The sequence below is a fragment of the Macaca mulatta genome, chromosome 13, assembly GCF_049350105.2.
Source record: "Macaca mulatta isolate MMU2019108-1 chromosome 13, T2T-MMU8v2.0, whole genome shotgun sequence".
Classification (NCBI taxonomy): Eukaryota; Metazoa; Chordata; class Mammalia; order Primates; family Cercopithecidae; genus Macaca; species Macaca mulatta.
In genome coordinates, this window is record NC_133418.1 from 112,102,406 (window position 1) to 112,174,494 (window position 72,089).

The 72,089-nt window shown below is 44.1% G+C and overlaps 1 protein-coding gene across 2 annotated transcripts; it reads right to left on the reverse strand.

Annotated features, from left to right (window-relative positions):
• Positions 1-2,776: 2,776 nt before the first annotated feature.
• On the reverse strand, positions 2,777-29,353 carry TRIB2 (tribbles pseudokinase 2). Of its 2 annotated transcripts, XM_015111742.3 has the most exons (4): positions 28,211-29,353; positions 27,763-28,018; positions 22,458-22,750; positions 2,777-5,187 (listed from the first exon to the last, which is right to left on the reverse strand). In XM_015111742.3, the coding sequence occupies exons 3-4, from the start codon at positions 22,610-22,612 to the stop codon at positions 4,719-4,721; spliced, it is 624 nt and encodes a 207-aa protein (XP_014967228.1). In that variant the 5' UTR covers positions 22,613-22,750; positions 27,763-28,018; positions 28,211-29,353; the 3' UTR covers positions 2,777-4,718. The 2 variants fall into 2 exon arrangements, with proteins under 2 accessions (XP_014967228.1, XP_014967227.1); XM_015111741.3 differs by having other exon boundaries at positions 27,763-29,353.
• Positions 29,354-72,089: the final 42,736 nt, after the last annotated feature.

A 72,089-nucleotide genomic window follows, 5' to 3' on the forward strand; every position in this document is an offset into this window, starting at 1 on the left:
GATGATGAATAGGCACACTTTTTAAGACATCTGATGTGTAACTGATAATTCATAATTATTACAGATATTATCTGATACCTGTGAAAGATCACATCTGTAAGATATTGGTCACTGAGCTAATCACTGAAGAGGGTGGGCTGGGTCAGGGAAGAAGGCCACAGTGAAAGGGACCTAGGATTACAGTGAAAAGAGTTGGGTTAATAAGAACCCCTAGAGTTTGTACAGGGCCATTGTTTACAAAGCTCTTGCTCACTTTGGTCCTTCAGGTCACACTCCATTATCTGGGTGACTCTCGGCCTTTGTTTCCTCTCTAGACCTTAGTTGCTTTATCAAAAGTTGTAAGACTTGGACCTGATAGTGGTTTTCAAACATATCATCTCAGTCCATTCAGACTGTTATAACAAAGTACCTTAGACTATGTAATTTATAAATAATAGAAATGTATTTCTCCCAGTTCTGGAGGCTGCGAAGTCCAAGATCAAGGTGGCAGCAGGTTTAGTCTGTTGAGGGTTACTCTCTGCTTCAAGATAGTGCCTTCTTGCTGTGTCCTCACACGGTGGAAGGGACAAGGCAGCTCCCCTCAACTTCCTTTATAAGGCCACTAATCTTAATCATGAGGACAGAACTCTCATGACTTACTTCCAAAAGGCCCTGCCTTTTAATGCTATCACATTTGGTATTAGTTTCCAGCATATGAACTTTGGAGGGACACAAACATTCAGATCATAGCACATATATACAAGCGAAACTTTTCATTTTCCTCCCTAGAAGTCTACATAACAACTGATAAGTAAAAACTGATAAAAGTGGAGCTGCTTCGGTTGCAGCAGGGGAGGGTCTCTGTAACCTCTGTTTAATGGATCCTAATAGAGTCTCCATTCCGGTACCACTGTCCAGTCAAAAGAACTCTGCCTTAGAATCCTTGTGGCTGACAATAGTAACAGTCACTATTCCAGCCTAGGCAGGGCTAAGCCCTTCACACACTTTAGCTCAGTCAACCCTCCCAACAGCCTTGGTCCTCACAATAGGTAAGTATTTCACAGCAGCGTAGAAACTCAGCCCAGGCCTGCTACTTCCCCACGCCTCTGTCCTCACTCCTGTGGCCTAGGCCCCTTGCCCTGGTCCCAGGTCCAGATTGGTAGAAAAAGGATAAAGTGTCTATCCCCAAAGGGATTAGAAAATGAAAGGTTTCTACTGGCTAAGTCTTCAGAGGGAAAGGGGGCAGGAGCTTCCTGGGTCCGGGTTTCCACCGAGGTGGAAGCTCATTATATAGTGGCTTGGGGTGTGCGTGCCAGCAACCCACCACCCCCCGACCCCAGCAACCACACAGGTGAATGTTTGACAGTGCGCAATTCAGACGGGCATTCATTAGACAACAGACCCATGTCAGCTTAATCACAGGCAGGGAGAAGAGCAAAAAAATTGGATCAGCCTATATGTGCCCTAGCAAAAGTCAATGATAGGCATCAATACTTGCAAAAGGCTGCTCTTATTATAATAATATGCATCTTAAGACACCTGGGGTTGGAAGGAAATTTTGGAGCATATAGAGGACACCTCCCCTGGTACAAATTATATCCATGAAGTTATTTACTAAACACCTCCATGTGCCAGGCAATGGGTCAGGTGCCTGCTGCTGAGCCAGGTGCTAAGTACACAGAGGGGATGCCACTGAATAATAAGCACTTTGTGAATTTAGAAGACTGGTCCAATTGGCCAGGAAGCCTCTGCTTCGGCCACATCCTCTTGTACACCACAAAATCCAGTCTTTGCAAGATCTTTTATGAACTCCATCCAGGGCTTGGCATTCATGGTGTTAACTTGGACAAGTCTCTAAATACTTCTCACACCATCCTCTGCATAGAGTGCTGCTACTGTCTCTCTTATTATCTAAATTATTTTCTTTCTGGACTCTGCTTCAGGTGCTACCCATTCCAGGACACCTCCTGACAGACCTAGACAGGAGTTGCCCATCTGATGGGCTGCCATCAATCCCGAGTGTACCCCACCACTCCATTCTACTCATTGCATTTGTCTGTTTTCATGTCTCTTCACAGCACACACTGAAATAACAGAGGTGCTTAGCAAACATTTCAGGAGAGAAATGAGCTTCTCTGGGCTGTAGTTACTTCTGTTAAGTAAGGTACACTATAGATGCGACTGTCTATCAAGCCCCAGCAACCTTGATATTCGCGGATCTCAGACTCGCAGGGGCTGCCGGGCAGATGTTCTTGCTGGGAGTTGGGTGGTCTCCTAGGAGGGTTCCAATCAAATTTGCAGCACACGGCTTTTCCTAGGGAAACCATGTGTAAGCCTGGATTACTTGTGCCCTATGTAATCCTGGTTACTCCAGAGCTATTGTTACTCTCTCCCTAAGAACATAGGGACTCTTAACATTGTAGCAAGAGTAAACAAGCTTGGTGGCTAACCAGACATGGGGTCCAGTCTTGGGCCTATCACTTACAAGTTGTTTAACCTTGGACAAGGCATGCACATTTCTGGGTTTATTTCCTAATCTGTATTAGGAACGTAAGTCAGGTCACCTACAGTTGTTGTAACGATTCAGTGTGAGCTATTGCATCCAGATTGGACAGCATATGCCCCGATATGATGAAAGGGAGATTCCGTGTCTTAAATTAGTAGCAGTGGCTCACCCTGAAAGAGCAAATGCCTGGAAGAAGATGTGAGCTTCTGCTTGGTGTGTGGTGATCACAAAGCACAGGTGGCAAAAAAAAAAAAAAAAAAAAAAAAAATCATCATTTTCCAGACTCTACCATTTTAGTTAAATACGCACAATTTTATTGATTGAAGAGATTAGGACAAAAACATTAAACCAAATACAGGACAAAGCACCAGAGGCCATAGATCCCCACCATGCATGTCACCAATCTCTCCTCCTCCAAGGTACTTAAAAAATAGGGGAGAGGGAAGAAAAAAAGGTCCTTCTTGACACAGCACCATCTTCAGAATGTTAAAAAAAAAAACCTTCTCTCCTTTATATCTTCCATTAGCAAAATAGAATCAAGGGCAAATCCATGGCCGCCTTGTCTCCTGGTTACGAAGGGTGAAGCCGCCCTCCTGGGAACGTGAGGACAGGGCTCCTGCTGCGCAGGCATAAAGCATCCAAGAGGCCGCACATACATGCCACACACTATAATGAAGCACAGATTCAAGTAACATTTACATACTAGAGTCCACGTGTCACCTACCCGAAAACAGGACCATTTCACAAAACATATACAGGCAGTCAAATCCAAACAAGTGAGGTACTGGGAACACAAATATTTATGCCAAAAGAGTTCTGTATCATACAGCAATAGAAAAGCCATAATAAAAAACATTTTGCCACTCGAAATCAAATAAAGCTATCTAGAAAAGCCAAGTAAAAGGTTATTTCAGAGACAGAAATACTCAAACAAGGAAAAAAAATCGTAAATGTTAACTACAGCATGTAATATGTCATCCCAAGTCAACCCGTAATTGAAGTACTGGCTTAATACATCACAATGTGACATTTTCCTTAATAAATAGAAGAGTTCTTGAAAATACAAAGGTGCGTATTGGGATAGAGAGCTGTTTTTATTTATATCATCATAGCTTTCAGCTAATTATCCTTCCCGCTCGTCTCTACTGGGGTTTTTTGTCCAAACCAGAGGGCCTTACAAGCCAAAAGGATCATTCTCCGTAAAGAAAACGAAATAGCTGCCCTGTATTTTATACACGTGGGACAACCTGCTTTGTTTCACTAGCTTCTAATAAAACAAAGACAAATGTTTAGTTGCGATCAGAGTGCTGCAAAAGCGTCAGACTCCAGGAGCTTGCTAAAATCTCAGGCCATTGCTATCACCTCAGCAAAGAGGAATGCCTGTCACACAAACCCTCATCGTTCAAAAGCAAAACATGAAAAAGGAGTTGGATTTCTCTTTTCCTTTCTTCTTCCCTTTTCTTTCCCCCTTTAAACTAAGATAGCAGTAATGCATCTGGACGTTTGACTTCTAATAGCTTCCTGCCACGAACCAATTGACACAAAACAGAATAGCTTGTTAAAGGACAGATTTTTTTTCCCCTTCAGGGAGCAAAGCATTAACATGTCATTTCCTGACCAGGATATTAAATAGTTTATTTAGAAGAAATGAGTTGAAGTGAGCGATTAAGAGACACAAACTGGACTTTTGTTTTCTTTTAGTGTAGCACCCAGGTTTCATGTCAGTCTGTGTGCACCGAATTTTTTTTTTAAGTGAACCTCATTAATTACCAGCTAGGTGGTTGGCTTGTTTCAAAGAAAAACAAATTCTTGGCCAACTGTTCCTTCCCTGAATCCTAACAAGAAGTTAAATGCTAACAGTGCGATGCCAGGATGTGTGTTTGAGGCAGAGAGTTTTCATTCTGTGAGGATCTGCAACTATTTTGGAACAAAATGAAAAGTGGGGTAGGCGGAAGTGGCCCAAGTGGCAAGGGGTGGTCTCCCAGGCTATGTTAGGGAAGACAAGCTCCGAGGGGCTCCCATCCATCTCACCCCAACCCCCATCCCACGCCTCTTGCCCCCTTGCTACATGGTCAGTCAGCTCCTTGAAGGTTATCCTTCTCTGAACCAAGAAACTTAAGAGTGTGAATGTCTTTTTTGCTACTCAGCCAGGCAATTCGTGTCCCCTGGAAGAACTCCTTTCCGCTGCCCTCGCTCACTCCTGGTACCTGCTAAGTCTCTGTGGGGCATGAGCTCAGTTAAAGAAAGGGTCCAAGTTCTCTTCCATGTTGACGTCCGGCACCAACTGGTCAGACACTTCCTTAGCACCATATCCTGAATTCGAGACGCTAAAATCTGTAGAAAACCAAGGATGGTCCAGAATTTCCTGCGAGGTCAGCCGCTCCGAGGGCTCCCGCCGCAGAATGCTTCGGATGAGGCACTTGGCCTTGGGTGACAGAGTCTCTGGAATGTTGAACTGGCCACGCCGGATCTTGCTGAAGAGGGAGCTGGGTTCAATGTCATGGAAAGGGTACCGCCCCACCAACATGGTGTACAGCATCACCCCCAGGCTCCACACGTCGGCTGCTTTGCCCGAGTAGCTGCCGCTGGTGTTCAAGATCTCTGGGCTTACGTAAGCCGGGCAGCCATGCTTGTCGGAGAGGGAATCATCGTCTCCCCGCAGAATGTAGGCGTCTTCCAGGCTTTCCAGCTTGACCCGAGTCCTGCAAGAAAGGAGGAAAACATAAGCTCCTGAGGGTGCTCGGAGACACGTTACCACCAGCATCATAACATACCCGACTATAGTGTTTCCGAAGACTCCTCATTCACATTCATTCATTCATCTGACCAGCCAAACATTACTCACTGAGCACCCTCTAGCTGCCAGCTCCTATTCCAGGGCTGACGACACCCACATGGGTGAACAAGACTGACAAGGTCTTTTCATGCAGCTGACAATCCACTGGGGAGCTCAAACCTTGAGCACCTTAGCGAACCATGAATCACATTATCATCACCCTTGTGAAGACGGAACAAGAGATTAAGTAGCTTTCTCAATGTCACATTTGCATAATGCTAGGGCACCACAGAATTCAAACCGAGATCTAACCAACCAGGAAGCCCACAGCTTCGTCTACAACTTTTAGCAGACTTGTAACTAACGTGACAGAACACAGTCCACAACGAGCTTTCACCTTACTTGCATTTTGGCCTCACTACAGCCCTTTGTATTCGACATGTAGGATATTAATATCCCATTTTACAGATGAGAATATCGACACTCAGAGAGTTTGAGGAACTTCCCCAAACCTGTTAGCTGGGAAATGGAGAAGACTTGATCTCACATCTTCCTAAGTTGATGCTGCTGCTCTTTCTTCTATACCAGCTGCCTCTCTTTAGGACCAGAAAGGAAGCAGGGGAATGTTCAAGCAGGAGTGGACTCCCATCACCTGGTCCTTCTGAGGCTGACACCCTCATATCAAGACCACCTTCTTTCCCTGGCCAGGCCCAGTGTCTCAAACCTGTAATCCCAGCACTTTGGGAGGCCAAGGCAGGCGGATCACCTGAGGTTGGGAGTTTGAGACCAGCCTGGCCAACATGGTGAAACCTCGTCTCTACTAAAAACACAAAAATTAGCCAGGCGTGGTGGTGCACACCTGTAATCCCAGCTACTCAGGAGGCGGAGGCAGGAGAATCATTTGAAGCCGGGAGGCAGAGATTGCAGTGAGCTGAGATCGTACTACTGCATTCCAGCCTGGGTGACAGAGTGAGAATCTGTCTCAAAAAGGAAAAACAAAACTGTCTTCTTTCCCAGATTTCCTGCTGCCTTTATCTTCGGTCCTGCCCCTCATACTCCCAAGACCTTGTCCTTGACCAGGTTCTAACATCTGACTAAGGTCACCCACATCTTCTGCCTGTGCACATCTGTGATTCCAATTTCCCACATGTCTGTGTGCGTGGGGTGTGTGTGAACAGAACCATGAGCCCAAGATCCAACTCAAACTAGGCATCCTACCCCCAGTCTTTCCCTGCCATTTAAGGTCCATCGTGGTTGCTGACAGGAAAGTGGGACTCTCCAGCGTATGCTCAAGAATAGAGATAAAGAAATCCTGCATTAAAGACCCTGGAATCCAGCACGCATCCTTACACAGTAAGATCTGATGTCATTGTTGTGTATGACATAAGTGCTCAGGAAATACTTTCGGAAGTGAGTTGAATTCTTATCATTAACTATACCTAATCTACTGTGAGGGCCGGGATGGCAGTGACTTGTTCAAGGCTACGGTGAAAGTCACTGAGAGCTTCCTCCACCCAGCACCCCAAGTCCTAAACCAGCCTCCTCTCCTTAGCTCAGGGGCCTCCTAGGAATTCCTGTTTTCCTGCCCCACTGTTCTTTGAGTGGAAAGCTAGGAATTGCTACCTTCCCATACTTGAAATTGAAATCTTCCTCCGACTCTCCTGGCTGGGGCACTGCCTCACAGAGTTGTAGGTAGTCCTTGGGTCTCATAAACTTAGTTAATCTATCCCATTATCAAACCTCTGGGGGCTTGCAGAGAAGGTGAGGAGGGATGGGGAGGTGTTGGAGTTAGGATTAAGACAGCATCTACAAGGGCTGTCTCACTCGCATCTCGTATTTACTTCATCTCAAAAGCGCACATGCAGGCACACATGCAAGCATCTGCCCTGTTTGCCCCGAAGTGCAAAAAAAGCTCAAATAAGCAGAGAATAAGAAAGAGCTTGGAAAAACCACACTGGGTCATAAGTCAGAGCTTGTGACTCAAGTCCATCTCCTGCTGTTTCTCTTCCTCCATCTGCCTGAAGGTCTTAGCCTTTCAGCGTGATCACCACAGCCACTAAGAGTCATAGAAGTGGGGGCAAGGTTCAAATTAACCAAAAGATTGCTGCTAGGAGTTCTCTATAGCAAAAGGTTTGGTGAAATCCTGGGTTGACTCTAAGACCTCATATTTGGATTACAGGAGTTCAAAGCTCAAGGAGTAACTACTTCCCGTATTAATTTCCACCAACAAACAAACAATAGTTGTGGTCATGGGAAAAGGCACGGGGATAAGAGCTAGGAAGGCAGTTTCCAGGCAAGGCTTTGTCTCTCACTTGCTGTGTGGCTATGGCTGAGTCACTCAACCTCTCTGTTTTTCAGACCTAAAGAGGAGCACTGGACAAGGAAGTCTTTTTAAAAAGTTATGTGGTAAAATAGACACAACGTAAGACCAATGAAGTACACTTAAACCATTTTTAAGTGTACTTCATTGGCATTAAGTACATTTACACTGTCATGCAAACATCTGGACAAGGCGGTCTTAAAGTCTGTCAGTTTTATCATTCTGGGATTCTGTAATACCCATCTCTCCCTTTTTTATGTGCTCACTTACATTCTATTATAATCTATAGAATACATACTCTTCTGCACCTATAGCTAATGTTCTACAAAAACAGGAAGGATCTACATGTGCTAATCCGGAATGGAGCTGATTAAAAACCAGCATCTTTTGTCCTTTTGTTTTTCCTAATCGAAGGTGGCAGGTGGAGCTGGCCCATGAGACTTACTAGCTGTCGAGATGCGACGGAGGTGAAAAGGTGAAACCCAAGGGGCAGAGGAAAGGAGGGGGAAGGCCGGGATCTCGAACCACAGGCACGGTGAGTTTTCCCCACAGCTTCCTCCACCCCATTCTCACCCAGCGCAAGCCAGACCCCTCACCTCCAATTTCACTGTTCTAGCAGCAGAATAGCTATGGAAAGAATTACAACTGTGGAAATAATAGTAAGAAGAAAAACAAGCTCTTCCATCTGTGGGACAAGGGGCGGTCCGGTGGAACAAGCATGGATCTTGGTATCAAAGGGCCCAGGTTTTGCCCAGGTTCCCCTGCCCCAAACCTGCAGTGGTGATGCAGCTCATCTTTGGCCACGGCTGCAGGGTGACCCCCAGGGACTCTCGACCATCTCTTGGACCACACTCCCTTCTCTCTCCATCCCAGCCTGTTTGCTGTTCCTCACATGCCCTGCTTGGCCCCAGTCCTTCTGAGGCCTTTGCCACAGTGTCCCCTTGCCCTAATTATGCTTCCCCAACTGTGTGACAGCTCACTTTTGTCTTGTCTCTGCTCGAATGAAGTTTATTAAACTTCATCCTGTCCATCCTACATTACGTAGCCCTCCTCCTCTTTTCAGCATGGGATATATTGTACATTTACATTTCAAGATTTACTATGTATCATTATGGTCATCATTTCCAGATGATCACCTCACTTCCCACCTCCGAGAGCCCATGGGCATGCAGCTGATGTCATTTTGTACGTAGAGAACAACACTTAAGTTTGCTGCTGTACCTTGAGCACCTAGATGAGTACTTGGCACACAGCAGATACGCAATCCATCAATGACAGGGACAGTCCTGCTGTCGACCCCAGGGGGAGCTTCAGTGTGCTCACCGGGAAAGGAACAAGGGCCGATGATCTGCCTACCTGGCCAGGGTTTAGTGGCAGTCAGTGAGAGCTCTACAGAAGATGGGCTTTGTAAATGACAGCATTGAGGCATCTCCCATGGTGATAGGGGGGTGGGGATATCAGGCATCTGTCAGTAAAGGTGGGAGGGAGATATGACTACAGGGACTTGAACTTCTCCTGGCTCAGCCTTGGCAGGGTGCAGAGCTCACCACCTCAAGCTTTTTATGCAAGGGACTCTCGACCATCTCTTGGGCCACACGCTCTCTCACTCCCTCCCAGCCTGTTTGCTGTTCCTCACATGCCCTGCTTGACCCCAGTCCTTCTGAGGCCTTTGCCACAGTGTCCCCCCGCCCGGATTATGCTTCCCCGACTGTGTCAGCTCACTTTTGTCCCGTCTCTGACCAAATCTGAGGCCCTTTTCCATTCCTATCCCCTTCCAGGTCACCATTTTAGATTCTGACTTTCTCCTTCACCTCCTCCTGCCAGGTGTCCCCACATTCAAAGCATCCTAACCCCTTTGTGGAAGCCTCAGAAAATGGTTAAGGCCTCCACTCCGTCCACTAACACTGACCCTCCCCAAGCTGGAGTTTACCTTTCACCTTTCCTATCTCAAGATGAGCACACGGAATCTAGGCCCGATACTTCATGAATTTGAGAATAAAATGAAAAGACCATCCCACATGCTGCCAAATACCAGCTGCCCCCAAGCTCATCTAGCCAACACTTCACGCTCCTTTCCCTCAGAGGATGCAATTTTAGTGGGGAGGGCCCAGGTCTGCTTGTCACATTTGGTTCAGCACATGCTGCAGAAGGACAACCACAGAAACCAGCCCAGGTCAGAGAGCAAAGCAGTGTCCTAAGGCACAGACACCTGGGTTCAAGATCAGGCCTTGAAAATTACAAAGTACCAAATGTCAGATATCATCTATGTACCCAATGCGTGCAAGGCACTTACACATACCGTCTCTTCAAAGTTGAGGAGCTCCATTTCCAAGGCAGGTACTACGATTCCTTTTCTCACGGACAATGAGCCTAATGCTCAGAGTCTGAATAGGCTCCTATGGCTGGCAAGGCAAGGCAGTGGCTGGGTGCTCACCTTTCTTAGGCCTGACCCCACCTACTCAAGAAGCTGGCGGAGGAAACCACACCAGGGTTGCTCAGTTCACTAGGTTCCATCAAGGCGCGCAGCACATGTGCCTCCCCAGTGTCAGAGGACAGCCAGTCCTTGGGACAGGAGCCTGCTCTTTCTCTAGGGGAGAATCTGCATCCCAGGCAGGACAGGGGCAAAAGAAAAGAGAAGCTGGGAGAAAGGATGGGGAGGAGATGCAGCCTTGCTGTCCTTGGTAGGTCATTCTTTTGACCTTGCTTCCTTCTCAGAACACTGTGAACTTGTTTACATCACTTCTAGGCAAGGGTTGAGGCAACTGGTCTGGATTACGTCTTTCGACAAGGACCTTTCAGGATGTATACCACGTGAGAGGAATGGAGGGAGGTCCGACAGGCGGGGGTGAGTGTCAGCTCTGGTCACTGTGGACTTGCTGTGGAACTGCAGGGAGGCTGCTGAAGGTCTTTGGACCTTGGCTCCCTCCTCTGGGAAACAGGGCTGCCAGTCACGAGTCTCAAGAATGTGTATGGGGAGTCCCTGGTGGGGCTCTAGCACATGTCAGAAATGGGAGCAGAAATGAATGAACAGTCTTGCAATGGCTCACGTCCCCTCACAGTCTGGGCATTATGAGTTTTCCAGGCAAAGGAGTTGATTTCCATAAAAACCAACAGAAGCATCTGTGGACCTAGTAATTCAAATGTCCCACTAGTCATGCAGGCATTTAAAAGACATTTACCAAGCATTTTACTCTGCTTGAGTTGCCCAACCAGGCAACTCAAGGCACTGGGGAGACACCGCGGAGACAGACATGACAAGGAACACCCATCTTCTCAGTTTTTGTGAGAATTAACTGTAATAATGCAAGTACGGTATCTACCGAGGAGCCCAGCGTGGTAGATCTGCAAAAAACTAGCGGCAGCCATGATTACTGATCTTATTATTAAGATGAACCTTCGCACCTACCCTCAACCCGAAAGCCTGGTGGAGAAGACAGGTGAGGAAGCGTGAAATGCAAGTCCCCAGCACACGGCAGTAGATGTGAATTCTCGTTCCTTCCTGAGTCTTTTGCTCTTGTTCCTCCCGCGGGCTGGAATGCTTCTCCCCAGCTCCGTGCCCAGCCCAGTCCCCTCACTTTATTCAGTTACGACTACGGTGATCAGGATATGCTTCCTGGAAGTGGTGGTACCAGAGATAGTCCGAGAAGAATAAACATTCCCCAAAGTGACAAGGGGTGGGGGGGTGTGTGGTAATTTTTGTGACTAAAACGCTGTAAATGACAATGGTTATCTCCAGTAACTTCTCAGGGGAAGAGACAGCTCCCTGCCAGCCACCAGCCTGGGGTAGGATTGGTTTGGCCAGAGAAGCTGGATCCCCGCAGGCCTTTTGCAAACTGTGCCTGGCATGGGAAGAGAACAGCCTGCTTTGCTCTCAACCTGCTGAATGAACAAGGCTTACACGTGGGCAGCCTGTGTACTCAATGACGGCCCAGCCCAGTGCCAGGCCTTGTGTCACCGGATCCCGGTGCCAGGTGAGGAAGCCAAAACCAGCAGGGTGTGGTTCCTCTCCCAGCATCTGTGGAGCAGCACAGATCGGCCCTGAAAGCCCCAATTCTCCCCGCACCCCCATCCACTCTCAGCACAGGCTCCAGAGCTCCCTTGGGCCAATAAGTTGAACTACCAGTGTGGCCCCTGGTTCTTTTGGCCTCAATTTCCCTTCTGTAAAATAAGAACAAATAGCTGCAAGGCCTGAAAAGGGCTCTTCTAGCTTCAGAATTCCAGATTTTAAAGTTTCCTTTAATTCTTAAGCTCTAGTGATTACAACACACCGTATAATATCCTAATAATAATTATAGTAACAATAATAGAAACTATGTGTGAAGCATCTACAAGATGCTAAGATTATTAACAGCCTGCATCCTTATTTCTCAAAAGTAAAAGACAAGTATGATATACGCATGTTTCCTAATAAATAAGGAAGCTGAGGCACAGGGAATTAAATGCCCCAGGCTGTACACAAAGAAGCTGAAGAAGCTGAGCTCTGAAATCTACATCTGTACTCTACTGCCATTGCTCTTTCCAAAATACATTCTGGTACTAAAATCACTGATTTACTTAGGGCCAAAGAAAGAAAAACTTTTAAAGGGAGACCCTGAGATGATGGAGACAAATCTGTCTCCATCTGTTGCCTCATTGGTGGCCCAGTTTATTCAGCACTAGATCTGGTACAAAACCATCCCATTCACAGCTAACTGCTACAGCTCATGAGGTTGATACAGGTGGTTAGACCTGCCCATTTACTGGATGAAGAAACTGAGGGAACAGAAAGCAGATCTGACTTATCCAAGGCCACCTCGCAAGCCAGTGGTAGAGCTGGGATTCAAACCCCGGTTTTTAACTCCAAGTTTAGTGCTTGATCCACAAGATCAAAAAATAGTCTCCACGAGCAAATCATGCTGTGCTTTTAAATCTTTAAACAGCACCCTGGGCTCTTGGCAGGAAGAGATCAGGACAGGGTGGGCCAGGGTGGGGCTGAGCTGGGAGTTCAGCCAGACAAAGTGGGCCTGGCAGGGATGGGAAGTCCGGTGGCCTAAGGTCAGTGAAATCCAGAGAAATCACTGAAGGCCGTCCGGTCAGGCGGTCCAGATAGGCTTAAGGGTCAAGTGAAAAGGTCAGCTGCTGCCAGATCTGACCTTGCCCTGACTGTTACTGAAACACTACTCTGGGCAGCCAGTCCAGTTGTGAAAGCCAGGGTCCCGCCCGGGACGACTGCTACCAACGGCCTGGGAAGGACCACCTGGCACCGTAGGCACCATTATGCCGGCCTGGCAGCCTCATTAGAACTTCACAGGCCGCTAAACGATTCCAAATAAATTGTCGTGCATTTAATTCTGGTTCCTGTATGCACAGACTTTTCCAACAGTCACCTCTGAGAGCCACCTCTGCACCAGGTCTTGTAGAGTCAGTGAACCACCCCAACTCCTACCTCAAGTGGCCCATAAATTAGCAGGGAGAGCAACAGGTGAGCCACAGGGGAAGCATCTCAGGGCAGGAGAGCAACAGGTAAGCCACAGGGGAAGCATCTCAGGGCAGGAGAACAACAGGTAAGCCACAGGGGAAGCATCTCAGGGCAGGAGAGCAACAGGTAAGCCACAGGGGAAGCATCTCAGGGCAGGAGAGCAACAGGTAAGCCACAGGGGAAGCATCTCAGGGCAGGAGAGCAACAGGTAAGCCACAGGGGAAGCATCTCAGGGCGTCGCGGTGGAGGGAGAGATGTCTACAGGGAGAGAATATGCTTCGTTACCTTACAACACCACACAATCTGGAAGGTGGGTGTGCCCACACCGATTTGATGCAGGAGACGACAGCAGCTTAGACAGATGAAGGAACTTGCTTGGAAATAGCACAGTGGGGATAAGCAACCCAATCTGACTCAAATACTCAGGTGTTTTCTGCAGTGCCATCTACCCAGCCACGACAGAACCCCTGCCCTGTCCGCATGCAGGGGCATGTTCCTGCCCCTGACTCCCATCCGTGGTACCTGGATGAACAGGGGAGTCTCACTGTACCTGAACACCTTCCCACGCCCCCACGCAGACACCACACAGCACAGCCTGCAGGCCGCTGGGGCTTCACAGAGGAAGTCCATCCTGTCGCCATAGGAACAGAAAGGGAAACCCAAGAAAGAGGATGCCACGCTGACAGGAATTCCTCATCAATACTCCATTCACTCCCTGCATTGAGACATTCAGCCACGGCTCCTGAAGAATCCCTCCTCCCCTGTGTAATGGACTGACCTCTCCACAGAGCTTCTGCAGGCTCAGTGCTGGCCAGGGACACCCAGCGGTGGTGCTGCTGCCCTGCCCGGTGGCTTAGGAGTGCTTCAGGGTCCAGAATTTTCCCAGTCTTGTTCCAGGTGTGGGGTGGGAGCTCACAGAGCTCGGCGAGGACTGCCAAGTGCATCTCTGCACCCACTCGCAGGGCCAGATGGGGACGCTGCCCTCGACAGGGAGCCCCACGCAGGCTTGTGGAGCTGTGCGCTCAGGCACGTAATGAATGAGATCGGGTCGGAAAACCTGGGTCCTGCTCTTGGCTGTGCCACTAACACATCTGGGACCTTGGGTACGCACACTCTCCTCCTCCTTTTTTTGGAGATAAAAGGGTCGGTTTTAAAGCCCCACTTGTTGCCCCCACCTCTTCAATCCCACTGCCACAGTCTCGGTTTGAGCCACTTCTTCCTGGAACCCATGCCCGGCTGCTATTACCCAGTCCATCCTTCACACATACTTCCAGAATCACAAACCTGTCCCTGCATTCCAGAAAAACCTTTCAATGGTTCCTTCTGGGCAAGCTGGAGGTGAGGGGTGTGTCTTTCAGGCCCTGGACTCAGCCTCATCTCTGTCCTAGCACAGGTGACCCTCCAGCAGCACAGCCCTCCTCCCTACACATGGTTCTTTGTGCCTCTGGCTTGACTCATGCCTTCCGGGACCTCCCCATCCGTACTACAGCACTCAGGCCAACCTCGCGCAGGAGCTCGTCACCTCCCAGAGGTGACCATTCTCCACACCGTACTCCACTGTTGGAACTGCTAAATACTGCCTACAGCTAAGTAACTACTGAGTCATGATTACGATCATTAGGCAAGGACTCTCTTGTACTGATTCCTGTACCATCAACACCTAGCACTGGAAGACAGAGTAGGTGCTTAATAAATGTCCGCGAGATAGAATGACCCCCATATCTAAGATCCCCCGACTCCAACATTCTGTCTGGAGTTCAGGGCATCTAGGCAAGACTCTGCTCAAGCAGTGCAATGGCTAGAGTCCAAAGAAATTTCAAATAGACTGGACTCTGTTCCATGATTTCGAGAAACTCCCAAGAGTATTGAGTAAAAAAAAAAACATCGAAAATGAGTTTCCATCCACTGCCTTCCACTGTCAATATGGCTAGTGGATTTTTCTTATGATATTCATGCCACTGGGACTGAAGGGGCTATTTGTATATCCACGGCATCAACAGTTATACTTTCCTAAGTACTGCTAAGTCCAGTGCTAGGCATGGGGGATAGAAAAAGAAATGAAGCCCACTGTATAGTTCCCTGGGATTAAAAAAAACAACACCACCACCCACAGAATGGGAAAACAGGACCTAGGACTGCCCGCGGGCTTGGCTCATTGGTGGCCCAGTCCATGACTGCTCAGGAAAACCAAGTCGTAAGCCTAGTTTTGACCCTGGCTAGTCAGGTCCTCCTGGTGCACACCTGTTGCCTAACTGCATGAGAAAATTCTTTCTCAGGGTTGGGCATAAGAGATGGTAGTTTACCTGTTGTCTATTTCCTGGAGACAACCTAGTATTTGAGAGCCTGGGCTCTGGAGCCAGGGACCTGGGTACCAACCCCAGGTCTGCCACTGGTTGGCCAGTAGACTCTGAGAATCAATTTTCTTATCTGTAAAACGGTGAAAATAAGAGTATCTTACTCATTGGGTTTAAATTGATTAAATATGGTAGGTAATTAGAATTAAATTTGTGAATCACATTATGGGTAAAACATATGGTGGACCCTGGATATAATTTCATCGAAATGTAGGTCTCCTGAGAACAGGGTTTCTCTCTCACTGGGCTCTGTAGTATCCCCAACACCAAGAATAGTGCCTGGCACATAATAGGTGTTCAATAAGTATTTGTTAAATAAATAATTGAATCTCCAGGTTGTTGGGTTATGAGGCTCAACGACATCAGAGGATGCCCAAGAGCAATAATGAAGGCTATGTATTCAAGTAGCTGCAGGGCACCAGACACTGTGCCGGACACTTAACATGTTAATACATTGTGAATACATTGTCTCTTCTCATGATTTCAGAGAAGGCAGCCTAAGACCATAGGGCTAAATGGAGTAATAAAAAAATCTGACCACTGTTTTAGTCAGTGGTCTGCTTGGTTTGCTTGGGGACACACACTAGCCCATCAACTAGTTACAAAGGACAAGTAGTCAGCATCCCAGCAAGAAATCCTGCTGAATAATATCTACTATTTAGTCTACTTATAAGCGTGGAACCTGGAGGAAGCTCTCCCCTCTCTCACTGTGATTAGAAAAGCCCTTCATGAATAAAATTACAGCCTGCCATAGACACTGAAAACAATGTCTTAAATAAATGTCACTTTTGCATAAATCATTAAAAGGGAAATGATGGGTAAATTTCTCACTTGATGGGAAACTTTGAAAATAGCTCTCTATGAAAAGGTATCTCCATAGGGGATGTGTAAGTTTCCTGGGCTCCCATTGATTCCAGGCAATGACTTGGACACCAAGGCTCTACTTACCCCTGCCTCTCTCTCTCTGTCATTAGCATCCAACCTGAGCTGCTCCCACTCAGAAAAGGAGACATTCCGTCAACAAATAGCGAGGCCCAACCTGTTCCAGGAGCAGTGAACATGAGACAGCCTATGTCCCCAGGAAGCTCCCAGCAGGGCACAAGGACCGTCTAGAGATGCACATACGGACCATCACAATACAGTAGGAGATGAGCTCTGATGAGGAAAGGGAGTGCTATGGGAAAGAGATCACTGATCCTCCCTGGGGAACAGGAGGGCTCGCCAGCCCTCCCCAAAAGTTGGCAATACCTCAAGTACATAAAGGGGTTCCTTATAAATAAGGGAATTCCAGGAGCTCTGTTTCCTTCAAAGCAAAAACGAAAGGTATTTTCCCAAAACACAAAGTGCCCACAACTTGAAAAAATGTACACAGCTTTTAATGAAAGAAAAGCTGAGTCTGGTCTCCAGGGCTCTGATGCCTGCCCTCTGTACTTTGTTAGATATTGAGACCTCAATGGAGGCGGGCGCAACTTGAAGATCTAAAGGAAGAGCCAATAAAGATACTAAGAGCTGAGAAAGCGTGCCTTGACCTCTGTTGGTGGGGGAAGGAGAAAGGCCTCCACCCCACGGGGAGGCACAGGTCTGTGGATCTGGGCAGGTGGCGTTTATTATACCGAAAGCCCCCGGGCCACTGAGTTCCTGCAAAGAGTTGCAGCTTCCACCCTGCAGAAGCAGGCACTGATTGGCTTCCACAAAGCAGAGGAAATGAAACCTGTCACATCAAGAGATAAAGATCTTCTACCCAAAGAAGAAACACGTAAAGAAGCATGTTTCTCAGTTCACATGGGGTCCTTCTGTGCAAGGAAATGTCAACACTGAACTGAGACTGGAGGCAGAGAGTGGCAGGCGGATGGCAGGAAGCCTTGAACCCAGAGAGAAATCCAATGGGCAAAAGCAAACAGGAAGTGCTGTGGGAACAAGGCCCCAGCCACCTTCCTTGAGCAGCATAAGAGTGCACCTGCTCAAAGGGCTCTTCGCATCCTGAGGGAGCCAGGGAACTGGCCCTGTGAGCACAGAGTGACACTGAGTGCAGACGAGGCTTCCGTCAGCAGGAGCTCCCACCCACTGATGGCTGACTGTGCGCTAGGCAGGAGCTCCCACCCACTGATGGCTGACTGTGCGCTAGGCAGGAGCTCCCACCCACTGATGGCTGACTGTGCGCTAGGCAGGAGCTCCCACCCACTGATGGCTGACTGTGCGCTAGGCAGGAGCTCCCACCCACTGATGGCTGACTGTGCGCTAGGCAGGAGCTCCCGTCCGCTGATGGCTGACCGTGTGCTAGCCATTGGGTTCTCTTGTGTTAATACATTTAATTCCATGAGGGAAGTCTTGTTGTTATTTCCACTTTGCAGATGAGGCAGTCTGGGTACAAAGCTTAGGTAACTTCTCAAGGTCCTTTCCTAATAAGTGCAAGAGCAGGGACTGGAATCCAGACAGCAGCTCTGACTCTACATAGAAGTAACAGGACTTCTCCCAAGCTTAGGCCTTCCCGTGAATTAAAATGGAATTGGAGGGGCTTGAAACATGGGGCTTCTAAGTACAGACCGATCAAGCAGGTCACCCCAATGCCACAGCAGAGAGGGGGAGGCAGAGTGCACCGGGCATGCACTTTGGGGATGTGGGTACTGCCTTCTATCAGATTCTGAGCCCCAACCAGCAGGGTGGTCACTACTACACACAGACCGTCTGAGATTTTACTACAGGAACTGTGGATGCACAGGGTGTGGCCAGGCGAGTTCAACTGGAGTTGGAGATTAACTTCCTTAAAATGCTGCTCAATGCCTCTGGGCCCTGAGGTTTTCCTTTTCAGCAGTATAAACAAAAAGAACCAAGCTCTGCCCTGCACAAACATCTCTGGGAACGACAGAGAAGCAGCAGTCCAATGCCGGTAACACAGACGCTGATCCAGGCATGGTGGGGTACGATCCTTCAACCCCTACATGTGCCTGTGGCCGCGTACTCCAGCACACATATGGTCAATCTGGCCTTTCTGAGCCTCAGGTTCCAGACCAGATGCACTTGACCTTTGGCATTAATTTAATGATTATAATTAAGCCAAACAGAGAGGAGGATGTGGCCTAAATCAGAACCCCTATGCCACTCTTCTCAGAATACGCTGCCCAAGAGACTGACTTAATTCTTCAAGAACCCACTGAGTCCTGGGAACTGCTCTCCTATAATGGTACTATTTCATCAATGACTCTAGGAACAGATGTCCCATCATGAGTGCCTGCCCTGCCCAGTGAGTCACAGAATCATCTCATTTAACCCTCACAACTGCCCGACAGGAATGCCATTATTATTTCTGCTTTGAGGAAACCGCAGCTTAGAAACATTCAATGACTTATCCAAGATCAGGTAGCTAAGAAGAGCCAGAAGTTAAACCTAAAACTCAAATCAAAGTAACATGGAAATAGAAGACCCTGAGCTGCTGCCTTTCTACCTAGCAGCACAAGGCACGCTGGCATCAGGTCCAAACACACTAGGAGTCATCCGTGTCTGCCTGCAAAGCTACCAGTGGGGGACGGGAGTGAAGGCGCTGGCAGTTCCACTAAGAACGTTTCCATGGATGGCCATGGATGCAGAGTCCCAGACGGCACACAATCGAAACTTTAGGCACAAGGAGTCAGCCCATAGGCAGGTCTTGTTCTGCACCAGGTGGGCCTCAGCCAGTTTCATACGTAAAGCGTGCACTTTCAATCGCTTTCCAGATCACCAGAGTTCAAGAAGCACATCACTGGGAGGGAGAAGACTGATGCACAAAAGAGGTGTGCAATGGTCAGAAGATGAATAAAGCAGCACTTTCCAAATTCGCTTCTGTGCTTTTTCACCGTGGGACCAATGCCCGAAAGGTTAGAAACAGACATTGACTCCACGGTTTAGCTTTCCAAAAGCCTTTAAAATGTAACCCATTGCTTCCTTACACTTTCAGTGTTCTTGAGGGAGAAGGAAGCTTTAGCTCCACTAAGTGATGCAATTAGGATGGAAGATGAGAGTTCCCAGCAGCAAGCATGGAGCCAATGAGGTTCTGGGCCCTTGACACTCAGCCTCACACTCTTCCCTCAGGAAGTGCTGGCGACGGGCTCCATGTAGGCCACCATGCAGGCCAAATAAGAGAATCTGCCATGACACTCAATGCTGCCAGGAGGCAGAGAAGGAGAAATACACTGTGGGACAAAAAGCAGAAGTTTCACATTCTGGAATCAAGAGGTTAAAATACAGAACAACAAGAAGAAAAAGGTGACTAGGCATGATTCCTTAGTTGATAGTTGGATTTTAGAAAAACAAAAAAGCTCTTATCAATCAGCTACTGTTGAGAACATTCAAAATGTCCTTGAAAACGGAAGCGACCTTCTCAGAGCTGCCCAGATAGACACTTGTCATGTTCCTGAAAGGCCAGCCCACTGGGACCTCCACGTGACTTGGGCTGGAGGAAGAACTCTGGATGAAATGACAGGATTTCTAGGCTGGCTGAACCCTCAGACTGGCTGTGCGAAACTGAGCAAGCAAGGTGACCCTGCCATGAGGCCAAGGAACCTCACTGATCAGGTGGAGGAGTTACCATTTTCTCCATGGTCCTACAGGGCATAAGCCTCAAGGCTGGCCCATGGGGCAACAGGGCTGCATGGGCAAAGGGGCTATCACACATGCCACCGTACTGTAGGGACTACATAGGCCAGCTCCCTACAGTCCCTTACATTTTCTTTTTACCTTGGAAAATGCTCTTTAAAATGAAAAAAAGGCTTTTGCTTTGACATGTTTAGTCCAGGGAATTGTTTTGGTTTCCCATTCACATTGGATACTCCTTGCTGGTTATCTCTGGACAGGGTCACGTTCTTTCACAAAAGTCAAACATAACTTCCAGATGGAATGTCAGAGGTACACACTCCTGAGGTTGGAAGCTTCTTCCCTGGGCCCTGGGACGTCAAGGATTTTGGCTGTGTCATGACACATTCATAAAGGAAAAGCAAAGGCTGGGAGTAAAAGCCCTCCACAGCCCAGGTGAGGCCTGGCTTCATTGGCTCCTAGCTAGCTGTGTGCACTGGGGCATGCTTTCACCTCTGGAGTTCTGCCTCCTGGCAGCAAAACAAGAGAGTGCCACACAGACTCTGCAACCTCCGGGTCCACTTTTGTTCCCATGTTCTATGACTTGGGGACCTCCACTCTGCTCTACTCATCTGCACAAATATGTATTCACTATGGGGCTCCTATTCCTGAACAGACCATTCCTTCTACTCGTTGGTGCCCGAGAGTTCCTTCCTATGGAAACACAATCAAAGATGACACTTAAAAACACAGATCCCTGCGAAAGGGCATTTGCTGTCCTCATGCCCTCTGGCAGACAAATGAATTTCTTGACAGCTGACTTACTAGCGAATGAGGCCTTACTTCGACTCTTTCCTGTCCGTAACTTTGGGACTTCACCACGTTGCACTTTGGAGCTCTCATCTATGCAATGGACATGATAATACTCAAGGGACTTCACCACATTGCACTTTGGAGCTCTCATCTATGCAATGGACATGATAATACTCAAGGGACTTCACCACGTTGCACTTTGAAGCTCTCATCTATGCAATGGACATGATAATACTCACTTCTCCAATAGGAAGAGGTAATTAAGTTAAACTTTAACCTTATGGTAAGGGGTAAACAAATGTGACCTCTTATTTTTGTAGATGCAGTTATTAAATCTCCAAGAAAGGTGGAACATAGAAGGGTAAAGAGAATACCTTTGTCAGTATTCTGTTGAGGGTCCACATACATTCATCTTCCAAATGAGAATATTCAAAGAAGCACATATGCCAATTTATTATTAATTGAAAAGACCTTAGAGCCAATATAGCATACAGAAGGTAACAGAAGGAGAAATATGACGCTGGCAGAGGGAGGGTGGAAACAGACGAAGGACCAGTCCAAGATCACAGAGGGCATCAAAGGCAAAACCAGGGGAAACATGTCCAGGCTCCACGGGCAGAGGCATCTGAGTGGAAGAGAAAAGGTAAGTGTGGTTCCACACTCTAGATCTTCCAACAGCTGCCCCTTCTCAGTTTGTTAATAAAGGGAAAGGCATTCACAAGCAAAGATCAAGATATGAGCTGGTCTCCACGTTATGTGGAGCCTCATTCACGAACTACGGTGAGCAATGAATATAGATCTGTTACCTCTGTTCCTCCAAACTCATATTCTTAAAAAGAAAAAAAGAGTGCTTGAAGGAGTTCTTATAATCAAAATCAGCTGGGAGAGAAAGCAGGGCCCCAGCAGTGTCTGCTAAATAGAAGGTAATGAGTTAATGGCATAACCCAGTTGCCTGCATCCTGTCCAGCTGTCTCCTCAAATAACCAAGACCTCTGCAGTGCCATGCATTTGCATCAGCAGTTTCCTCACCTGGAATGCGGTCTTTCCCACATTTCCTGAAATACAGTCATCTTTCAAGTCTTGGCTCCAAAATCACCCCTCCTATAAAACCTTCCTTGACTCTCCAAGTCCTAGGGAGAACTGACATGTCCCCACCACCCCACCCAGCATGGATCTCTATTCTGAGCTGGTAGCATTTCCTTCATCGGTCAGGTGACTATCTAATTCATCTAGATATTAATAGTACTGAGAATTGTGACTAATAGCTAATATAAGCTTAGGTAAGAGCTACTGAATGAGTGCATGGATGAATGAATTATAAATGACTGATTGTGGGTGCCGAGTGTTCTGCAGGTAGAATTTTCAAGGCCCTGCCTTTACTGGCATTGAAAATGCCACAGAGGTTTGCAGCCACCTTCGGAATTCAAGACACCAATCATACGTATTCACTGGGTCGCAGAATATCCTGTTACCTGTCCTGTAAGCACCAGATGACACCTTTAAAACAGTAGCTATTTGCTTTCCCGAAACACTTGAAAATTGCAATATTCACTTCCTTTTGCCCTCCTAAGATTCCTTCCCCTCATCTGGACCACAGACAGTAAAAAAAAAAAAAAAAAAAAAAAGTCCATTCAAGACTTTTCTAGGAAGCTGTTGTTAGAAGCAGTCCATCACAGTCCCCAGGTCTGGATAGGAATGAGACCTACCTCTCTTCGTCCTTAAAGATGAATTTCCGCAGCTTGAGGTCCCGCAGCACCAGCCCCCCGTCATGGCAGTGGGCCACTGCCGAGGCAATCTGGTAGAAGAGTCTGGCTGCCTCCTCCTCTCTCAGCTTCTTGCAGGTGCGGACGAAGGAATGCATGTCCCCATAGCTTCGCTCAAAGAACACATAGGCTTTGGTCTCACCCAGGATAATTTCAGTGATTTGGTTGATGTTACTATGAGCAGACAGGCAAAAGCACGGTGCCAGGGATTCCTGGTAGCAGCTGATATCAAACACCTACGACAGGATTAACAGTAAGACCAGAGTCAGAGGTGCCTCTTGTACAACCAAAACACAGAACATTGCACCTCCCACAGGCATGGGCTTTTGAGATGACAGAAAATATGCTGAACTTGGACCCAGACCATACTGGCCCTGCCTTCTACCAGCTGTGTGGCACTGAACAAGTCACTTAACCTCTCTGAGCCTCCAAATCTTTATGTATAACATGGGAAACTGATACTTGACTTACAGTGTTAGGAAGATTATATGAGAAAATGAAGGTGATAGTGCTTTGCAAAATGTAATACAGTACACAAATAATAATTTTCATTATTTTTGTCTCTAGCCCAATTGCGTGTTTATAGAACTAAGGCAAAAATGGAAAGTGATCCACCTCAAATGACATCAACAACACTTTATTTACCTTCAAAAACAAAAAAAAAAAGGCCGGGCGCGGTGGCTCAAGCCTGTAATCCCAGCACTGTGGGAGGCCGAGATGGGCGGATCACGAGGTCAGGAGATCGAGACCATCCTGGCTAACACGGTGAAACCCCGTCTCTACTAAAAAATACAAAAAACTAGCCGGGCGAGGTGGCGGCGCCTGTAGTCCCAGCTACTCCGGAGGCTGAGGCAGGAGAATGGCGTGAACCCGGGAGGCGGAGCTTGCAGTGAGCTGAGATCCGGCCACTGCACTCCAGCCTGGGAGGCAGAGCGAGACTCCGTCTCAAAAAAAAAAAAAAAAAAAAAAAAAAAAAAAACAAAAAAAAAGGAAAAGAAATGCACATAAACACGCGTTATACGACACATGAGCAATTAAGAGATTAAATCGCTAGCTGTTGCCTAATGGTCTCTAATTCAATACTTTCATTTTACAGATATGGAAACTGAGGCTCAGAGAATGAGCTAAAACTCGAGCCCCCAGTGGCAGAGGTAGGAATACAAAACAATCCTTCTTAATAGGGCAGCAGCCTTGCTTCTTCCTCTCTTCCCTCCACAGATATCTAACTCAATGAACCAGTTATGCAATGATTTTCTATGAATCAAAATTAGCCTGTGAAATGCCAACTCATTGTGGGGTTGCTTAAAAAGAAAAGGCACCCTCAATACCTTTTGAAACAGACCTAACAGAAATGAACACTACAGAGAATTTTTGAGGTTATAAAAAAAAGCGCTTTCATTCATTTCAAGACCTCCACTAAATCAGGAATACAAGTCCCTGGGTCTGGAATGTGGTTTTTCTATCTGCCTGGGATGTGGGTAAGATGAATCTATTCAGTGTGTGCGTGAGCCAGGGGCATGCGTGGGTGAGCTTCACTGGAAAGCATCTAAGACAGGAACGCCCTAACAATACACTGCATGCTATCAGTTCACAATCATTTAGCTGCCTAAATCGCTTTTTCACTAGTTAGAGCATACTTTCTTTGATCATCATTTTGCAGTGTGGTGGGAAAAATGCTGGACTGGAAATCGGCAACCTTGAGGCACTAATCCGGGCCCTGCCACCAGTAATCTGGATGAGATGGATAAAGAGCTTAGGGTTGCCGGACCTCCCTCCGCTTCATAAAATGAAGATGTTGATTTAGAACAGTGTGAACCTTTTTTGGGTCCTGATGTCACATAAAATCTGATAAAAGCTCTGTTCCCTCTTAGCTGACAATGCCCATTCTCAAATGCATGCACAATACCGGATTCATTTTAAGGGGATTCACGGGCTTTCTGAAGCCCACCCGAGGCCACAGACTGCTATTTAAGAATCCACGAGTTAAGTTGCTCTAAGCTTCAAAAAATTGAAACAAAATCTGTGAGTCAAACAGGGATGTAAAACCTCAAGAGAGTTGGTGCTAACCCAGCCAAGGAAGCAAAGTTAACAGTAATGTTGTGAATGAACCATAATGAGGCATCTCAGAAAAGCGGCACAGCTGCTGCCACTATAACCTAGAATTTAAGAAAGAATACTTCAACATCTCCAGAGACCACAAATCACACACTGATACCGTCAAATGATGACCTAAGAGCGGTGACCTAAGAGGCCTGTTCAATTAGGAATCTGCAATGCTTGAATCAACTTTAACACCCTGACTGCAGGCAACAGAAACCCAGGGAAGGCTCAAAAATTTCAAGGAGTAATAAGCTTTGCAGTGGCTAACGTAAACACTGCATTATATAATGAAGATGATGTGTTCTGAAATACCGGGTTGCAGCTTCTGTCGCCACTGCTCAGAGTTATGATTATTTATAATCTACTTCCTGTTTCCAGGTGCATTTACAAAAACATAAAAGGTGACTTTTGCTCAGCACTTTTAGCCTATTATCCTGCTCCACTGCTGAAAAACTGAATGGAGACAGAATTTTTTAAAAAACTAACATATTTGTGGCAGCTTCAAATGTAGCCATACCTTTTGTAGAAGAGACCAAATTCCAAGATGGTGGACAGAGTATGAAAAATAAAATAAGTATTTATGTTTTCCCAGATGGGAAGGAGCCAAACTTTTATTAGTAGCTATCAGGGGCATTTAGGGGCTTGGAATGGTATTTAAACCATCATCTTCACATGCAAAATCAAGCTACAAGCCTGGTGCCAGCCTCTTTACATGTTTAATTTGAAGCCTTGGTTATGTAATGTGACAGTTCAGATAAGGCAGTAAGATTAGACCATCATTAATAACATTTGCAAAAAAAAAGGTACCCATTCTGCCAAGATAGTAATTATGTCAATCTGCACAGTAGCTACCAGTATTTCCATGAAAACATACAGTTAAAGACTCCTTAAAACGCCTTCATTCATTTATCTAGCAAAAGTAGGCACATGGAGACAATAAGCAGCCTTGATTATTTTGTTTAAATGACTCTGGAATCTCTATTCCTCCAAAGAGTGTCCTAGGGAATTCTCTATGCAGTCCTCTATAATAAATAGCATCTTTACATTTGATCTGTTTTTGCAAAGAATTTTTTCATTGGTCAACACACAGCTAGGAAACAAGAACCTTCTATTCTAAGACATCAAAAGGAACTGGATTCAATGTGTAGATTTCACTGAGCCTTAAAGTAAGCTAACAGACCACAGCATATATATCTCTCAGCGCAGTTCAGAGAAGCAGCCTTATAAACCTCTCTTGGAGCTTCTTAGGAGATACACAACTATGCTTGCATAAGAAGTCACCCACATCATCTTTGGTAAAAAGTCAGGAAAACAGAAGCTGCTGTGTCTTAAAGGGATGACCTCTGTCAAGCAGAACAATGATACTGCACTTAAATCCACTTGCAGCCACACTATAATTGGTGAGGGGCTGATTCAATCTTTGCAATAACTAAACCAGCAGATTAAGTCCAATTTGAGGCCAGAGCGCAAGTCTGCAAATGACACTGTAAGGTCAGCCCAAAGTGAAATATGTCTTGAAAAATCTGGAGAAAGAAAGAGCAGAGGCCAGAGTCACCTCTGGTTTTAAACAAAGAAGTAACAGCCAGATGCCCCTGCAGAATTTGGCTGCAGAGTCCCTATACTTAAAAGCATCTCCAGCCTTTGAAAAATATTAAAATGCTCTACTGAAGTTGAGCAAAAGGAATGAAAATATTCACTGCTGGGTGATTGTGCATATTTCATACAAGAGTGGCAGTTCTGTGGAATTCATTCATTTCAAAGGATGACTATCCTATTGTGCAACCTTGCAGACTTCTGAGAATTCAATCCAGCTACTGAATTTTGGTTAACCGGGCACAGTTGCTCTGGGTCTCAATAACTTAGAGAAGATGCAAAATACCAAAGCTCAGGACAAGCAAAGGGCAACATTTAGAGTCTCCGATTTCCCCCTAAGGTCTGAACTAAACAATCGCAAAACTGACTGGAGATCTCCACTAAACCCAAATTTTGCAATGAAATACTCCAGTCCACTATGAAATAAGGAAAGTAGTCTGCGGTGAATGGCGAAAGTGCGATGTGTTATTTGCAGCACAACCGTGCCCAGTGACCATTTCAAAGGCAGAATGGGTACCCCACTCTCCCCTTACCCCTCAAAAAAAAAAAAAAAAAAACCAGCAAATCTAAAATCAGGTAACAATGAATCCTTGATCTATGTCCAATTCTGGGTAGTAGTATGCTCTATTGTAGTTATTTTCTTTTTTGGAAACTATTTCGCCCCTCATCCACTTGTCTGGGGCCCGGTGGGTGCACATAAAGATACACAGACACACATATGCATAAATCAGTCACTGTTGAGGGTTAAAGACAAAAAAGGAAACCTAAGTGTCCATCGCAGTGGTATTACCACTGCGGATCCCTGGGGGCTCCAAATGGGAGCTCCTTAACCTTACAGGCAAAGGTGTGTGTTCAGGGGGGAACGGAAAAGGGGGGATGAGCAGGCAGGGAAGTCTAGAGATGGGGAGAGAGACCAAGACCAGAGAGAAAGACCCAAAGCATTCACTATTCACCAGAAAGTGCTCCGGCTTTGATTTCCACCCCAACCCTCCTCTCAAGGCTCCAGGCAGAAGAAAGGTCTCTGTAAACTCCTTCCCTGCGCTGGGCCCCTGGGCTCGGCCGGAGGGGGCACCTTTGTGTGTCTGTTTTAAAGGGCACCTTCGGAACAAAGGTTTAACACCTGCCCGCTGCTAAGAACAATGGCTGCGAAAGGAACGGAGTCATCAGTCTTAAAACTACCGGGGGATTCCCTAATCCTTGCTGGAAGGGGAGGGTGCTAGACACAGGAAGAAATCCCCCCGGGCAGCGGGACCCGGCCTCGCGCAGAGAGCTCCTGGAGCCTTCGGTGCACGCGTGTCCGTGGCCCCCGCGCAGTCCCGCCGCCCTCCCCTCCCCGGGCTCTCCCCGAAACGCCCCCACTGCAGCCCGCCCCATTGTCTGAAACGGTCTAAAAACTTCGCAACTTATCGAACCTGAGCAAATAAATAAATAAACCCATTTAATAAGGCCACGGTAATTATCCCGCGAATCTGCCTCTCCCAGACTCGAGGGCCTGGCGCCCTCCCGCTCCCACGGGCCCCTTCCAAAGACAAAAAGCAACCCCCTGGCCCTTTACCTTGCACACCAGCTCCTCTCCGCTGTGCAGATGCACGGCACGAAAAACGTGGTCTCCCTCCAGAGGTTCCAACAATAAGTATTTCCCGATGCAAGAAACGCAATGCGACAAGTTCGGAGTCTCGGGCGGGCTCGGGGAGCCGAGGTTCGGGCTGAAACTCTGGCTGGGCTCCGCGGACCTTATAGACGACAACTCTTCGAAATCCTGGGTTTTGTTCCGCGATCTCCCATATCTCGCTATTGTGATGGGGGTAGACCTGTGTATGTTCATGAGTGTGAGGATCGCACACGACAAACAAAAAAAACCCGCCGGAGAGATGAGTCGCTGGCGAGTGCGGCTGCAGGCGCCTCGGTGCCACTGATTTTAAAAGGGAGCGAGAGGGGAGGGGACAGGAGAGGGACTGCGTGGAGAAAGAGTTAGAAGCCCCCAAATGGGCGCCGCCGGATACCTTGTCTGCTCCGAGCCCGGCTCCCGGGGGTCCTTGGTCGGCAGGCAACTCGGGTCCTTTTGTTACCCCAAAGCAGTCGGCGATGTGCAGAATCGCCGCACTTTTAGTTACTCTGTGTGTGTGTCCCCAGCGTGGATCTGGATGAGTACCCGGGCTGCTAGGGTGCTGAGCTGCAGCGCCAGGGCTCCCGACGCGACCCCCAGGCCGGCTTCCGAATCGCAGACGGGGCGGAGGAGCCCGCGGTAGTTTGTGCAGTCTTCGGGGCGCTCACGGCGGCGGCTCAGTCCCAACGCGTTAGAAGTCAAACAAAAAGAGAAAGGAAACAAGCACGGGTCTACCGGCTGGCGACGCACGGCAGCCAGAATCCGCGCTGCACCCCCTTTTTTTGGTGGAAAGGGTGGGGGGCGTGGAAGGGGGGGGTGCGAGAGAGGGCAGTTACCTACGTTTTAACTGTAGATGGCGTCTGAGGCTTTTCCAAGATCGCGAGCTCTCCAAAAATTAAACAAACAAACAAAAAAAAGAAAAATAGCAAGGGAGCATTTAACTTGGAGCGGTCAGCGCTGCCAACAAAAGATTGCAAAAGCCGGGCACAGAGTTGCGGCGCGGGCTGGGCGCAGGTACCGCGACAAAGCCCTGGGCTCGGCCCGCCGCGCGGAGGTCAGCACAGGCTCATGCTGTCGCCGCTCGCTTGCGCCCTGGGTCTTCCTCCGAATGCAGCCAGACGTGCAAGAGAGAATAAGCACAGATCGGCGGTCTCCGATTTCGCCGGCACGAGCTTGCGGGGGTCCTGCGGGCGCTGCAATGGGAGCTGCGTCCCCGGCCCTTCCAACGCGCAGCGTTCCTTTGCCCCTCTCCCGCTGGAGAACTGGATCTCGTCTTGGAATAATTTGCAACCACTCCGTCTCCCACTACCCCGAGCCCAAATTGCCCGGTGGGGTTTGTTTTGAAGAAAATTGACGGCTTGTCTCCTCCTTCTTTGATTTCTTGCTTGCCCCCCCCCAGAGAAAAGAGGGGACCGTGTATTTAAAAATTAAAGGGGACGGCCGACGGTGCCCGAGGCCAATCCCCGCGCTCAGCACGCCCGCATCCCCCGGCGAGGCGGTATTAATAGTTACTTACGTGGCCGGGGATCTCGGAGCGAGCGGGGCCGTGTGTGCGCGTGTGCGCGCGCGCGCCTCGCTCGCGCTCGGTCTCCCCATTCAATGTCACCGACACATTTCCACGGAGCCTCCGCCCCCCCGCCGCCCCCGCGACTGGCTCAGCCCAGAGCCGGCCCCGCCCCGCCCCCGCCCGGGCCCCCCTCATTGCGCCGGGCGCCCATCAATCAGCCCCGCCGCTGCCAGTCCTCGGGCGGCTCCCCGCGCCGCTGCCATTGCAGCTCGGTGCCGGGGGCGCCAGCACCGGCCTCGCAGCTCCCTCACCCGGCCGGGGAGGTAAACAAAGTGAAATATCCTTCCGCGGCCCGGGGCCCCGGGCGCAGCACGCTGGGTCTCGGCTGCGCGCCCCGCAACAGCAGCGGCTCCGAAGCCGTCCCCCCACAATCTGCTCCCGCAGCGCCGACTCCGTAGCTCGTTCATACTCCTGGCGCTTTTCCCCAGAAAGCCAGGCACGCTCTGAGCATTCGGCCCCCAGGCTAAGATGTGGCCCTGAACGAGGAGCTTTGTTTTGGAGGAATGTGCTTGCATCGGTATTGCTGCCTGGAGTTTCGAGAATTCGTTTCATGGTATCTCTCCGACATCCTCCTCTCCATTTAAAAGGAAATCCATTGCTTCCTTTTAGTTGGTGCCACCGCTTGCCCCCGACCCCACACCTTGGGCTTGTATTTCTAATATTTTCAGCAGAAGAGGAACTGAAGGCATCTTTTGACTCAGGTCAAATCCAATCACGAATTCTTCCCTTCCCAAGGCATTGATTGCCTGGAGGGCCTTGGAGGCCAAGCTAGACAAAACCTTGCACCCACACCTCCAGGGAGCGCTGTTGGGTCCCATCCAGGGTGCTGGGCATCCTGAGTCCTCTTGTGTTAGCCAGGTGAAGGCTGCAGTTCCTCCTCCCCCACCTCGCCACCACCACCCCCCTTCGCCACCCCCCGAATTATTCTTAACTTCCTTGGGAGATTCCAGTCCGCGGGCTTGGACAGGAACACAGGAGGAAAGGGGCTTGAACTCAGGCAGAGGCTTCAAACGCCAGCCTTGATCTAAGATATCCTGGTGAATGAGAAGCAATCTAGTAGAGGACAAACTTAAAAAAAAAAAAAAAATCTCAAGGAACTGAGAAAGGGGAGTTGGAACGACTCCTAGAGCCCTCTGAGCTTTTGCATGCGTGTAGTATATTTTCCACTGGAGGAGGGGACTACATTATTTATTGCCCACTGTAGGACACTTTCAGTAAAAGAAGGGAGCTATTTATAATTATGTCCACTTGGGACAACAGTCACTCTAACGATCAGGAGTCCTGGGAATGTGGCCAGAGATGGAAAGGCCACTGACTATCAAGCTGCCACCCGGCAGCACAGAGTTAAAAGGAAAGTTAAGAAGTGGCCCCCGTGCCTTTCAGCCCATCTCACTATCCTACTCTCCACAAACCTGCCTAGGATTCAATCCCAGATCCCAGGAGAATAGATTTATTTCCCTAGGCGATCACCAGGACCACTGGCGGAGCAGGGTCCCCTAATCCAGTCTTACCCCAGGAAGTCATGTGGCCTGTGTTAGGAACAGACTCTGTGCTTGTGTTAGGAAGCAACCTCTGCTGTTGAGTCAGAAAGAGAGGTGCCTAGCCTCCTCTATGCAGTGGCCAAGAGAGCTTTGTAATAATTAGGGGTTGGGAGACCTTTATGCTAGCCCTGGCTGGGCCTCTGATTTCAAATGGAAATTGGGTGAAGACATTGTTTTTTCTCCCTAGGTCCCTGTTTCTTCATCTGTAAGATGAGAAGCACAGTACCCGCCCTGCTCACCTCATGTGGTTGCTTTAGAATTATATTTTCAATTCCAGGAAATCTATGAAGGCTTACTATAAGCCGGGCTCTGTGCTGAGTGTTAGGGATCCAATATGAGTAAGATCTGGTCTCTGCCACCCCAGAGCGCAGGGTCTAGCCCCGCAGAAAGACTGGGAAACAAATAATTTCATTGTGTAACAATGTGGCAATTAGAATATCAAGGCCTCAAGGGAGTATGGAGGAGGGAATGACTTTTCCTGAACCTCAGGGAGTTTTCCCAGAAAATGTGATTTTTATTACCTTGAACTAATCCAGAGCAAATATTTATTGAAACCTACTATGTGCCAGACATTGGATATGAAGATACAGTGATTTAAAAAATATATTTCCTGTCTTCATGAACCTTGAAATAGCCCTATGAGTCATAAAATAAAATGAATAAGAGATTGTTGTTGGCATTTCAGGCAGAGGGAAGGAATGTGGAAAAGCAAAGGAGTGGGATGTTCTGAAATTTCTAGTAATGCACCATGTTCCAGCAGTGGCAGCTGGGAGCAGTAGCCAGGCATGTGGCTGGTAAAGTAGACTGATTGGGATTAGGTCAGGAAGGGGTTGATAGACACAGCTAGCAACAGTGGTCTTCCCAGTAGAGGAGATGGCAAAGCAAGGCTGACATTGGGAAGTGACATGGTTGGTTGTGGGATTTAGATCCTGCTGCAGATCACAGGGAGCGATACTACTAGGCTTCCAAGGAAAGAGAGAGCAGAAATAGTATAAACCTCTAGTGATGCTGTACATGATTAATAGTGAATTTATGACTTCTGATGAAATTACACAGTGGCCATTCTCCTGCCTGTCCTTGAAGGCCAAATTCATGGCTCAGTGCTATGTTTGTTGATTAAATTCATGGAGCTATTGCAGTGCAGGATAAATTAGATAATTTATACCGAGTGCCTTAAATATTTTTTATGTCTGTTAACTCAGTAATTCTTAGCAAATTGGAAAATAATAAAAATTTAAAAAAAAATGTAGTAGGAAGATCTGGGTGGGGATCTTTATTCATTCACTTTTTAGCCATATGACTTTGGTCAAATTTAGAATATCTTAATCTATAAAGTGAAATTACAAGTAGAAATTTTGCCTTAATGCATAGCAATTATGGAAGATGTTTATTAAGCAGCTGGCACAATGTTTTGCCTATAATAAAAACTAAAGGCTGGGTGCAGTGGCTCACGCCTGTAATCCCAGCACTTTGGGAGGCCAAGGCGAGCTGATCACGAGGTCAAGAGATCGAGACCATCCTGGTCAACACTGTGAAACCCCGTCACTACTAAAAGTACAAAAATTAGCTGGGCATGGAGGCGCGTGCCTATAGTCCCACTTACTCGGGAGGCTGAGGCAGGAGAATCTCTTGAACTTGGGAGGCGGAGGTTGCAGTGAGCCAAGATCACACCACTGTACTCCAGCCTGGCGACAGAGTAAGACTCCATCTCAAAAAAAAAAAAAAAAAAGGCAGCCGTTATTATTATTGTTGTTGTTGGAATGCATTCATAGAAAGCAATCCAGCATGAAATAATAGTAACAGATAACATGTTTACAGTAATGGCAAGGTGTGTGGGAGTTGTTAAACATAGTTACAGAAATGGTTCTATACAGTATGCAGCAATAATAAAATATGTGGCAATTAAAAAAGAATCATATAATTACAAGGTGATATATTTAAACCAGTCTACTCTGAAGTAGGACAAATCCAGTTGTCTTGGGTCAGTAGCATGTTGTGCATGTTTTCTAGAACATTCTTTATTCTGAAATATATTTAGCTGCTCCTTCACTCACTTATTCACTTCATTGCTCATTAGTTCCTTCATTTACAAACACACAGTGGGCCTCTGCTAAATGTGAAGCCCTAAACTAAGTGCTGTGTGTGTTGATCAAATAATAATAAATGGTTTTTGAGAAGAAACCATAAGACTATTATGTCACTTTAAGACCTTTACCATATGTGACAACATTTCCCCTCTTTCAACTCTGGCAGCAGGTCATGTGTAGACTCAAAACTCTGTGACAGACTTCTAGGTTAAGTTGTAGAGAGTTCCATCTAATGCTGATGTGCATTCAGACTGTGTCCTGCTGAACTCCAGAACATTCCATTCTCATTGACAGCTCTGTGAATGAAACCCTGAGGTTGTGCAAAATGCAGTTGTCCTGGTCTGTTTGGGCTACTATAATAAAATATATGTTGGTGTCACATAAACAACAGGAATGTATTTCTCACAGTTCTAGAGGCTGGAAAGTCCAAGTCAAGGCATCGGCCCATTTTGTGTCTGGTAAGAGCCAGAGTCCTGGTTCACAGATGGCACCTTCATACTGTCCTCATGTGGTGGAAGGGGCAGGACAACTCTCTGGGGTATCTTTTATAAGGACACTAATCTTATTCTTGAGATCTCTGCACTCATAACCTTGTCACCTCACAAAGACCTCATGTCCTAATACGATCACATTGGTGATTATGTTTCAACATGTGAATTTGGGGGGACACAAACATTCTGACCAAGCAGCTGTTAGAGCCTTAGACGTAAACCCATTGGCCTGAAATTCAAGAACTTCCCAACAACTTGATCTCTCACTCCTGGTGAAATACCGGCCAGCTGCTTATCACCCCATGGACTCCAGGCTCCTACTTTTGTGCTTATGACTTGGATCATTTCCTCCTCCGTATTTCGTGCCTCCATGTTTCCCTGGAATCTTTTCCAGGACATTCCCTTCACCTTGCTGCACTCCCTCAGCTCAAGGTTACATTCCCCCGTTCTCTTATTTGGCTATGTGGATGTCTCAGGTTTTAAATGACATCTTCAAAATCCAGGTGACATGGTTATGCTTGGCCAATAATGAGGAAGTTTGTGGTGTTAATGCCTGAGCTCCCATCTAGATACTCCTGATGATGGAATCTACAGATTGCCTAGTGTCAGAGTCAGTAAAGGTAACCAAGAAGATAAGTGCTCCCACTTACTGCTTCATGCAAGATTTAACCAATCCATGTATGGGAAACCCAATCAGGATACATCCTGCTCTGTAATGTTTTAGGAAGTGCCATATCTTAAGCTGAGTCCTTCACCATTGCCTGAGTTCTACTGTTAGTGATACATTACTTTGCATTCAACTTTATACTCCCTTGCTGCCTTCCTTGAATGTTCTGCTAACTTATGAAGAGGTTCTGTCATCCATTTGTGTAGGTAGAGAAGAAGGAAGAGGTTCAGGGAAAAGGGTGAGCACCTTCATGGATGCAGCCACTGGTCCACATGATCCACATGATCCTTTGCGTATAGTCATGCTGCCTAGCTGCATTCGGTGATGATGGGGTCAGTGGCTTGCTTCTATGCTTTGACTCGTGTTGACTATATTAACTGCTTGTCATAAATTGCCCCATTACTTTGAGAATATTCTCTGTTACTAACTTTAATAATAGTTGTATTTTAATTATCCCTTTTGAATGCTAGACCAGCCACTTTGTTTCTCTCTAGTTCTTGTACAACTCTTCGAATTATTACTCCACTTTACGGATTGAGGAAACAGGACCCAGAGAGACTAATTAATTTATTCCATGGTAGCCCATTACTCAGTGGCCCTGGAGGTCATGTGTATGTGCATGTGTGTGTATGTGTTTGTGTGTATTGAGAAGAAAGGCGGCAGGAGAATAGGTTTATTCTGAAACTATGTGATTATTTTTTACTATATCACGTTGCTTATCACTAGGCTTTCTAGAGTTGACTGAACCTTTGGATTGAATGGCCTACGTAAAATCCTTCCATAATGGTGATTTCCATTCTCAGTTTTTTTAACAGCTCATGTTGGAGAAGCAGCTGCTTATTTACAAGGTGCTTTTTAGTAGTACCTGTTAAAAGGTCACCTTTTAGATGTCACCTTTTTGTGCAGATATACTTTCCTGTTTTGCAGTGGTTGATGTATTTACATGAAATTCTGTGCACAGGGCCCCAGTGCATGATCCACAAATTGTCTTCGATTTAGAATGCTGTTTGGACACAGTAGGCAATAGAGGAGGAAAAGGGACACAAGGAGAAAGTGCAGGGGAGACAACAGAGAGTGGCAGGAAGGAGAACTGTATCATACAAAGATCGCAGGATTTTCCACTTGACTGACCTATGCCTTTTTGCTTGTTTGTTTGCTTGCTTGCTTACTTTACCATGGCTAGGCTGGGGATGTGTTTTTGTCTCTGGATAAATTGTCCACGGGGAAATGACCAGTGTATAAATACAGAAGAAATAGCAATATTAGCACCACTTCCTTCTAGGCCCTGGTTTCGTAACTCTTCTTACATAGGAAAATAGCTGTTGCGTGCTCACAAGTGAAATGAGATACAAGAAAATTTTGTTGTTGTTCTTAAATTAGAGTAGGGTGGGAAATCCAACATATGGGAATTTTCTGAGTGTTGCAAATTGTCTACCATCCTGTTAAGCATTGCTGAGCAGCTAATCAAGAAAAGTAAAAACAGGTAAAATGAAGCAGCTAGTCCAGGAAGTGCTACAAATTTACATATTATATAGAGTGCTAGGTTACTGTAAATGATTCCATTTGAAGGGTGTTCTGGTAAGTCTGGTGCATGTTCCCACACTTAGCACACAGACCTCAAAGGCGCAGACAGACCTGGGTCCAGATCACCGCTGGTTTCACAAACTTCAGAGGTCTTGAATGGTATTTAACTTCCCTGACCATCATTGCTCTTGGGTGGAATGAAGATAATAATATCTTCCTTATGAAGAAAACAGGCAAAATCAAATTATCACTTAAAATTCCCTTCAGCTTTTACAATATAACCTTTAGTGTGGGAAAATCAGGCATGTAACAAGTAAACCAATATCTGAACACCAACGCATTGAGATTCCATCCCATTTGGGCACCAAATCAATCATCAACTTGGCTTTGGATGACCCTGAGAACTCAGATTAAGGTTAAGAATTAATACGTGTACCAGGCTTGCCAATTTAACAAGCACCCTTATGCATTTTGTCTTTTTTAATCCAAACAACAATTCCTTAAAAGAGGTTTTGTTATTAGCCTCAATAGAAGAAACCTGAGTCTCAAGGAATTTACTAGCCCATGAACACCAACCTGGTCATTCTAGTGGAAAATCCTGCAATCTTTGTGTGATACAGTTCTCCTTCCTGGCACTCCCTGTTCTCTTCCCCTGCACTTTCTCCTTTTGCCCCCTTTCCTCCACTTTTGATTACCTTCTGTGTCCAAATAGCATTCTAAATCTAAGACAATTTTTGGATCATGCACCAGGGCCCTGTGCCTGGAATTTCATGTGAATACAACATTAACCATTGCAAAACAGGAAAACATGTCTGAACAAAACGGTGACATCTACAGAATAGTGGTTTCTGATTATGAGTCCTGGATCCTCACGTGGACTGTAGTACAACAAGTGTAGCATGGAGTCTCAGCTCCATGTAATCTACTCAGTAGACTATGGATGGAATAAATAATATGGCTCACCTATATCCCCACATTCTCATTACAAATATTTACACCTGCTTTTATGGTTAATAAAATACAAAAATGTAGACAAATAACAGATTTCATTTTGTTTTTCATTTAGGCAATTAAAAACTATCTAATTGCTACATTCTGGACAGTATGAAATTTGATGTCATTCAAATTTCTCATGATTCGATAAAAGAGCTTACTAACAAATGTGAGTTAGACAGGATTTTGACTCCAGGAAGTAAACAGCTTTCTAAATAGCGCAGCTGCTCAGTGACTCCAAGGTGTGATCTCTGACAGACCCTGCGGAAACCACATCTAGAAAAAAGCTGAATGCAGAAGTAAACCAACTATCATTAAATAGGCCAAGCATTTGCCTAAGCACTTCCTCTGAAGTTCAGTAGTTGAATGGCCTTAGGTAAACTATATAATACCCTTAAATTTTTGGCTTCTTTAAAATGACACAACAATACTACAGACCTCATAGAGTGATTGTGAGGTTTAGGTGGCACACAGGTAAAGTGCTCACTTTCTGTCTGGTTGGCAGTGAGTGTCGGCTCTCACCACCACCACCACGGCCAATATTAGTATAGACACATTAGTTAAACTTCTCTTTCTCCTCCTGTGATGGTTAATACTAGATGCCAACTTGATTAGATTGAAGAATGCCTAGATAACTGGTAAAGTATTGTCTTTGAGTGTATCTGTGAGGGTGTTCCCAGAGGAGATGAACATTTGAGTCGGTGGACTGGGAGAGGAAGACCCACATTCAATGTAGTTGGGCAGCGTCCGATTGGCTGCCAGCCCCACATGGCTAGAACAAAGCAGACAAAAGAAAGTGGAATGAGCTGGCTGTCTGAGTCTTCCATCCTTCATCACTCTCTCATGCTAGATGCTTCCTGCCCTTGGACATCAGACTGCAGGTGCTTCAACCTTTGGACTCTTGGACTTTCACCAGTGGTTTGCCAGGGGCTCTCGGGACTTTGACCACAGACTGAAGGCTTCCCTACTTCTGAGGCTTTTGGACTCAGACTGAGCCACCACAGGTTTCCTACCTCCTCAGCTTGCAGATGACCTGTCATGGGACTTCCTTTACCTTGTGATAGTGTGAGTCAATTCTCCTTAATAAACTCCCTTTCATATATACATATATCCTGTTATTAATAATTCTGTCATTCTGGAGAATCCTAATTAACACCTCCCCTCTCCTCTTTTCTCTCTTTCTCCCCTTCCCTCTTTCTCCTCGCTGATCCTGTGTAAGGCAAGAAAAGTTAAAGATCTGCTATGATCTCATGTCTTCTGGCTGCTGTCAGCCTGGTGGGAGAGGCAGAAACCTCAACATACAGATATGGCAGACAGAAGGCATGGCAAGGATTCTCAGCCAGAAAATGGAGATTCATCAGGAGCTGGCAGAGCCGCTCCCAGGCCAGCCCCACGTGCTGCTAACATGTTCCTTTTCTCCAAGTTCACTAAAATTCCTCAGGGAAACACAGGCAAAGCACACATGAGACTGGGAAAGCATCCCATTGTAGGAAGCTCATCTCCCCTCCTGCCAGGGTCCCTTGCTAGGTCATCTCAGACAAAAAAAAAAAAAGAAAATGAAAAAGAAAAAAGTTTTACCCTGATGCTATAAGAAAAGCCTTAAGTCCCCAAATGGTGAGAAAATCATTCTGCATTGCAGACCAAAGTATTCCATCCACAGTCTGCCACCATCTGGGATACAGGGACTCTTGGAGTTAGGGATATTACAAAAGAATCCTGGTTAGCTTTGCACTCAGACCAAAAGAGGCTTTCTTGATTAGTTAGGTATCCAGGATCCCAACTAGGGTATGGAGAGCCAGGCACTTGTTTCAGGTACAAAAATTGAAAGGGAGAGCTAAAAACCATCAGTAATCAAGACAAATATTTTCACACCATATTTTTAAAAATAAATAAATATTTTATATTAATATATAAAAATATATATTTAAAAATAAATATTAAAAATAAATATTAATAAATATTTATATTTATTAAATATAAATCTCTGATGAAAAACCCATCGAGATTTTAAATAAATAGAGTGAATCAGTATGATGGATTTTCCTTTTGTCACAGGCTCCAAATGTCTGGCCTGGCCATCTTACTGATTCCATCTCTCTCCCTGGGGAGGAGTAAAGAAGGAAGGGAGAGGTAATACATTTTTCTGCATTTAGTTTATGACAAGCACTTGCAAACCCTACCTCATATCTTCCTTGTGGTAACAGTGAAATACAGGGAGGATTAACCCCATTTTTTGACAAGAAAAACTGAGGTTCAACAAGAATGAGTAACTTTTGTTGGGTAGAGACAGAATCGAAATTCAGATGTGTCTGAGCCCATGCCTATAGCAAACTTGTCCAGCTCGTGGCCATGGACTTCATGCAGCCCAGGATGGCTTTGAATGAAACCCAACACAAATTTGTAAACTTTCTTAAAACATTATGAAACTTTTTAAAAAAAGTTCATCAGCTATCATTAGTGTTAGTATATTTTATGTGTGGCCCAAGACAATTCTTCTTCCAGTGTGGCCCAGGGAAGCCAAAAGATTGGATACCTCTGGCCTATAGCTTTGTCATGGTACTGTGAATCTACTTAGTCAACTACACTGCTTGGCTCAGTCTTGTCAATGACAGTACTATTCTGCTTCTGCTGCCATAACAACATGGCATAGTCTGGGTGGTTTAAAGAGAAATGTATTTTCTCACAGTTCTTAAGGGCTGGAAGTCCAAGGCCAAGGTGTCAGCAGGTTTGGTTTCTCCTGAGGCCTCTGTCCTTTGCTTACAGATGGCTGACTCCTTGCTAGGTCCTCCTAGGGTCTTTATGTCAGTGCCTGAGCATCGCTGGTATTTCTTCCTCTTGTTGTGAGGACACCAGTCCTATTGGATTAGGAACCACCCTTATGATCTATTTTAACCTTACTTGCCTCCTTATAGGCTCTATCTCCAAAAATATAATCATTTTGGGGGTTAGGGCTTTGAGATACGAATTTGTGGTGGGTCACAGTTCAGTCCATAACAAACAGTTACTCTGCTTTGGGACTCTGTTACTATAGACATCACAGAGGCTGTGCATATCACTGCCCTCAGAATTTATAATTGAGTTGCAGTACTTGAAATTTACATAAAGTAATTCTACTGCAAAGCCAACAGTAGACACTACAATTAATTATCAAATGTAAAATAAACGAAGGCAGGGAATGTTATTTGCCATTTTATCCTTGAGAATACCCCTTGTTACAGAGTAGGGCATATATATATATCATATGTGTGTGTGTATATATGTACGGGTGTGAGTGTGTATATATATGTGTGTATGTGTGTGTGTGTATATATATATGTGTGTGTGTGTGTGTGTATATATATATGTATGTGGAAAATTCAGAGAAGAAAAAGAATCTTGCCAGCCAGGAAGACAAGGAAGGAACACTTTTGAACTGGCCTTGAAATTTGAGTAGACTATCAGCAGGTCAAGATAGAAGAGCGTTTCTAAGAGAAGACAGTGTGCCAAGCCCTGGAGGCAGGAAGACACAGGTCTGCTGAGATAAGAAACAGCAGTTAGGTCTGTCTGAGGTAGAGACAGAAGCTGCAGAAAACAAACACAAGGCTGTAGTCAGACCATGAAAACGTGTAGTTCTTGAAATAAAACCCTAGGACTTCACTCCTTTAGCCAGATGCTCCCGTGGTGTCTGGATGAAAGATCCTTATGAGCCAGAAGTCACATGGGGTGGTAGAAAGTGCAGTAGACTGGAAGCTGAGCTAGTTGAATTGTATTCTTCTTTTATACACTTGTATTAGTTATATATTGCTGCATATCAAGTTATCCCTCAAAACTTAGTGGCTTAAAACAAATCATCATCTCTGTGGGTCAGGGATCCAGTCATAGCTTAGCTAAGTCTTCTGCCTCAGAATCATTCAAAAGGATGTAATCAATATGTAGGCCAGGACTGTGCACTCATCTGAAGGCTCAACTGGGGAAGGACCTGCTTCCAAGGTCACTCATGTAGTTACTAGCAGAATTCAGATTCTTGAAAGTTGTTGAACTGAGGGTTTCATTTTCTTCTTGGATGTTGTCTGAAAACCACTCTCAGTTCCTGACCACACGGGCCTCTCCATAGGTCAGCCCACACATGGCAGCTTGTTTTATCCAGGGCAAATGTGAGAAGAACCAGAGAGAGAGTATAAACAAAATAGAAGCCACACCCTCTTCTAGGCTAATTTTGGGGTAGAGATTATTATGTTTAACAGGAAGGAGGCAGAAGCTAAAAGCTACTGACATAACACTGAGACACTTGGTATCTCCCTAATACTGTGAAGATTCTTCCCTCTGGCATAGTGGTTCTGTGGCTGGGTAGTGGGCTGACTCTGCCTCTCTGCCCCTCACCATCTTAGTCTACCACCTCATAACATCCGAGTATTTCCCTGGACTCTAATAATGGGCAGAAAATTTTCTAATTTGGAGACGAGAGGTCTTTGAGACGTAGAGCCTGTCTTATTTCCCTCTATACTCACAGTGCTTAGGATGGTGATAGGCACATGGTGGTTGTCATCACTGTTTGTTAGATAAATCAATATGTAGCATTCGTTTAGATGCCTGGCACTAGGGACAGAGCCTGGGCTTTTTACTGGGGCAGAGAGTCCTGGGATTTACACAGGGTCCTCTGCTTTTCTGTGTCCAACAAGGACCCTCCATCTGTGCCTGTGTACAGGGAGCTGGATCTTGCCATGGAGTCTTGAAATGCTTGTTGGATGTTTCAAAATGATAACTTTTAAGCTCACATTTCACAACTAAAATGATTCCATTGTGTTCTGAAAATCTTTTTAATTGAATGTTCTCTTTGTCAACCCAATAAACTGCTAGTTTTGCAATAAGATTCCCCTGGCACCTTTCCTGGAAGGTTCAGTGTGAGAAATTCACTCACATAACAATATAGTAGCAAAATCCTGTCAGCTAAGTTCTGTGGATTGATTGTCTTCTGTGTGCCAAGCACTGTGCTAGGTGCTGGACACAGGACAGTGGGTCATATAGGAACTCACAAAAGAAGGACAGAAGCCTCTTTTATGCTGCACTGTTTTTTCTTACTGGAGATTTTTTTCTTTTGTTTACTATCACAGGAATCAACAAGACTTTCTTACATACACAGGGTGACCATAAGTGGAGAGATAAATGTGCCAGAGTAAAGACAGCCATACATACTTGACACTTGTCCCATTAAAAAGCGAAGTCTATTTCCTTCCACTTGAATCTGCACTGACCTGAGACTGCTTGGACCCATAGAAAATGGCAGATATGACATATAGCCAGTCCAAGGCTTTGCCTTGGAGAGACCTAGAAACTTCTGCCTTAGTGTCTTGAAGCCTCGAGGTGGCAGGATATAAGTCTAACCAGCTACCTGGCCAGAGAAATGAGCAGGAAAGGCCCCAAGAATATGTGAAGAAGGAGATGGGCCTGGTAGAGCCCAGGTTTCCAACCAACCGACAAGGCTCCAGGCATGGTAATGAAACCACCTCAATACTTCCAGCAGCACCAGCAACCAACAGAACATCACTAAGTGACCCCAGGGTGTGCCATCTGCCCCAGTTCCTGCTGCACAAAACCATGATATAAAGAAGTGGGTTGTTTTACATCAGTAAGTATTGGGTTAGTTGTATACTCAGTAATAAATCAAGGGAGCATTTTACAACAATTTCCCAGAAGATGGGCACAATAGGGGCCCCACAGGGTGGAGTAAGAAGAGTTACTGAAGCCTTAGCATGAGACTGTCTCAGAAGTCCCTTTTTTGTTTTTTGTTTTTTGTTTTTTTTTTTTGATTTTCAGAAAGCCCTACAGTAATAATACCTAATATTTCTTAATTGCTATAAATATGGCTTTATTTCCTGCCACTTAGGGCCATGCATTATCCTGACTAGTAACTAATGCTTATGCCCCTGGCTGCTGGGAATAAATATTCTTATAGCCTCTATAAATCTTGCTGATCATTCAAGGTTCCTCTTGGGCACTAGCAACCTCAGGAACTTTCATGTTGACCTGAGAGTCTCTCTACTTTTCATAACTCTATCTTAGCCAAGTTGTATTTTGTTGAAATTGTCTCTATTATCTCCACAAGTTTCTATTTTCCACTTGTAAGATGGTTGAAGATACAGATTGCATCTTCCTCATGGTTGCATGTATGTACAGTTTTAACAGAATCTGCACATTGTAAATGACCAACCTAGCATTTGCATATTGTATTACAGTTTATAAAGGGTTTTCATTATTATCCCTGTTGAACAATTGAATTGAGGCTCAGGGAGGAAAATGACTTTCTTAAAATCCCTGGGTCACAGGGGCTCCTCACTCAGAGGCTTGCTAATTTTCTCCCCCACATACTGAGGATAGGGAGAACTTCTTGGTGGGAGGGAGAGAGCCGAAGCCCTATCCTCCCCATGGATACATGTCCTTTGTTTTCAGTGTCTGGGAAATGCCCCAGGATTCCCTGCTGCGTTACCCTGGGAGACTATTGCTCAATCCCAGCAGCTGTTCTGGAGGAAGGAAAAAGCAGACATTCTGAATGTATCATACATACAATGCAATATTGAATTGGAGGTTGCTAATGAGCAAGAACTCTTTTATTGTGTAGTCTACTTCCAGTGAGGTCTAGCTCTTAATTTTCAGTGGGCGTAGCAGGAAGTACTAGTGTAAAAAATAAAACATATATATTACTAATACTGTTGCTATATAAAACAATATTTGGCCAAGGTGGTTAAGATATGATTCAGTCCTTGTTCATCAAGTTGCTAAATATTATTCAGTGAGTGGAGTCACCATATGGCATAACTGAATTTTCTTGGGAGACTGGGTAAAATATTGTGTTGGATATAGAATTTGGAATTGTGCATGTCTCTGGTGGATAGAGTCTGGATCAAGCTGCAGACTGCTAATCCCGTTAATCCCTCAGGCAAAGACTCTAATGCACGTGGCAAATGGAAATGCCTTAGCCCTGCATGTAGCACTCTACGAGGTCGGGTTTCTTCTCAGAAACTGAGGAAGGGTGGGCAGAGCCACACATCTAGACAGATGCAATCTTTAAAGAAAAGTGTGTGTGGGCAAGTACAGTACCAGCTGGGAAAATCTAAATGACTGAAACCTATGACTCAGAAATCTTAAATTGCCTTAAAATTAATGAAGCTCTGTGGGGATGACTCAGTTCATTCATGTCCTTAGCTTGCAGGCTCGAAAGCTTGCAGAAGGAGCCATTGTCTAAAGTTTGGAAGATCAGATTCCACAGAAGGAATGGGTCACATCCTTGGGGGTGGTCTGGGGTGCATGTGCTGGAGAACCAGGTGAGCTGGTTCGCATCCTTCCCAGGGACTGAGTGACCTCTGGCAAGTGAAACTTTCTCTGAGCCCGAGTTTCCATTCCTGTAAAATAAAAAACAGAGATTGGATTTCTAACTTTTCATCAGCTCTGATATTCTGATTACTTCAAGTCCCAGCAAGAAACAGAATTTGCCCTGGGTGGTTTGGATGAAGATATTTTAATAAAGGGACTCCACAGATGTGTATGCTAGTTAAGAGAACAAACAAGGAAGATTAAGGCACCCAGAGATGAGTAAAAGCTTCTGCTATTACATCTCCATGGTCAAGACACCCAGGGAAAATGGTGTTACTGGAACCCAGTGAGAACCAGATCTCTGGAGGAGAGCCTTCCTCCGCCCCCCACCCCGGAAGGAGCCATCTTCCTGGGAGGAGGAAGCCCCTGCCAGAAACACAGTCTTAAGCAAGAACGGAGCCAAGAAGAAGTGACCTGAAGGTTATCATATTTCCCTGGTGCTGCTCTTTGAATGAATCCAACTGGACGCCATTCAGGAAGGGAAGTAGGCTGTCCACAGGAGTTGGCCTCATGTGGCACAGAGAAGAGCAAAGAAGAAGGGTGGAGAGTGGGATCTAGAGTGGGTGAAAACAGAAAAACCAGCACACGTTTTATGCTTTTATAAATTTCATTTCTGAGTTAGGGAAAAAAGCAGAACAAATATTTTTTCTGGAATAGCTGAAGAATGACTCTCAACTAACAGAATTTCTGAGTGTAAGGACAAGGTTTTGCTTACTTGTTTAACCCATGAGAATCTAGCATGATGTTGGTGCTATGATAGATAATCAGGGAATATTTATTGAATTAGAGGCTGATCACAAATCAACATTTATAAACATCTACATGTGTATGGAGCATGATGCATGGTACATGTGAAGTGAAAATCTGTTGAACAAATAATGTGTAAGAGTCAAAACAAATTATGTAAGTCTTTCAAATGAAAACTTCTGTAAACCTCAGACAAATACTTGGTATTTTAGTTCTAGAAGTCATTTTGAATATGATTTATAGTTGTCATTGCACAATGTGTAAATTTTTTGGACTATGAAAATGGGATCTAAAGTGTTAAGTAATAAATAAGCAAGGAGGGACTTAAAGAGACATTTTCTACCTGTTGTCACTGTTCAGAAGTTTTACAAGCAGGAGTGCTCACAAAAGTAGAATGTTCAGCATATTCAGACATACATGAAATCACCTCTGACATGTGGATGTACTAACAGAGGGATGCTGTTTACCATCAGGCAGGCCAGGAATGCACATCTAGCTATAGGATCTCTCAGCGCTCTGACTTGAGAAAAGTACTTGACCCTGTGAACCTTAGTTTCCTTTTAATCCCTGTGTCAGGATCCACGTAAGGGCTGAATGAGATGATGTGTATTACACTCTTAGTAAAGAACCTGGCATGTCATAGATATCCATCTCTTTGTTCCATCTTTCTAGTGGGGTTGGAGTTTTTCTTGGAGTTGATATAAGGTGTAAGACCAAGGGGTCATTGATTTTCTTGGAGTTTATATAAGGGGTAAGACAAAGGGGTCACTGATTTTCTCAGAATTGATATAGGGTGTAAAAACAGTCACTTCTTTTGCTAGAGGAGAATCTCTGCATGACAGAAGCACAAGAAATGGTGAAAGTTATAGAACACATCGAAACTCTCATTGTTTCATATGTAGGAACTGATGTTCACTTGTGTTGCCTTAGCATGTGGAGGAGCACCATATGTATATGTCAATAATTCTTCTCTTCAGTATTCACCTAGCTCATATGGCAGGCAGTGCTGTTTGCATAAGCAGCAGCCATTCTCCCACCTATGAATGGTCAAAGCCAATTTTCTCCATAGAAGCTGAAATGCCAGATACTTATGTTTCTGGCCTTCCATGCAAATAAGCAAGGCAATATGAGTCAATCCTGGCCAATGAAACTTAGGGAAATTCAATCTGGGAAATGTTTTCAATCTGGTAAATTCAATCTGGGTAAGATTTTCCTCTCCTGTAGAAGTGAGGGGTTTGTAGGGAGAAGCCCCATTCCTGCTCTGTATATTATCGTGGAAGGATATGATGCCTAAGCTTTCGGTAGCATCTTGAGACCACAAAGAGAAGCCAGGAATACTGAAGAGCTGTTGCCCAGAAGTCTGGTGTAATTGAGCTACAGAATACCAGATTCGTATCTTGAGAATTTTTGTGTTTAGAGATTCATTTACAAACATTGATTGTTTAGGCCACATGTAGTCATGTATTCTATTTCGTGCAGCCAAAAGCATGCCAACTAAAAACCTATTTTCAGATTTCTTCTGGGGAAATAATTGAGTTCTTATGTTTCTGACTCTTCTCTCCAGCAGGTCATTAAAAGCCTAGAGTCCAGAAACTTTGTTAAGATATTTTGAATTCCTCCATCCATTCAGTCATTCATTATTTTTTCAATTAATTCAATACGTATTTATCCAGTGTGTGCCAATTCTTTTTTCCACTATTTGACTTTTGTGAGCTTTTAGAATTCTGTTCTAGCATCATGACCTTGAGGAAGTCTTCCTGGACACCCACTTTCAGCTAAGCATCCTTTCTCTGTGCATACTTAACAGTCACACATAACATCTTTGGGGGGACCTCTTGTGTTATGTTGAAATTATTTACCTGTATATCTTTCCAGCCACAATGCACTTTTTCTAAATGCAGAGACTAATTAATAGTCTCCTTCCTTCCTTCCTTCCTTCTTTCCTTCCTTCCTTCCTTCCTTCCTTCCTTCCTTCCTTCCTTCCTTCCTTCCTTCCTTCCTTCCTTCTTTCCTTCCTTACCATTCTCCTTTTTCTCCCCCTTCTCCTTCTCCTGATCCTCCTCTTCTTCCTTAAGTTTGGGGTATAGCAAAGTTCTTATCTATCAATGAGTATTCAAAACTCTTTGTAGACCAGACAGAATTAACTGTGTGTCATGGGAAATGCAGAATAATTACAGGGTTAGTAATTAAGGACAGAGACTATGCCTTTTAGCTTTGCAATCCTAGTACATGACCCAGAGAAAGTACTTTGTAAGTGTTTGCTGAATAAAAAAAAATTGTAATTCAGGAGAATATATTTTATCGAAATGACCAACTGGACCTAAGAATCATTTTGGAAATGGGTCAGTGCTGTCTTATGTAGCATTAGGTAATAGTGGTGTATCATAAATATGTATTAAATAAATAATTTATGCCAATATTGCATCCAGAATTTCAAAAGTAAAATTTTGGATGGTGTGAAGTATGGCTCCATCCTGATTATTTTTTTCCAAATTGGATACTTAATATCTCTGCCTCATTTTGTGAATATTCCCTCCCTGACATTTTGAAATAGCAACTTCATCATATACAAAGTATTGATAATGAGTGGGTAATTTTTTTGAATCTTCAGTTACCTTTCAGTTGCCTTGCCACTAACACAGTATACATGACTGTGTATACATTTGTCTTCCTTTTATTCTCGATCTTTTTCAATAATTCTTAGACATTAACTATCCAGATAAACTTTGGGCTCAAATGTTAAGCTACATAAATATCTCAAAATTCTCTCTTCAAGTTGAGGTAATATTTATAGATTATGCAATGCAATATGGCACAGCAAATAAAAGCACTGTTTGCAGTTCACTGCCCAGAACTAAAAGAATGACTTTATAACTTTTTAGCCTATGATTTTTGCCTAGTCAATGAATCAGTTTCTTCATTTGCAAAAATGAAAATAATATCTATGCATAGAGTTGCTAGCTACATTAAAATAAGGAAATTCATATAAAATATTGATCCTAGTGTCTGGCACAAGGAAAGTATGTAACAGGGGTAATTAGATATTTAATCTTTCAGCATTATTCTAGTAACTTTTCACAGTCATATCAGCCTTGGGTAGAGAAGAGAAGTGAGTTTCTCTTGACTTTTCCATTCAGTTGTTTTCAGGACTAAAACTTGAAAAACTGAAATGTAGCTCATTGTATTTATTTGTCTATATAAATATAAGGAGAATTGTGACATTGGTCTGTCCTACTCACAGGTGACTCAGCAAATCAAGGAAGTGACATATGTAGAGATGTTTTCTCCAATGGAAAGGATCACAACCATATGAAAACTGTAATTACAGTGCTCACAACTGTTGAGATTGTACCTAGAAGGTCAAGTCTTGAGGGTTGCATGAATGAATTGTTACTGGATTTTGATCTTTAAATGCCCTCTTTAGTTGCAATATATTTGGGATTATAGAATATAAAACACCTTTGGAATATGTGTGTTTTATAACTAGGAAATATGTCTTAGGATCCAAAGACACACATAACTTATGCATTGCCACATTAAATTGACCTCGGCATCCTCATCTGCGGTATTTTTTAAAAGGTATTAACCTTGAAGCATCAATGGTTAAATCTCCAATAAAGATGCAAATGATTAATAGAAGAATGCAGTAGGGAAGTTCTCTTTGGCCATACATGACTCACCATTTATGGGAAAGACTTTGTAACATGTTTACTTGCTGGGGACTAGTCAGATTCACCTTGAACAATGAGGAAATACTGAAATCCCTTGTGTTTGTGCCAGAAAATAATCATAACATTATCTAAAACTCTTTGTGACCATTTCGCTCTGACATTCTATCACTGCATTCTGTAGCAAAGACCCCGAAACATGTCACTTTTCCATAGACCAGGGTGACAGAATTTGAACAGGCCTGACACAACTGTTGTGACTTGTGATACGGTTTTCTGGCTAGCTGGTAGCTAGCACACAGGTAATGATATGGCTTCACAGTTAGATTTTTAAAACTACTTTTGATTTGTGACCACAAAAGAGCAACTCATTTTTAGCTAGCTTTTTGAAATTTTTTGCTAGTAAATCTAAAGGAGGTTCCTCTAATTAAATGTGAATAGTGATTTTTAAGAGCACTTAACAATATGTAAGTAGCACCTAGGAAGCACATAAAAACCCTACACTGTCACAAGTTGCCATGGCAGATACTTACTCAGAACTTTCTTAACCCAAATACTGGACTTTTTAAGAGTTGAAGATCAAGGGCAAATGAGGAGGGGAGTGACATTTGTATAAAAAGAATTGACATTATGTATTTTTTTAGAAATATGTATTTGTTGAATGACAAATTAATTTTATAATATTGGTGGACCTATAAAATAGTTCTATTCAAACCTATTTTCAAAAGTAAAATTCTTTTTAAAATTTGAAACATTTCAAACAAATCTGTGTCTGAGTATATGAAAGCAAATGTCAACACTTCCTTATATTGAATATCTGAACCATAAAAATTAGTCTAACCTGAATAATTAGTCTTGGATTACATGTATCTACTTTGAACAATTTCTTAGCCATTTGTGTCTTCAAAACTATGCCATAGTATCTTTCTGAAATTTAAAAAATATGGTCTTATCTTTAATTTTAATAAATTATCTCTAATCCTCTTCCAAGTTTCATTAGTTATAATTTTGAAATTTGACACATTCAACTGACAAATTTCTATAGACTCTATTTTTTAAATTGTGAAAACATTCTCTATGGCTGCTGAAGTATTTGGTAGGATTAGAACAAATTCTACTGGCAGAAGATACTCTTAATAATTTTCTTCATACTGAAAAGTGTACATATTTCACATCAAATAGTGTCCCAGTTCCTATCTTTGCTTCCATTCATAGCACCTTTCCTCCTTCAATCTTTTGTTAGAATTTGTACATCACTTACATTTTTCTCATCATTCAGGTCTTCCCTTTCTCTTGCAGGGACAAAGGTGAATATCCTGTTATTTGCAAGCTTTGTTTTGATAATTACAACTTGTTAAGAGCTTCAAGAGCTGCAGGGTTTTTTATTGTTTATTTTTCGGCAAAGGATGCCCTCCACTTGCTGAATACCTTGATTAAAGATTCCCAACCAATTCTGAATAAAATATGAACAAATTTAGAGACCTGTTTACAAAAAGTTTAATGGCATTGCAGGGCACTTAGGTTGATTTACAGAGTAGTTCTGAATAAATCAAAAATTTCTAAAATCTAATCAGAGAAGAACAAAGAATGTAGACACATACACACACACTGATTATAAAAATATTCAACATTAGCTTTGTCAAAAATTTTGTAATTTAGTTGCTTAAGATGTTTATATGTCTCTCTCTCTCTCTCTCTATATATATATATGTATGTTTTGACAATGACAGATTTTATTTTGATTGGCAGATTATTTCAGCTTGTCTGAATTTTATTGTCAGTTTTATCTCACAAGAAATTCCAAGGACAGACTGTTCCATAGATTTCTTAATTTTGTATTTATGTTACATCATAAAAACACATAATTTGATCTTTGATATTGAACTTTTTTTTTTTTTTTTTTTTTTTGAGACGGAGTCTCGCTCTGTCGCCCAGGCTGGAGTGCAGTGGCCGGATCTCAGCTCACTGCAAGCTCTGCCTCCGGGGTTCACGCCATTCTCCTGCCTCAGCCTCCCGAGTAGCTGGGACTACAGGCGCCCGCCACCTCGCCCGGCTAGTTTTTCGTATTTTTTAGTAGAGACGGGGTTTCACCAGGTTAGCGAGGATGGTCTCGATCTCCTGACCTCATGATCCGCCCGTCTCCGCCTCCCAAAGTGCTGGGATTACAGGCTTGAGCCACCGCGCCTGGCCGATATTGAACTTTTAATTGAATTTTCAATTCATTTTTAAATGCGATTAGCTTTACTTTGATTGCATAAAATGGAAAAACAAAAATTTATTATTGAAATTAATCTGACTTCCTATTTTTAGGATTTTTAAATAAAACTGAAATTATTTAACCCTGTATGAATTTATTCTACTAGTAAAACCGACATATTAATAATTATAGTTTTACACTTGGTTCAGGTTCAAAAATACTTACTTTTAAAAGTGAGTACAATTAATTTAAAGAATAATTTGATCTAACTGCAAAGTCATGCTCTGTAGAATGACTGTAATCTCACCTTCTGCCACATCATATATTAAATAATAATTGGCAGGCACTTCCTTAAAATAATTTTGAAATAGATACTGATGTTTTTTCAGCACCATTGGTCTTTCAGTTTCCCTATGGTTAGTAATATCACAACAACATCCATGGTAAAAGATAAAGCATTGAGGAATATTTTTTGCCATGTCATGATTCATTTTCTTGAAAAACAGCAATTTACACTTTTCATTAATTATACTTTTTAGGTTTTGATGTTAACACGATTAATAGCAAAAGAAAAGTGTTATCAAATAAAATCTTTAAAAAAATCTGTAGATTTGCATTACATAATAAATGGCATCTTTTTTTTTTCATACTTTGTATACATTTAACCTCTATTTTACTTGTTTTCTATGCAAGCTATCTAACTTGTGGCCTAGGAACTTTGTGAAACTTTCAAGCTTCACTATGGCCCTGGCCCAGTGGGTAGTATACCAGATGACTGGCAGCAGCAGCTGAAATACTTCTCTCACTACTACTCAAGACTGGGAAGAGTTAGTTCTCCCTATATGCTAGTGTTTGAGCACATTTTATTTTATTTGCAAGTCTCCTACGTGCTTTCATTTGAAAGAGAAGTGTTGGTTACAGTGTGTCAGGAAAGGGTCAGGAAAAGAGATGTTGTTTTTGGTCATCTTTCGGATTTAATCATAGGTTGAAGTGGGGTCTCTTGACTGCACTCATTCCAACTTCACTAGATAGATCATAAAGGAATTTTTAAGTGCCAAGTGAAGGTCTACCAAATCCAACTTAATTCATTTCAATGCATCGAATAATTATTACTCTGTCTAAATAAAACAGATAATGGACAACGTAAAATAGTTGAGACACGAAACAGTAGGTTTAAACTAGGTCTGTACTGAGTAAACTGTGATACATGATTACAATATACACAGAGTAGATGTTAGTTAATATCACAAAATCACTGCTTAACAAAGCACTGCAAAACTCAATGGCCTAACTCAACAGTCATTCCTTCTCCTGGCTCTGTGGGTCAACTGAGGGTCTCATTTTGCTGGATTTATACATGCTATTTCAAGTCCCCTGGGGTCAACTCATCATGGATGGGCTCTGATCTGTGTGTCTCTAATCCTCTCCTGGGATCAGCAGGCCAGCCTGGGTGAGTTTTACTCAAGGTAATAGCAAGCAGAAGAGAGCAAGCCCAAAACTGCACCTGCTTCTCAAGCCCGTGTCATATTTTATGTCACATCTAACATCTCATTGGCCAAAGCGAGGCACATGACTAATTCTAGACTCAAGGGGTAGAGAGTTAGTCCACTGATGAGAATAGGGAGAAAAAAGTTAATATTTTTGAACAGTAACTTGAACTCCTACATAGGGAGTTTTCAGAGAGCCCCAATGAAGAATTTTACCATTTCATTTTGTGGATTTTTCTGATGCACTATCTTTTTGTGATATACTTTACAATATATGTATAAATATATTTCTCATTTAATCCTCAAAGTTCTATGAGATGGGCATGTTATTATTTCCAATTTACAAATAAAGTGAAACTTGGAGAACTGAACTCTTGACCACAGAGCTAATGGATGACAGACAAAATTCCGCAGGTGTGAATGACCTCTCAGCCTCTCCTCTTAACTGTTTTGCTAAAATGCTTTACCTAATTATTTGGCACTAAGAAAATGATTTCCTGACTGTTGCTAGAGGCCCTGCTAGCAACTTGGAACACGTAATCATTCTCATCTAGCAGAATATAATTATTGGTATAATTTTGAGCTAGTGTAATTTCATTCTACTAAAAAATCACAGCATGAATTTGTAATATCAGGAAGACTTTGGGGCTAGAGAAAATAAAATGTCTGGAAAAATGCTGCCATATGTACAGGATTCAAGTGGCATCTGTGTGTGCTCATTACACCACATCATTCTGTATCTGTCCAATTTGTTCCTCAGGTAACTCAAACGACTCATGGGGTTGGAACTATTATGTTCTGAAGGCCTTCAGTTTTTGCTTCCAGCTTATGCCCCACAAAGCATTTTATTGTTATTCTGCATGTATCATACATGCAGACATTATTTCTCATCTCAACTAACTGAATACCTTTCCTAGATATGTTTTCTTTCCACTGAGAATAGCATGTTTGGTATAATGCACATCAAGGCTCCCCACCCCATGCCTCTGAAACCAATGATATTAACTTAGAATTCTGCTTCAAGGAGGAATTGGATTCCAGGATAGAGATTTGGATGGAGTGGCCGTGAAATAGATTGCTGAAGGGCAGAGGGACTCCAGAGGAAGAGGAGCAAGTCAAGACAACCTAGAATCATACGTAGTATAAACTATAGCATTTGGAGCTTGCTGAGACCCTAGAGTCTGCTCCAAACTTCTCCTTTTACAGTTGAAGAAGTAAAAGGTATTATGAATTATGAATAATTCAAGTGAATTAATGAATGGCAAAGTCAAATTTAACCACCATTCCTAGCCCTGTGTAATGGTTAAATTGTCAACTTGGCTAGGTTATGGCACTCAGTTGTTTGGTAAAATACTAGTCTAGATGTTACTGTGAAGGTATTTTGTACATATGACTGATATCTACAGTCAGCTGACTTTAAGTCAAGTCAAAAATTGCCTTGATAAAGTGGGTGGACCTCATTCAGTTTAAGGCCTAATGCCTAGAAGCTAAAACTGAGGTTTCTGGAAAAGAAGAAATGCTACCTTCAGACTGCAGCAGAGAAAATCCTGTTGAGTGTTGAGCCTGCTGGCCTATGCTACGTAATCCAGAGTTGCCAATATCCACAATTGCACGAGCCAATTCCTTCAGGTAAATGATAAATCTCTCTCCCTGTCTTTCTCATTTTCTCTCCCTATATACATGTGCGCATGCACACACACACACACACACACACAGACACACACACACCACACACACAATTGGTTTTGTTCCTCTGGAGACCTCTGACAGATACAGATACTGGTAACAAGAGTGGGGTGCTCTGTAGTGAATACCTATACATGTGGAATTTGCTTCAGAATTGAATAATAAGTAGACATCGGAAGAATTTTGAGCCATGTGTTAGAAAAAACCTAGATTTCCTCAAAGAGACTTTTGATAGAAATATGGGTGTTAAATGTGATTCTGGTGAGGGTTTGAACAGAGATAAACACAGTGAGATTGCTGTGTAATAACAGAGGCAGAGATTGGAGTGGTGCTGCCACAAGCCAAGGAACTCCTGAGCCTACCAGAAATGGGAAGAGGCAGGGAGACATCTTCCCTGAGAAGGTTTAGAGGAAATGTGACCTTACTAGCATCTTGCTTTTGGACTTCTAGTCTCCAGAACTGAGAGAGAATAAATGTCTTGTTTAAGCCACCCAGTTGTGTTGCTTTATTATAGCAGCTCTAGGATACTAATACATCTGGGATCTGCTAGGATTCTGGAACAGTGCTAGACTCTAAGGCTACTTAGAAGAGTAAGACATAGTCTATCATCTCAAGAAATTGATCTTCTGCTTATCCTGGTATTTACAAGCAGTACAGTAATGGGCTGGTCTAGCATGCCTGTGGAGTAACAGGGAATTGAGAGAGCACTCTAAATATCAGGCTGCTGCCATAGTTTGGGGATCAGATTCTAGTTTTTAAATCCAATATTATAAATGAGCAGTCTTAACAATGTGCTATGAACCAAAAGTACCAGGTCTATGTGGACTAGAAAGGGTAGGCAAAGTTTCCTGGAGGAATTATTGCCTTAAACTTGTCTGGAATGATAGATGGGATTTAAATGGACAGAGTACAAAGAAACCCATTCTAGAAGAGCAAACTACAGGCAAACACATGGTGCCTGGGATGAATAAGCCACTATTAAGCTCCTACTGTGTATTGTGAGCTGTAGGTTTTGTCATAATTAACTCTCAAGTATCCCAATAAAGTGGGTATTATTTTCTCCACTTCAAATACGAGGACATTGAGATTAAAAGACTCACCCAAAGTCACTTGGCTGGCAAGAGGCAGAGCCTCTTTAATGCAGAGTTCACAGAGCTCATGCATATTCATGGATGGTGAGGGGCCAGTCTGGCAAAACCAAAAAGCCTCTCTTCTGTGTTATACCATACCTTACTGTTACTATCATCACCCTATACAACACCAGAACTTATTTCTCCTACCTAATTGTAACTTTATACTGTTGACCAACCTGTCCCTATTTCCCAGTCCATTCCCCAGATGCCGGTACCACTGTTCTCTGCTTCTATCATACTAACGTTTTATTTTTATTTTTAGATTCTATAAATGAGTGAAATCATATGGTACTGTCTTTGTATCTGTTTTACTTCACCTAATATAATGTTCTCCAGGTCCATCTGTGTTCTTGAAAATGACAAGATTTCATCTTTTTTACAGCTGACTAGTATTCCATTGTATGTATGTATGCATTTTTATCCATTCATTCATTGTTAGATGCTGGGGTTGTTTCTATATCTGGGATAATGTAAATAATACTGCAATAAACAGGGAAGCACAGATATCTCTTTGACATACTGATTTCATTTTCTTTAGATATATACCCTGTAGTGGGAGTGCTAGATTGTATGGTAGTTTTATTTTTAATTTTTGAGGTAATCTTCATACTGTTTCCCATACTGGTTGTATTAATTTACAATCCCACCAAAAATGTTTAAGTATTCACTTTTCTTCATTTTTCTCACTGTATTTTTCTTTTGTCATTTTGATAATAACCATTCTAATTGAGGTGAGGTTGTATCTCATTGTGGTTTTGATTTGCATTTCCCTGATGATTAGTAATACTGAATATGTTTTCAAGTACCTGTTGGCCATTTGTATGTTCACTTTTGAGAAATGTCTATTAAGGTCTTTTGCCCATATTTAATTGGGTTCTTGTTGTTGTTGTTGAGTTGTTTAAGTTCCTAATATAATATAATCTGGATACTACCTTTTTGTCAGATGTATAGGTTGCAAGTATTTTTACCATTCTATAGATTATCTGTTCACTTTGCTAATTGTTTTTTGCTGTGCAAAAGCTTTTGAGTTTGATTTAATCCTATATTTCTATTAGTGCTTTTGTTGCTTGTGCTTTTGAGTTCTTATTTTAAAAAATCTTTGCCCAGTCTAATGTAATAAAATGTTTCCCCAATGTTTTCTTCTACTAGTTTTATAGTTTTGGGTTTTACATTTAAGTCTTTAATCCATTTTGAGTTGATTTTTTAATATGGTGAGAGGTAGGGATCTAATTTCATTCTTTTTCATGTGGTTATCTAATTTTCCCAGTACCATTTATTGAGCATCTTTGTCAAAAATCTGTTGGCTGTAGGCTCGCTTTCTGTTCCATTGTTCTGTGTGTCCATTTTTATGCCACTACCATGCTGTTTTGGTTACTAGAGCTTTGTAATACATTTTGAAGTCAAATAATGATGTCTTCAGCTTTGTTCTTTTTTCTCAGCATTGCCTTGGCTATTTGGGATCTTTCATTATTCCAAATTAATTTTAGGATTGAAAGAACTAAAATTAATGTTTCTTTCTCTTACATTTGCATCAGCTGCTTTTTTGGTAGGTTAAATTAACGTGGTAGATTGTCTGAAGATACAGTGAGACAATCAGTTCTAGGCTATCTATGAAGCATCTTAATAGTTTAGTGAGTATTTCAAAACGCATGTAGCTATTACTGAGGCAAATAGGAGCATTTTAACCATCTATTTTTATCTATTGTCCTGGCACCGGTGGAATGCAATTAGTCCCAGTCTGCTGTGTGGCTTTTCCCTGTAATGGAATTGCTGGTTCTCTAGGACTAAGTTGAATTGTGTGGCCCAGCTTTATGTTGTTGTTGCTTTAAAATAAATTTGTCCTGTGTTAATTGCTATTACATAATATCCAATTTGCAGTTCATTTGGGACATACCTGTGTTTGAAGCTGAGAGAGTCAAGATAAAAACCTGGATTCTGTAGTCCAAATATCTTGACGGACATTACTCTGCACTCTGTTGCTTCATAATGCTGGGGGAAGAACCCTGTGCTTGGAGCTGGGTAATTGCAAAAAATGTAGCTGACATTTATTGAGCTTAGCTACATGATGCGGATTTAATGTAGGACCTCTTTTTGCCGTCAAGGCAACCCTCTGAAGTAAGTACTACTATGCACATTGTATGGAAAGGAAGCTAAGTCTCAGATTACATAGCTTGCTGCAGTGACTTAATAGAGCATGAGATGTAAATAGGTATTTGCATTCAGGACTATCTAAATCCAAAGTCCATTCTATCAACCACTTTTCTACACTGACCTGACCTTCTGGGTATATGGTAGGTACTCAATGAACAAATGGGTTATTCAACAAAGGATGTTGTCTTTGACACACATTCCCTCATGACTTTCGGGTGAATTTCCCCCTGGGTTTTATATTCCTATCTTTAGAATTCAGATGTTAGGTTGGAAACCTCTAAATCTCCTTCCCCCGGCAATTTACCACAGAGGAATGACTGGAACTAGGCGGTGAGCCTGGGCTTAATGCTACCTGGTGGGCAGATAACGCCTTGGAGTCAGAGCCATCTCCCTGCCAGACAGAGACCTGGTTGGGCTGGAATAAACTAGAGAAGACCTAGGGTTTAAGGAGGCTTCGGCAGCCTCTTACCTGTGGTTTCAGCTATGAAGCCATGAGGCAGAGACCCGCAGATGCGCCTGTGGGTGTGTTACAGGCAGAGGTAGCGGCAGGGTTGCTGTAGGAGGTGGTGTAATGGCTACTGAAGGTAAAACCTGAGATTGCTAATCTGAAATCAAGTGGTTGATCCACAGAAGCTGACCAAGGATTGGAACTAAAGGGGGGATGTGGAATCTGGAAAGAATGCAGGACAAAAGCAAGAGGGCCACAGACAGACTAGAGATGGCAAGTTACATAACTCCAGAGTCATACCATGCCAGGTAGCTACACATAAAAGGTTAAATATCTCCACAGGTTGCTACTCTATGTTCACCTTATCTTATGTAAAGTGCTGATTTACTGAACCTGAGACAAATACATGACTGATGATTCTCCTCCCTGCTCCTTTTCACTTGTAACATGTGGATTCAGTAATGTCACCATACCCTCCCTCTTTCTCCTCCAGCCCTCTTTTCCCCTTTAAATATTGGAGCCTTCAAAATCATCCTTGGAGAAAGGAACAGACCTGTCTCCTGGTCATGTCGTTTACCTTGGCAAAATAAACTTCTGAATTGATTGAGACCTGTCTCGGATACTCTTTGGTGTACAGGGCCATGCTGGGTGTTTTTAAGGAGCTGAAGCAGGGTGAACAGTTGACAGGACTCATAATGCATCTACTCATGATGGATCCAGCAGCCCCTCTAGGGCCCAAGGTAAGAGGTCCTGTTCAGGGCTGCCTGCAAGCCAGTTCTCCTTCTGTGTGGGCCTCACCATTGCCAAATGATGTCACCAGAATTCTTGGCAAAAGGTTTAGAACTCAAAATGGAGATTAAAACTCCCTCAGAGATCGGGGCATGAATAAATAGGAAGGGAGCCACCTTTGCTTTCAGGATATGGCCTCTTTGGGAGGGTGTCCATACTCACTGGTGGAAGCATCACAACCCGCCTCTCTGCATGGCCGTAGGCACATCTGTGAACTCTGCTGACCTTCCTTTGTAAATGCCAGCATTCAAGGTTCCTGCTTGATGTGAAGACTAACCAAAGTCACGGTATCAATCAAATTGCAGTGGGATGAAGCTGGCTCCTGTGCACCATGGCGTGTCAACCTGCCCTCTTTTGTCGAAATGCAAAACCAGCACACTCTCCTCACAGCCGTATTTCCATTGCAGGCCCTCAAAGAGCAGTAACTCATTTAAAATGGAGTCAGGACTGGACAGAGCCCTGCATGGAACAGCTCGTAAATCTGCGTAATCTTTCTCTCTCTTTCACTCGTACTCTTTGTCATTGGCAATACTTTGTAAACTGGGAAGCGCCAGTAAACATCAATTAATATTATTTACTCATTCACTGGACAAACATTTCACGTATAAGGCTGAGCACATTCTGTGTGCCAGGTGCTGGATGATACAGGTATGAGGAGGACCTAGCCACAGTTCTCAAGATTCTTGAGGATTGGGGAGAGGGACCATAGACATTCATCATCACAGACAAAGCCATGTGAAAGCAAACCAAGAGACTGAAGGAAGCCCTGACACTGGGCCCTGCTTTGGGGGTCAGTTCTGGATGGAGGATTTTAAGAAGTGGGATCAGAGAAGGATATTCGTGAATTAAGTGTTGAAAGCAGAGTCCCAGGTAGTTAGGCAGAAGGAACAGCAGGAGCAACAGCCCCGATGCAGGAGAAAGCCTGTTGTGGGTGAAGGAAAATTAAGTAGGTCAACATATCTCAGTTTATTGCAGCACAGAAGAAAAAAATTAGGATGATTACCAGCTGAGGACAGCAGCAGGGTACGATGGTTCACAAAGGGAGGTGGATTACTTGAAACAGGCAATGGAAAGATACTCAATTGTTTTCAACAAGGAGGTTCTCTTTATTCATTTACTTTTACTCTATTGCTTTATTATTGTTTGGTATTATTATTTCAGAAAGAACCCTGGCCATATCAGAGGGTTGTCCCCTCTTAATGAGAATGTGACTGACCTATAAAATTAATTAAAAAAATACAACTGGATGGAAACTACCCCTCCATGTAGTGACTCAGCCCTCCATGGTGGGAAGCCCAGGTGATTTGGGATTCCAGGCAGGAAGGAGGCCGTGAGGCAGCACAGAGCATGGAGGGAGGTGGGAAGATGGAGGCAGGCAGCTGAGCGGCTTTTGTAAGGGTCTGAGCTCCCGACTGCTAGGCAGGCGCCATATGCTCAGGGGAGGTGCGTTGGTTTTCATCTGTTACCCGGGACTCCATTCACTTGTTCCCCACGCACAGGAGCACCCAATGGATGGTGCATGGTGGACACCCACAAGGAAGGCAGCAATGGCCTTGCTGTAGGGCCGTGTGGTCTAATGTAGACATCCTCATCCTGCACATGAGGGTCATCCAAAGAGCTCTTAAAGCAGTGATGACTGAGCCCCACTCCAGACCAATTAAAGTAGAATTCCCTTAGGAGCCATCTGTCCTTTCTCCCTGAAGTGCCAGGTAGGAGAGGAGGGTGTGCTCAAGGCCCTTTGGGACAGGGAGATGATGTGAAGAGGAAGGGACTCTGCGGCAGGAGGTGGCATGTGGGGGCGTGGGTAGAGACTGTGGCAGCTGACACTTTAGCCACTGGCTGAACCAAGGGCTCTAGTGGAAAGGCGCTGCCGGCCTGGCTGTAACTCCTGGACCTGTCCAGGTGCCTTAGGTTTTTGTTTAACATCTCCATCTTTGAACATCTTCAAATATAAACTACCACAAACTGGAAGGCTTCAGCAACAGACATTGTCATCTTGCAGTTCTAGAGGCCAGAAGTCCAAGATCAAGGGTTTATAGGGCCGATTCCTTCTGGAGGTATAGGGAGACCCTGTTCCTAGCCGCTCCCCCAGCCCCTGGGGGATTGTGGGCCACATCTGGCGTTCCTTGGCTTGTAGACTCCTCGCCCCAATCTGATCTCTCCGTGCATCTTCACACAGCGTTCTCACTGTGCGCCTGGCTCTATGGCTAAGTTTCCCCTTTATGTAAGGACATCAGTTATGTTGGATCAGGGCCCACCTTAATGACCTCATTTTAATTTGATTACCTCTGTAAAGATTCTAGCTCCAAATAAGGTCACATTCCAAGGAACTGGGGGTGAGAACTTCAACATATGAATTTGGGGCGGGGGGGAGACCAAAATAAAAAACAATATTATTTCTACCCATTTTTTACCATTAGGTGACAGAGTCTGCATAATATTATCTTATTCATCCTCCCCGAAACGCTGTGTAATGTAGAGTATTAATCTTGTTTTAGAAATGAAGAAACAGAGCTGCAAAGAAATGCAGTATCTGGCCTGGGATCACAAACAGAGAGCCGATGGTAGAGGCTTCTCAAAGGCAGGTTTGTCTATGTGTGACCCACTGTGTTCCCATAGGATGGAGCAAGTCTGATGGAGCCTCACAAGCCCTTTCAGGCCTCTGAGGTCTGTATTTTTCTGTATGGGAAAGAATCAAGGCTGATTTGGCATTGCCATTGTCAAGAAAATGCAACTCGGCAGGACTCATGGAAAGGTATGCACGTATTGAATCAGTAACAGGATCCTGAAGTGCCAGCTGTCTTTCTTTATTCATAGCTTTTCATAGCTGGAGGTATAGTGCAGGAGGAGGAGGAGGAGGTAAGAGGAGGACAGGAGATTGTGTAATTCTTACAGGAAGAAAGCCAAAAGAAAAGGAAAAATGCAAGCTGTGTCGGCACACAGGCGACTGTACAGAAATAAGATGAGTGTTCAGCTGTGTCCTGAAATGGTCATGGAGCACGGGGCTAGAGGAAATGTTGCCTTTTGCAGTTTTGCTGGCGGCATAATCTAGACTTCATAAATTATCAGCCAGTCTGCTCTGCTCAGCTCAGCTTTGTTCAGAAAACATGTACTGAGAAGCTGTTTTAAGCTCCACATTCACATAGACCATGCTTTGCAGAAGCTTGGAGTCCATAGGGGCTGCAGACCCACAAAGGGATCACCATGGTACCATGTGCACAAAAAAGCAGAGGCAGCTAAGGCAAAGCTGAGGGGAGGCTACCAAGCAAGCCTGGGCCGGGGGAGGAATCAAGGAGGACTTCTCGAAGGAAGTGATGGCTGAATCTTCAGAGATGAGCAGGCAGTGGCAGGGGAGAGGTGAGAAAGGCAATGGTACTAAGAAAAGCACTCATGTGTGGAATAGCATGTGTGGTGACCAGTGTTTGCATGGGTATTTTAATTTGGGCTAAATGTGCCTCTTATGATGAGATGAATCATGCCAAGTTTCTTTTGCAGGCTGAAGGCGGCACACCTGCCTAGCCTCTTTCATTAACATCTCATGGGGACTGGAATATAATGATTCCTTCAGCACTGTAATTGTGCCTTGGCTCAGTAAGCTTTCAGTTGCCAAAAAAATACTTAGTGGAATATGAATCAGAAAAATCAAAGCACTTTAAGAAAAGGATTAATTATTAACAGCATATCTATTAAAGCTTAGCACTTAGAAAAGAGCTACAAATTGGTTCTGAATACGGCAGTGTAGAGATTCTGGACATACTTATATGGGTCTTGTGCCATAACGTCTTGCAAAGTGTTTAGCTGACCCAGGTAATTCAAGAAGAAGTTCATATAACCCCTGCTAACTATTAAAATTCTTCCATTACTTTCTTTGAGAACACCCAAAGATTAGCCAAACATGAGGGAACATATCCTGCTGTGCCATAGCTTTGTGTACGGTGTCTTCCTGCGGATCAAGTGATGCTTCGTTTGTAAAAGTAACAAGGGGCAGAAATTCAGAAAAAGAGGTTTTGTTCATATAAATAACCTCCCTTCCACTGTGTTATGCTAACAGACATATCACATGAAACAATCATATCACAGAGATACCTTTTTCCTTGGTACAAAAACCTGTTTTCTTTGTAATTTTAATCCTAATGTGGTTTTAAGAAGAAAATTAAATATTGATGAACTTTGGATAATACTGTGTCTTAATTCATTATAGTACTGTTAAAGAAACTGATGATTATTCTTTCAGAATTACTTTTATGCCTGTAAACACTTTGACTTCTATTCAGACAAAATTTTTTACCGTTCAATTATCCATCTGAAGTGGAACCCATTTTTAAGGGGAGGTATTTTAAAAATGGAATCTTTTTTGTACTGTTTTTAGAGTTTTACAATGCATGGATTTCCATCGTTTAAAATTATGCTTGTGTGTCATTCAAGAAAAACAGGAGCCACTTTAACTATTTAGAACAGGAGGAATTTAATCCAATGGATTAGCTTCAGTAGTGATAGAAGATCAGAGAAACTAGAGAAACCAAACAGAGTAGGACAAAGCAACTCAGAGATTAGGAAAAAAAAAAAAAAATGGAGCCAGGTCCATCCCAAACTGAACAGCAGAGGAACAGGGCTGTGCTTTCCAGGTCAAGGGGCAGGGATTGGAAAGGCTGAAGGGAAGAGGGAAGAGGAAAACAACCCAGACTCTTTCTTTCTTGCCCTTTCCTATCTCTCCTCCAAGACACTATGGCCAGCTGAAACCCAAAGCCAGCTGAGAGGGGAATCTGGGAAGTGCAGGGTGCATCATCAACCAGTGAAATGCAGACCAGAGCAGAGGAAGGTCAGGATCTGCACAGCTCATTGCTTTTTATGGACTTTACTTACTTTCCAAGACAGAAGGGGTGAAACTGTATAACCCCATCTCTGATAAAGATTTGTGAGGGGAAAGAGAGGAGGAAAGAGACAAGTGTTCCAGGCAGAGAAATAGACACATGAGCCTGAACTGGAGTATCGACTTCCTTCCCTCCCTTTCTCCTTCCCTCCCTCCCTTCTTCTCTTCTCGGCTCCAGTTCTTCCTCCCTTCTGCCCTTCCTTCCTCCCTTCCTGTCATTTTCTCTACACCCTGAAGTCTGGAGTCTGTGTGATGTGTTTCTGTTGTTATTATTTTCTTCTGACTCTTCTGGTTTTCCTCCATGCCGTCCTTAAATTATTCCCAGGTCCTGCCCCGTGCCTAATGGGTCCCTCCCTGAGAAGTATATTGGCTGGGGAAAAGCTCTGAGGGAGCAGAGCATGCATTAGACACAGAAGGGTCAGCTTCTCCCATCTTCTTGTCCTTTGCATACGTGGCCCTCCCCATCTCATCAGCTGCCAGCCTGGAGCTCCTGAGGGAGCTCCTCCATGCCTTGCAGGCTGCTGAAGGCTGCGGAGTCAGGATTTGAAGCCAAGCTCCAGTTTGAGACACGAGGGAAGGTTTTAATCCCCAAATTCCATTTTCCCATCAGAATAATGGAATGGGGTTTGCAAATATCAACTCTGCACAGTTTTTATGGGAAGAACTCATTGTTATTGCAATCTATCAGGCATGTGCCTGGAGCAATGTAAGTTTTGATTATTCCTTCTTTTTAATACATGATTCCTGCCTGGATTGCTGCAGCAACCTCCCAAGGGCCTCCCTGCTTTGACTCCCACTGTGTCTCTTAACATAGCAGCCGGAGTGATCTTTTCACACCCCAAGTTGGGATCTCCATGCCACATCTTGCTCCCAGCCTCACCACGGCACTCGTTCCACCCAGAATGAACACTAAACTCATTCCAGTAGCCTTCAAAGCTCTGTGTGGCCCAGTTTTTCCCATTTTGACTCTTCCTTTGTGTCTTGTTTGCTCTTCCCCAATGTGGCTCACCCTGCCTTTGGGCCTTCCCATTTACTGTCTAGAGACTCTGCCCCACTGCCCATATGGTGAACCCCTCATGACCTGCAAGCCCTGAGGCCTCCTCTGACACGTCCACTAAAATCGCAGCTCAGCCAGGTGTGTTGGCTCACGCCTGTAATCCTAACACTTTGAGAAGCCGAGGTGGGTGGATCACCTGAGGTCAGGAATTCTAGACCATCCTGGCCAACATGGTGAAACCCCATCTCTACTAAAAATGCAAAAATTAGCTGGGCATAGTGGCACATCCCTGTAGTCCCAGCTACTCAGGGGGCTGAGGCAGGATAATTGCAGGAGAATTGCTTGAACTCGGGAGGTGGAGGTTGCAGTGAGCTGAGATCTGGCCATTGTGGTCCAGCCTGAGCAAGACTCTGTCTCAAAAAAAAAAAAAGAAAAAAGAAAAGAAAGTTTCAGCTCACCCCCTACACCTTGCCCAATACCCTGGCATCTCTAATCCAGCTTCCTTCATTGGTGAAACGTAGCCTTCCCTATCTGCCCTAGCATGTGGCATCTTCTCACATCCTAGATCATTCTCACAGGGCTAGGTATGATTCCCTAGAACCCGTTTCAGCTGGTGAGAGACCGGAGTGATGGTTCTACTCTTCTCAGCAGGTGGCAGGGTCCTCTTGGGGCTTCTGTGTCTTCATCACCACCGTGAAAGAGCTGGTCTCCATGAGCTTCAACTTCCCTTTGGAGATTAAATTCCATTGTGCTGCCCATACACACATTTTGAGAAGCCATTTGCTCTGCAACTGGGGAGAACATGTATTTATTTTCCCACATCTGTCCCCATTGTCAGGCTGGAGGGTGAGAGTCTAAATCCACAAGTGAGGGAATGCAACATGGAAAGTCTCTCAAAGAACATCTCCACAGGGACAGGATGCTCAGTGGAGTGGGCTGATTTCTCCCTGCTGGTGCCCAGGGCTCTCCCTTCACTGCAGCTCCTAATGTGGCTGCTTCACTGACTGTGTGGAGAGAAAACAGAATGCTGAGACAACCAGAGGCCGAGTCAAACTTGCAAACCTCTAGAAGAACGCCCGAGCTCCCCAGTCATTCATCCATTCACCTGCTCATTCAATGATTTGTTCATTCTTTCCTCCAGCTTATTGTCCCTTAGACACCAGATGTCTTTAAAGGTATCCCTGGTATTTCTTATGGCTGCTTGATATGGTTTGGCTGTGTCCCCACCCAAATCTCATTTTGAATTTCCACATGTTGTGAGAGGGACCCAGTGGGGGGTAATTGAATCATGGGGGCAAGTCTTTCCCATGCTGTTCTCATGATAGTGAATAAGTCTCATGAGATCTGATGGTAATATAAGGGGGAGTTTCCCTGCTCAAGCTCTCTCTTTGCCCGCCGCCATCCATGTGAGATGTGACTTGCTCCTCCTTGCCATGATTGTGAGGTCTCCTCAGCCATGTGGAACTGTAAGTCCAATTAAACCTCTTTCTTTTATAAATTTCCCAGTCTCGAGTATGTCTTTATTAGCAGCATGAAAACGGACTAATACACTCCTCTTAAACCCTTAGCTTTGTTATTTTTGTTGTCCCCTCTCTAAGCCACCATTCATACTGTTTGCTTAACCTCCATGCACAACTCCAGGCTTTTGTCTGTCACAACCTTCACCACTCTTGCCAGTGCCTGTGGCAGAGCCCAGCTATGCTCATTAATCACAAGGAGCTCCCTGCATTGACCAGCCATCCTTACCCTGGGCTAGTTGTGTGAATAACCTGGTCTAAGGACCCTGGATGAGAATGGCATGACATGCATCCCTTCCAGATGAGGTGACCTCCCAAAACACTCTGCTCTCCATCTGCCAGCTGATGACAGTAGCTCAACTCCTGTCAGAAGATGGTGGGAATGGTGCAGCCACACAACAGAAACACCAGAGGTCCCTGGGCAACCACCTAGAGGACAGCTACTTTGTGGAGTGCTGCCCAAGGGAGTCACACACCTGTGTGGTGAGTGAGAAACAAGCTTTGTCTGCAGAAGCCACTGTAAATTTTGTGGTTATTTGTAAACAGGCCATTCATCCTGCAAATACATTCACCTACAAGTACACATGCTGGGTACTGTGCTAAGCACAGGATTTATAATGATGAATAAGACAAACCTAGAACTTGCCCACCCAGAGCCTGTAGCTTAGCAGGACAGACAGATTTGACTTAGCTCTCATGGGATGTCCGCAAGGTTCTGAAGAGGAATTGTGCAGAGAGAGAATGGGAGCTCAGACTGTGGTGTTGAAGGTGAGGGACCAGTGCGACTGGAGCCAGCCTGAGGTTCCAGAAGGATTCCCTGAGCAAGTAACATCTGAGCTAATATCTGAAGGATGAGGGCACTGGAGAGTGGAAGAGGGGAGGCTTTCAGGGTCAGGGGCTGTGTGCAGGGTGCCCAGGCTGAGTGGGGAACTGGGGACACTGAAGGAAGGCCAATGGGGTCACCTGTGTGTGCAGGAAATTTAGCACAGTGCCTTGCTCATAATAGGGGTTAATTAATGTTTGCCTAATGTATCACTACATGAATGAATGTACCATTTAACTAAAAATTGAAAAAGATCAAAGGAAACAGAAGCAAGAAAATGAATAAAAATTTGGGGGTGAGAGGTGGCTTCTCAAGTAAAAAAAATCACAAATCTATATCTACACAAAAGGAAGTATATGGGGATTGTCTCTATTTAGTATCTCCCTCAATCCCAACCCCATTGCGGTTAAAGGGAGGGATGCAAAAGGCTTTCCTAATCTCTCTTTTATGACTTAAAGCTTATCAGGGGCCTATTCTGTATTTTCACTCCAGTTAGAGGGATTCTCTGGAGCCTGAGTCTCTCTTTCTCTCTGTAGGCATTGGGAAGCAAAATCTGATTCAGAAGCAGAAGAGAGGAGAGTTTGCTTTTCACATATTCTACAGAATTGAAAAAAAAATCGATTGGTGGGTCTTTATGACAAATCTGGACAGGTGTTTGAGAGAACACACAGCAATCTATTTCTAGTTTCCCACACTGCCCCAATGGAGTAACCCCCTGTGCTATTTGGTGGTTAATGATCACATAATTTATATTTTATAACATAAACCCTCAGAGTTTCCTTTATGTAATGACAATAGACTATCCACAGCTACCTTTGTGGAACCTAAAAATGTCATTGCTTGGGGCCAGATGTAATGTGCAGTAAATAATTTAACAACAAAGATCTCTTAATTCTATTCTTAATTCTATTCTAACTTATTCTAAGTTAGAATTCATCCCCGTGGTCAATGTGAAACACCACTCAGTGGATTGGCAAATTCCAACTGTATCTCCAGTGTAACCCGATTCATACTGAAAGGCCTCCAACAATTCCAAAGATATTTTCATGCTTGGAAGTTCTTGTGCCCTCAACATTAGCATATGGCTTCTTTTTTCTCCTGGCTTTATTTTCTTTTTACTCCAAGATAATTCAGCCCTTGATATGCATGCCTATTTGTGTATATCTTCGAATGCATGTCTCACCTTCTAAAATGCTTTGTATAGAAGCTGTGGCATCTTATTCCCTAGCTGTGATGTTAACGTTATATGGCTAAAGAGCTTGCAGATTCCACGTGCTCACCACAATAATTCAAATAGGAAGTAAAATGCATATATGAAAACCAAGCTTCATAGGGCTCCAGAAATTCTCAACGGGACCTAATTGGTGCTCTCTTGTGGTCAAAATATTTAATAAGCACCTGTTACATGAAAGATGTTGTGGTTACAATGGGCACTGGGTAATGATGCTGGCAAAGTCAGAGGTTGCCCTTGACCTCATCAAATTTACATTGCACTGGAAAAGACAGCCATTGGCTGCAAATGACTTTCTAACAGCTGTCGCTGGGATTGCAGAGGTGCACAGAGTAACAGCAAACATGGAGCCAAGTGGCCTGGGGAGTCCTGGAGGCCAGGGAAAGCCTCGCTGGGGAAGTGGCATGCAAAGTTGGAGTTAATTGGCTCCATTTTGAGTGAAGGGACTACCAAGTGCAAAGGCCCTGCAGCAGGACCTGCTTGAGCACTGAAAGAAGATCTTCATCAAGTGGCAAAGGTGTTCTACAAATCCATGCCTTTTGATGTCAGCTGTCATACTTTTTCCCTGTTTTAATGAAGGGATCTGGGAGCATTTGCCCTGGTTGTGGCCTGAGAAGATGACCTCTACCTTTCAGAAAAATAAAAGGTTTTTTCACTTCTGAGCCACAGACTGCTTTGGAGCATGACAGACAACTCATAACCATTCCTGGAAAACACACCCAGCGCCTCCTTAATTAATGGCAAATGACAGTAGTGTCTATTTCTTGGAATGAAATGGAAGCAATAATGAGAAAAATCCAGTGAGTAACATTAACTCACGTTTTGAGAGCCCTTTCCTATATAATTGTTCTTCAGTCTTTCAACAATCATGGCAGTGCATATGACCGTCGTCATTTTGTACTTGAGGTTACTGATCTTTGGAAGATAAAGTTGCTTGCCCACGAGACTCAACTGTTAAGAAGCAAGACTTGAATCTAAGTCTTTTGTCTCAACTATTGTATTTTCTCGAATCCAGCTTGAATCACTGATTACACCCATTGCAGCTCTGTGACATGCAGTGAATTACTTAACATTTCTGCACCTTAGTGTTTTTCTCTGTTAAATGGAGACAGTGATAACACTGATTCATAGGATTCAAGTGATGACTGAATCAGTTCACAGAGGTTCATATAGACTTGGAACAGTGCCTAGCACATGGTAAAAACTGTACAATTGTTGGCCATGTTATTGATTCTTCTTGTTACTATTACCTGTCTCTGGAATAACTTGGCTTGATATTTTAATTTTATGTGAATAGCATTTGACCCTTCTATCAGCTTATCCTGAAACTAATATGAGTAGATAATTTCACCAAAAAAGGTGTTCTTTTTGATAAATATGAACAATTAAAATTGGATTAATGAACCTTGAACTTCAAAAGAGTCAGGAGCCTTTAGGTTAAAACAATTGCTCCCTTTTCTAACAACCCTGTCAGTCACAACACAAATAGTTCATTAGTGTCTTTCTTCCTTTCTTTCTCTTTCTCTCTTTTGCTTTCTTTCTCTCTTTCTTTCTTTTTCTTTCTCTCTCTCTTTCTTTCTCTCTTTCTCTCTCTCTTTTTCTTTCTCTCTCTTTCTTCTTTCTTTCTCTCTTTCTTTTCTTCTTTCTTTCTTTCTTTTCTTTCTTTCTTTCCTTCCTTCCTTCCTTCCTTCCTTCCTTCCTTCCTTCCTTCCTTCCTTCCTTCCTTCATATAGCATTACTGAGCACCTACAGTGTGCCAGGTACCATTCTAGGTACAACAATGAACACAACAGTCAAAATTCCTGTCTTTATAAGGCTTGCATTCTAGTTAGAGGGATAAAGAAAGAAATAAGAAAACAAGGAGTACAATGCACACTACATTACATGATGATAAGAGCTTTGAAAAGAAAGAAAACAGAAAGGGGCAATGAGGGGTGCAGGGGGAGGGCATGTTAAATAAGGTGATTAGCGAAAGCCACACTTAGAAGGTGACTTAGAGAGTGGCCCATGTAGCTGCTGCATTCGTAGCATGCTAGGCAGATGATTTTACATGTTCTCTGATTGTTTCATATTGATTTCCTGGAGGAAAGAGCCATACCTGACACTTGATTAATTAGTGATTTTCATCCATTTATTAAGCCTTTTGTGATTACCTGCTTTGTTCCAAGTTCTGCCCTGGATACCGTGGCTTTTGATAAATGAGAGATTATCCTGGCAATTACTGTGTGAGTCACAGTGCAGCTGGGGAGAGGAAAGGCAAGTCCACAATGACCATGCTGTGCAATAAGGGCTCTGGCACAGAGCACTATGAGAACAAAGGTTGATCATCCCAAATACCAGGGTGAGAAGGAGAGGGTCAGGGCCTCAGGCCTGCAGAAGAGGCCCAGGTCCTGAGCTCATTTGACAATCAAATGAGCCTCAGTAAAGGAGGGAAAGTTGATCAGGTATGGTGTTCCATGAAGGGGAGCTGGCATGCTCAGTGACAGGTACAGGGGTGTCCTCTGCTGGCAGAGCAGAGGGTGGGAGGGGTGTGGTAGGAAACAGGCTGGAAGGCGAGCAGAGCAGGGCCAGAGCTCCTGGGACCCACACACGATGATGAGGGTTGTGCCCTTTATCCTGGACCAGCAAGGGCCACGTGAGGACTTTGAGAAGAGTGGGTGGGGTCATATCTGTTTCTTGAGATGACTAATTCCATAGCTGTGAGCAGGAGGAAGGACTGATTTTCTAATAGCACCAGATTGTGAGACTGAAATAAGGAGACCAGCTCACGGTGTGAGGGATGAGAAAGCCTGCTCAACAGAGGAACATTGGAGGAGGGCTTGGCTTCTAGGCTTCTAGATGTGGCAAGGAGGTAGATTCAGGAGGTATTGATAACCTCCTGGCTCGGAGCGAGAGGGAGGAGGCTGGAAAGGGGTTCATGCTTCCAACAGGGGTGAACAATGGGGATGATATCATTGCTGACCAAGATAGGAACTCTGACAGTATTTGGGTCAAACTTGGACATGCTAATTGAGAAGTTCTCCAGGGACATCTACAAGGGAGTTGAAGATGACTTGGGTTAGATTTGGGTCAGGAGCCTATTTGCACCAGCAGCATCTACTGTGGGCCGTCCCTGTGCCCAACAGAAACAGATTAGCCTGGCCTGGGACCTGTTCCTGAAGTCCCAAGACTTCCAAGGCCCTGAAATACATAGTCTTCCCACAGCCTGGAGACAGAGGCAGACTGTCTTAAAAGTCCAGACATTGCCCTCATGATAATAATTTGTAGAGCCTTAGTCACATCCAGACACTATTTAAAGAACTTGATATTAAGTTTCACATTTTGATCTTCAAATGTTCTCCAAAGTGCAGGTACTCATATTATTTCTATTTTATAAATAAGGAAACTAAGGCTCAGGGAGGTGCATTAACTTGTCCAAGGTCACCCAACTGATAGCAGCTCCAGGACTTCAACACTGGTCATGTGGCAGGGCCCTAATTGGCATTTTTCACCACTCAGGGTTTTGTTGTTGCTGTGTTGTGTTTCAGTTTTTCCACAGCTCTAATTGAAGAGGGCAGGTGGAAACTATGTGAAAATAAGCTATTCTTGAGGAAATATTCATTATAGAAAAAAAGCCTAAATAAAGACTGGTCTTGTTTAAAGTGGATTCAATAATAAATTCATGGATACAGGAAGTGATGCCTTGAATTTCCTCCAGGCTCCCCAGTGCCCTACATTTATTCAGCACCCGGCGCTTACTGAGCATCAGCAGACAAATGGAGCCGTGATGAAAACAGAGGGCACCTCTACCCTCAGGGAGCTTCCCCAAATGAGAAACCAACAATGAGGCTCCTGAATTGGCCCCAAACTGAGCACTTTTTGACCGCATTTTAGAAACTAAAATCTCAAAAACAACTTGCCTTCATTGTGCCTGGTAACAAAAGACCCAATGTCCTTCTCAACGGCTTCCTGCAGAAGATCACCGTCAGAATCCCAGGAGCCTCTGATAAGCAGGCAGATGGGGCAGGGAAAAGAATCCCTGAAATGAAAAGGTAATGACATTTACATGAGTAGTGGTTGTTTCACCATCATTAGTAATAGCTAGCACTTTCATTAAACTGTAAAGGTGATAAAGAAGAACAGCATCTCACAGCAAGGCTGTAAGATTGTCATCCCATTTAATGGATGAGATCAGTGAAGCTCACAGATGCAAAGTGATCTGCTGGTTAGTAGCGAAACTGGGACTCAGATGTCGGGATTGCACCTCCAGGCCCCTTCCCCTGTCTGGGTACCTGACTGCTTTCCTGTTTCAAAACAATCTTGTTGAAGTTGCCCT

What these genes read in the sequence shown, in the direction of transcription:
- TRIB2 (XM_015111741.3), bottom strand. Translation starts at nt 28,032, where the DNA reads ATGAACATACACAGGTCTACCCCCATCACAATAGCGAGATATGGGAGA. An exon ending in GAGAGGAGCTGGTGTGCAAG is followed by an intron (nt 22,751 to 27,762) that starts GTAAAGGGCCAG and finishes ATCCTGTCGTAG; the next exon opens with GTGTTTGATATCAGCTGCTA. An exon ending in ATCTTTAAGGACGAAGAGAG is followed by an intron (nt 5,188 to 22,457) that starts GTAGGTCTCATT and finishes CCTTTCTTGCAG; the next exon opens with GACTCGGGTCAAGCTGGAAA.